The following is a 72,089-nucleotide window of genomic DNA, read 5'->3' on the forward strand; positions in this document are numbered from 1 at the left end:
AAAATGGGCCTAACACCAGTCCTAGTGGACAAACAAGTCCTAGCCACCATGAGGCGACATTGCTCCTCGTGGCATGTCTGAATCCATTTTGGCGAGTCATTTACGGCCTGTCTCCAACAATCAATATAAGGAAACTGCCCGTAAAGTTCAGGCCTACCCGATACAGCCACGTGTAAGCGCTGTACCAGAGTTGGATCCAAACTGCCACGTGGCGGCCATGCTGCAACCAAAGTAGGCCACTCCCTAGTACACAAAGTGACCAAACGTACAGGAGACATTTTAACCCCAAAATCACATGTCTTGAATCCCTTTTTAAAATTCTTCACCATACAACCTAAGGGATCCGGAATCGTTGACTGCGACGCGCCCATACTTATCAATGGAACGTCGTTGACAACGAATACTATGCACGCGTACTATTCAACAATCACACCCGTTTCCTCTGGCAACAGCACCACGTGGTACAGTTACCAAGTGAAACGTACACAATAACACAATAAACACTCAGGGAATTCCCGTACACACACAGCTGTTACACCAGTCACTAGATAATCAATATTATGCCCTTTGGCGAAACTATACAGTCACCCACGCTATAATTCTCTATATACAAATTACCCGTCTATAACACACCCCAGTAACATCGTCTTTTACAAATAGCGGTTACAGTACGGTTAGCATAGGTCAAAGCACAATTTAAGGTCACAATACAATTATTAGTGGTTATGGTGTTAAACATGCAATAGACGACAATGATTAGTACTTATATACAGTGTCAGTAAATATACAGGGTTATGGTACCGTGCACTATGATACAGCAACACACTATTAACACTCTCGCTAGACGGCTGAGCTCGCGCTATCTAACAAGATATACACTTTACTAAACAATCTTTAACACATTTACAATTCCCAACTAAACTATTGGCCAGTACCTTGAATGGACTACCTAAACCTATCTACATCCGTTTTGGTTAGCCACACTGCCCAAGCACCACATATAGCGAGCTAGAGGACCGAATTTACACGCCTTCCCACTTAGCCAAGATAGGTTGAGAGCTAGCGAACCGAATTTACACAGACGCCGCTTAGTCTCCCGGTCCCTCCGACCTAGCGAACAAAATATACACCCTAGAACGCTAGTCTAGACAAGACACCGGTGTCCGGCTAGGGCTATTTACACCAGAACCCCGCCTGACTAACCAAATCAAACGGTCTGACTAAAGAGCGTTCGACTGAGCGGTGCGCCTTCGCTCCTTCCCTCCGACAGAGGGGGCAGATTCCATACACAAATAACCCCTTATGGGCCTACCGCACAATCGGTATACCCCTAGTGGGTCTGCCGTCTAAAACAGCAGTTGTCTTATCTCCTCGTTCCTGAACCTGAGTTCACACTCATCGACGGGGACACCCCAGCACTTCTTACGTAGAGGCCGATGATCTCCTGGACAACAGACCAGTGGCGCCGAGACGAAGGGAAGTCCACGCAGAAGTTCAGGGGTGCAGCCGTAGAGAACGTGGGCAAAGATAGACCGTCTCACGCCTCTGCCTCTCAGCTACCGTTGAACGATGAGCTTCCCGGCCAATGCACCAAATGATACCGGAGAAACTGACGGAAGCCAAGCACAGAGAGATGGACACAGGTTTCTTCAGGAAGGAAGAGATTCTTTATTGGATCACCGATCGGGACTCAGAGGGACTAATGTCACCAAAATACAGCAAGTTCTGAGCCCCGGACAATAGTGCAGGCTCCTTATATAGGTACATAACTCCTCCCATATTAAGCTCCACCCGCACATTCTCTTGACCAATCAATACAAATACGAATTAACTTCCTGCTTGACCGCATGGCCTGTCCAGCACAATGGAGGAGGGGAATACTACATCCTGTATTCTTGCACATGCTCCGTACACTACTGATCGTATCTTGCCTCGTGCAACCAACTGATCGATATGTCAGCATATGCACGTACAAATGCCACGTGGTAATCTCGGCCTACTAAATTTATTTTTACCGAGATTCCACCACACAACCTTTAGCATTGCTCTTTTGCTAAACTACCCAGGCTGTGATACTGCAATACTCAGCACTCTAAGAAATGTTAAATGCACAAAGAGCCCCCCCCCCCCACCCCAGTATATTTATTATTTTCATACAGTAAAAGCAATGGTTACAGATCAGGCAGAATTTTAATAAGCATGGACACATCAAAAGGTTTAAAGGGAAAACTGGAGGTAATTATATATATATATATATACTAAACTATTCCATACCTTGCGAGATATTTGTGTACCCAATGTCTATCTTAAAGGGAAACTATAGGGTATAATATGCATGTGGTTACTTTGGAAAAAAAAAAAAAAGCCCTTTCTAAACCTAAAATTTTAACTTTGTTTGCAGAACTGGCTTTCACAACCAATGATGGCTAATCATGTCCACTCACCTGTACGATAAAGTATGACAAATACTCTGAAGCTAACAGGGCAGAGGGTCAGTAAAGCAAATGGGGAGGAATAGACCGTGTGCGCTCACAGCAAATATAGCTTTAACTGCAGTTGATTTTCACCGGTAGAACATGTTTATCATATCATTGTCCTCTATAAATGGATGACCTTCCACAATAGGAATTTAGGTGTCTGAAAAGCCTTTTCTATTTAAACATGATTTACACATTGACTACATCAGCCAAGGCAACAAATTTAGTCCTATAATTCCAAGACAAACATTTTAATACCAAGAATATGAAAATAAAGTAAACACGAGAAACCACCATGAAAATAAATGCAATACAGATTAAAGAGAATTTTATTTCTCCATCCTGCTAAATACACAAATTTCAAATATATTCTGCTAATACATATTTTATTTTAATGCTTACTTATAAAAGATGAAATTATTTACCTAATTGCCTAAAGTATATGGTACAAATTGTATTTAATTTAGTAAATAAATATAGTGTGTGATAAATACAATAAAATTAAGAGTTAAGACATGACCATGGCTCGTTTATTAAACTGAACGTTGGCACCCGTTGTCTAAACAGACTTCTGGAGCAGAGTAGTTTTGCAGAGGGATTTCAAAGAGCAAATTCAAAGTTGTTTTGTGAATATTTGAAATAATGCACCTTTTAATATAGAACCTAAACACCGTTAACGAAAACTAGTCCTAAGGCAAGTAAAGTATATTGGTATATAGATATTTATACCTTGAACAATAACATACTAATGAAAAATACATTCCTGCTTTCACCAAAATATATAATTTTAAACATTCACATTGAGATTTCACAAGAAAAAATATTCATAATAGGCAAGGAGTTGCTGAGCTTTAATTCAAATAAGTTTAAAAAAAGAAAACAAAACACCCCTATATCTTTACAAAAGTCTAACTAAAAAGCAAGTGTGTATCTACACCTCTGCCAGGGTTGGAGATTTGTCAGTTTCAATGTTCAGATAATTTGTATTTGTAACGTGCGCATAAACCTCAGCGAAATAGCTGTGCGGACTGGGTATGGGAGGGTTGGTCATAATAATCGATTCCCCTGCTATTATGTACGAACCACTGATCACCTACACCAAGCACAGGCAACCTTCGGCACTCCAGATGTTGTGGACTACATCCCCCACAATGCTCCAACACCCACTACGCTGGCAAAGCATCGTGGGAAGTGTAGTCCAAAACATCTGGAGTGCTGAAGGTTGCCTATGCCTGAGTCCTAGACCATCAGGGAGGACAGAAAACCTCTAATGAATCCAGCCATTAACCCATGTATTTGTAAAAGGTTACCAAGCAATTGAACTGCTTTCTCACTGAAGTGGTTACATTGAATAAACCGCACCAAAATATTCCAGACAGTGGTTTTTTTTTTTTTTGTTTTTTTTTATTTAATCTTAACAGGAGTCCTCAGCTGCCCATGCTTTCTGTGCTGCTCGGGCTAATGTTTGGCTGAGAATTTTGGCTCAAACTATACTGTTGTGAATACGAATACAAAAAACAAGTCCTGCGTTCAAACTCCCACTACTCTTGGGCGGCAGCAACGACCATAGTACACATCAGCCCCATTAAATATAGTAAAAACCAAAGAAAAAAAGTTGCCTGCGCTCTTTCCCAAATCCCTTTGTATATTTAAACATGTAAGATTACAGTGTGTGTGTCTGTGTATTATGTACTTGCTTGTAACATATATAGTGTGGAATATAAATATGCGTATCTGACTACATGCTGACAAAGACATGATGCAGGGGCCATGGCCTTATTTGGGTGGGGGTCTGCAAAGTAAGCATGCTTATAACTGATAAAATAAATTCTGCACTCAAACTCCCACTACTCCTGGGAGACAGCAGTGACTATAGTGCATATCAGCCCTAAAACATACAATAAAAAAAATCAAAGAAAATAGTTACTTGAGCATTATCCCAAATCCCTGTGCATATTTAAAGATATGGAGGTTTTTTTAGTTACTCCAATGACCATTGGAGGGAAATGCCCACCTGCCACGTCAAGGCAAACCTTTTACGTGGGTCCTACACTAACCATTCACCTTGCTTCATCAAACTATACTGTTGCTGCCACCCAGGAGTAGTAAGAATTTGAGCGCAAGGGTACATTTTGTGTTTTGTATTTGCTTTTGTTGTATACAGTAGCCATTGATGGTATGAATTGATATGGCTAGAAGGAAGATAATCTGTCTTAAACATTACCTCCAGTGGGGACAGGGCTATGGGAAACCAGGGACTCTAATTCAGTACCAAGCTACTTGGGAATGGCTTAACACTGAATGGAGAGACAGTGGACGTCAAACACTATAACCAAGTCAATGAGATGGAATGGGTATAGTACTTCATATTCCTGGCAGTAGTGAAATAAATGACAAGTTGCTATTTGGTATGGCCAAGTTTATCAATGCATGCGTTAACAGGTAAAATGAAACACACAGTCAAGTTACAGATTGTAAATCATCGGTTATAGCATTAAAAAAAAAAAACCTCCACAAAAAACAGATGTTGCCAATAGTTAGTTTCCAGTGATGCATAGGTAGCCCTCTCCTCACATGTAGTTCTTGTGTTTTTATATAGTGTATATATTTTGTAAATTGTTGAATATCGATCTAAATAGCTCCTCACATGTAGTTCACCACGACTATACTGCAGTGCTAGAGTTAAGCCATCACTGACCTAGATTAAATGAACCTGTACATTTATCCACGTAGACATTTCTATAAACTCAACAAAAGCACAGATCACTTTTGCCTTGCAGATGGATATAAAGTGTAACTATTTACATTGTATGTAATTTGGCTTACATTAGGATTCTAAATTGTTAGAACCAATTTGTGATGACAGAATTGTGTGTGTTCTATTGCCTATTCCCATACTTGCAATTTAACCTGGGTGGTTAAGATCACTTCAGCTCTTTGGAGTGGTTTGGGTGCAGTGTCCCAGGTCCCTTAAACTAGAAAAGGAAGTTTTTGCAGTTATTAATGAACTGCAATAATTACCTTTCGGGTTGGTTCCACCGCTAGTTGCTGTCTACCAGACAGCCATTAGAGGGACTTCTAGTGGTTAGCCAGCTTTTAGTCACCTGACGCTGGACATCCTCACATTATGCATAACTGCTTCCAGCTTCCCCCGAATCCCAATAGGAAAGAATGGTATAATGCTTTCCTATGGGAAAATCCTAATGCGAGAACGGCCATTGCCGCGCATGCGCATTAGGTCTACCCTGCGGGCTGACCCAAGCCAGCACCGACTGAGGTAAGTGGCAGAAGGGGTTTTTAACCCATTCTGTATGGAGCTAGTGTTTCCCTTTAGGACTTTGTGTGATACAGGGACATTTGTGCTTGGTAAAGTTAAGATATTTTAATGTATGCAAAGTGCTGTTTTATATTCATTAATACACTTAAGTATCCACTGTCAAAACGTTTGCATCAAGTCGTGGCAACGGGCATGGAAGCCACAGCAAAGTTAGGCTAGTACAGACTAAAGTCATTAAATCACCTTTTTAACATCTTACTCTTATTTGCCAATTTATACTTTTAGGTCAGGAGCACACAAGACATTGCCGGTTACAGTAAAAAGACACTGTAAGGTGGATTTCTGTGCATTAATAAGTTTAAGTTTTTAACTCTACAAAAACCACATACAATGCTTACCCTTGAATAATCCTATCTTGCAGATAAAAAGTCTGTTATTATTTAGAGGGGGGGGGGGGGGGGGGGGAGTGCAAATTCCTCCCCCCGCCCCTTTTTTTCCCAAGTGTTCATAGCTCATAGTTTGCTACTGCTAATAGTTAGTGGGGGGTGAAATCTGATCTTTAGAATGTTTACATTTACAGTGCTTTGTACACAGAGTTTGAAAGCCTACTAGTCTTTCATACAGAGGTTTACAGACCTGTTCTCAATCCTTAGCACTGCAATATTAGCATTGCCAGGAGCTGTCTCTCGTGTGCGATTTTAATGTATGTGCAAATCTCCCCCTCCCCCCGTGTTCATAGCTTGCTAATGGGAAGGGGTAAGGATGCCAGAAATTAAAAAGCCAGCTATGCCATTTCTGTCCTATTTCAGTTAAATTCCAACACCATATATAGGCAGTCTGCCATAAAGAACCTATTACCACAAGTGGCAAGTTAGCTTTGTGCACATTGCATCCATCTACAGCTCCTACTTAATCTTTCAGTGTCCAATTCACATATCATCCTTGATTGGGGGAGGCTAAGCTAGGCAAGTAACATGCGGTTTTAAGCCCCTGAGCAAATGCAAATCTTCATACAATGGTGTTTCCTTATAGCTGGTGTATTGTCCAGCCATTGCAGATAAATGTGGGAGTATCCACCCTCGAGTGTCAATTTATTGATCCAAATCCTGCAGATCTATATCTATATACATTACCCTTAAGTTTCTAACACTTGTCAACAGCAATTTGCTCAGTAAGTCTTTAAGATCTGTAAGATGTGTACAGAATGCAGAGGGAAAATGACAGTGCAAGCAAACTCAATATTTACATGTGGATATAAAAAGGAACCATGTATAATTAATAGCTACTTTTATTGGCTGGATTCAAAAATACTCACTTATCACAATTGTGACAAATCTGCTTTATAGGTTTACAAAAAACAAAACCCACACCTTGAAAACATCTTCCAGTTTGGATTTTAACCATTGTTATATGGGAAAGGCACATAAAACGACACTGCATTTAGCATGCATATTGTAACAAATCTGATCACCTGCCCGGACGAGACGTGGCTGTAATGCAACGCTCACCAATCCAGCACACACAAACTGACTTTTCCTTTCATTCCTCAACCACACACTCCTTAATAAAATAATTAATGGGACAATCCAGGCACAAATGCAACTTCATCTAAATGAAGTTGTTCTTGTGCTAGGGGGCCCCTGGAGGCACAGTTACCTCAAGAGGTTAAAATGTTCTCAAATGGTTTTACCTCAACGTTTTTCTCCAGTGGCGATGTTCACTCCCCTCGGGCGGCATCCGGCTTCTGAATTTCTAGATTCAGGAAGCGTGGAGTACCACTGTGAGGGGTGCCACTGATTTGGCCAATTGAAGACTCCCCTTTCACTAGACTGGCTTGAGAAAGGTAGGTTTCTTTTCAAGTCAGATTAGGGAATGGGGAGTCACTGATTAGCCGAGAGCTGGATATCGTCGGTGTAGGCAACTTTGGGGTTAAACACCTCGAGGTAAGAATAACTCCAGGGGCCTTCTGGCACCATCACAACTTAATTTAGAGTAAGTTGTTTTGGTGCCTGGAGTGTCCCTATAATGTTGAAGAAACATCCTTTTCAAAACTGTTCTATGAAATGACATGATGCATCCAGTTCAAAATCTTTTTCATCAAATCTTTAAAAAAAATATTTAAATTAAAATGCAGTTACCCCAAAATTGCACATTAGAGTGTAATGATATTAGTTTTTAAAACAGACAGGACAATACATTCCAATTTAAAAGACCAACCAGCACAGCAGCTCTTTAAACAAAGTTCCATATTTTAAAAACTGTACATTTAAAAAAAAAAAAAAAAAAAAAAAATTAAGGTAAACTATGAAAAATGTGCAGCCATCAGATTACTCAATACCCTGCCTCAACCGGAATTTTAAAAAGGATTTATTTTTAAATGATGGATAAACAAAGCAGGTAGGGAGTCATATAGATTAAAGGGAATACATTTGCTAGAACTAGATTCCTGAAAAGCAGAAATATCAAATTATTTTTATACTTTACAGAAAATACAAACAAAAAGCACATTCATTTAGGTTTTTTTTTTCCTCTTTTATAACCACTCATCTTAAGTAAGTGTCACTTTTTTTTAATGTATGCACGTTTTTTTTTTTCTAAAAAGAAGAAAATGGGGGTGGGAAAAAAAAAAAATCTGCCCCAATACAGGATTTTTTAAATATATTCTGCTAGCGCTAACACAACATCCAAAGCAAAGGTCACAAAGTTCATGCATACAGCCTCGGTAAAGTTTAACCATTCTCTTTTTGTAGCGGCTCAATCTCAGAAGCAAAGGGTGCCATATGCTTATCTGTGTATTTACAGAGTGTAGCTCTTCGTGTTCCAAAGTCTGAGAACGCTGATGAAGATAATCAGTCTCTGGCCTCTTGAATGAGAGTGGAAGCAGTGTGTAGGTAATAAGAGATGATTAAGGCAGATATCACAAAGGGCTAGAAGTATTTGCCTTTTTGGTAAATAGCTGCTTGTCCACAAACAGGATGCAGATGGATTGGCTGAGGTTTGGTAATACCTGATTTCTTGGGCAAATAAAGTAGTCAACATTAAGTTTTTTGTGTTTTGTAGTTTTGTTTTTGTTCCCTCTTTTCTTTCTTCATGAGGCTGCCGTGTATCTCACATCAAGTACAGAGGCCTGGGGGGAGAAAACATCAGTGTTAGGCACATACTGTAGATATTAGGAAAAGAATGATTAGGTCAGTAGTGTTTCTTATGCTATACGCAATTTTGTCACAGAAATATTTTTTAAAATTATCTAATACCAAATAATTACTACACGTAGCCATGCAATCATACTAACTTGTTAAAAAAAGGCTTAATGAATAACAGTCCCTAAAAAATATCTTTTTGAACATTAATGCCAGCATTCCAGGGGTTTAACTAATCCCACCACTCTGATACAAATTCCCATGCAATGCCAGACAGACTATATAGCTAGAGCAGCATTGCATAACGAAGGCACATCTATCACTCCATTCCTATACTCCACTAACGTGCTATATGATTTATATTGTGCAAAGGTGCTACAATGCATCTGCTGTTGTTGCCGTGACAGAGAGCAGGAGAACCGGCTGTAGAAGGGTTGTCCTGCTGCCTGGTCTCCCATTTGAAAGCATTGATGTTTGTGTTAAAAATGGACAGGTGGGGAGTGAATATACATTTACTGTTGCTAGTACAATGTATCATGAAAGGTCCGCTTTAAGGTTTACCAGATTAAAGAAAGTTATTAGCTCACCCAGTGTTACAAAAACTGAAAAAAATGAGTTCCGGCTTTGTTTGGCATTGTAAATGTACACCAGCAAATTAATTCCGGGCATATAAATAGTAGTATACCCCCCCTCACAGTAAATTGGTCACGTTCAAAGCACTAGATTGCTTAAAATGCTAAAGGGTTTTCAAATGTCTTTATTTTAAGTCAAATGTGTGCCCTGTTTTTTGTTTTAGAACATGCCATCCAATTTTTTTTTCAGCTGGTAGTGCCTCTAGTAGCTTTCTGGCTGAAAACGTGTCTAACGGCTGCCAAACTAAACACTGCGGTTTCTCAGATAATGCACTGTTTACAATTGTAAGACAAAAGGGGCAGCCACTGTGCACCAACATGGTCATAGTAAGGTGTGGTGATTTTGGTGCCTCGACTGTCCCTTTAAGAATTCTACTGCAGTTGATGACTGCAACATAGTAGGTTATGCCAAGAATGTAAATCTGCTTCAAACAAATGTATAACTAAAGTCACTGTCAGTCTTCATTTACAAATTGAAAATGTATTCTACCAGTCTTATCGCTAATCCATTTGACAGCATCAGTCTGAATGTGTTGTCTTTCTTTTAACATTCATTGCTGAGTCTACTACTTATTCATTGCAACTACTTGGTGTTCGTTATCTGAATTCATACAGTGGTCTATATTCCTTTTTAGAACATGCCCTTCCCCGTAGTTTTGACTATTTCAGTAAGCACGGATTGCTTTTTAACCAAGGCAGACTTTTTTTCCCCAATGTGTTGTCTCCCTAACACGGCAAACAGTAAATCTTGTGTGTGCATAATACTTTGGTTCTGGATCTCGCCATACAAAATACATTTCTATAAGGCTTACCTCTTCCTCTTCGTCAGATGTTTTAAGAGCAGTGTCGGACATTTTTATAGTTTTCTGTGTGCTATCCCCATTTTCCTCAAATTTTCCATGTTCAGCCTCCCATTCTTGTAAAACTTGATCAATGTTGAAGCGACGTCGATAGTTGACAAAGAAATTTTTCACCTGAACCACTGACTTGTTTCCAATTACATCAGAGATGGCTTGGAAATCACGTCCATATTTGCGTATTGCTGTGAAATTAAAGGAAGGAAAAGGGTCATTACTGGAAGTTTGTTTTATTTATTTTTTTAAACTTGTTTTTCTTTTTAGTAAGTTTGTAAAACTTCAGATTATAGTAGTATTTTTGTCTTGCTCTCACATTCTCCCAAGTGTTATTGCAGCAGTAAAATAAGCTACTCCTATAATTTTTATATGTGCATTACCATTCTACATAATTATTATTATTATTGCAATTTATATAGCGCCAACAGATTCCGTAGCGCTTTACAATATTAAGAAGGGGATTTAACTATAAATAGGACAATTACAAATAAACTTACAGGAACAATAGGTTGAAGAGGACCCTGCTCGATCGAGCTTACATTCTATAGGAGGTGGGGTGTAAAACACATTAGGACAGGAATTTGCAATCAAATAAGGTGGACTGCCCTTTAGGAGAGGGCAAGAGACAGGTATGTGAGGTATTGGTTAGTCTTGGAGGCCATAAGCTATCCTAAAGAAATGGGTTTTAAGGCACTTCTTAAAAGATGCAAGACTAGGGGAGAGTCTGATGGCGGTAGGCAGGCTATTCCATAGGAAGGGAGCCGCCCGCGAGAAGTCCTGCAAGCGCGAGTTGGCCGTACGAGTGCGGACAACGGACAGGAGGTGGTCACGGGCAGAGCGGAGAGACCGAGAAGGGACATACCTATGGATCTGTGAGGAAATATAAGAGGGGCTAGAGTTGTTCAGTGCTTTATAGGTGTGAGTAAGTACCTTGAATTGACTCCTATAGCATACAGGAAGCCAATGTAAGGACTGGCAGAGGGGTGAGGTGTGAGAGAAACGACTAGAGAGGAAAATCAGTCTAGCAGCAGCGTTCATTACGGACTGTAGGGGTGCAGTACGGCTTTTGGGAAGACCAATCAGGAGAGGGTTACAGTAATCCATGCGGGAAATTACTAGAGCATGGACAAGCTCCTTGGTGGTATCTGGTGCAAGAAAGGGGCGGATGCGGGCTATGTTTTTAAGATGAAATCTACAGGATTTGGCAACATGCTGGATGTGAGGCTCAAAGGTGAGACCAGAGGTGAGACATAACATTAAATATATATATATAATCCCACTTTCACTGGGACACAGAGCTGAAGCTTTATAATTTTTCCTTTAACTTATTAAACAACCCCTCCTTTCTGTACCTTGTACTCCTAGAAGCTGTTCCTCTGTTGTCCATCTAGCATTAAACTTTTGGCTGACCTAAAGGGTAGAAAATAGACATTATTAATATGGATCCAGAATAGTTTAAATTCAATGTAATTTAACTCACGGAACAGTATTTTGCCAGCGTATAGTTTTATTAAAAACATTTGCAGAATTATTTACTAAACTGGGATTTCTTTGTCTAGTGAATGACCCGACATGTAGAGAGGACAGGAGACATAACAGTAAAGGGATGATGGGCATTGTATAATATCTGCAATGAGAACAGATTCAAACTCTAGCAAAATTTGCTTAGATTTTTATCAGTTGTAATAAATATTCAAACAAAGCGGATTGCTAAATCCAGTCAGTCAGTCATCTACACATATAGCAGCATCAGCCACCAAATCTATCTATATTTACACAAAGTGTTTTCAAGCCTACCTCGGGAATTCTGAATTCATCTATTCCACCCTGAAGTTGTTCCTTGAGAGCGCTATTTGTTTGTTTGATATTTTGAATCTGCAAGAGAACACTTCGTTAATACAGGTGTACATGGAGAAAAGCCTGAGAGCATTTCAGCAAATATTTCTTAGGATCGCCAAGCACTAATGTATTCAACTCCTCCAAGAATAAAAAAAATTAAAAAAAAAATCATGAAAAATGTAGCATGTTGCTTTATACAAAGCATAAGCCACCAATGTTTCCCATTTACTAAACACACTGAAAAATGATCCAGACACACAACTGATGTACGTGTTGTAGATAAACACGTACACACATCTCTACACAGTGCTAAGTTTAATTAGTCCATATTCTTGTCAATATCCAAGAGAACAGTTTGATGGTGCGTATTTACCTGTCGCTTTATTGAAACCAGCTCCATGTCCAGCTGTCTCAATACAGTTGTGGCAGCGTTGGAATTTGCAGAAACAGCTTCAACGTCTTCTTGGGAGAGAAACATTCCCTTTGGTGGTTTTCGCTTGGCTCTGTTCTTTGCTTGGGATGGGTGTTTTTCTTTTTTTACATGAGGGACCGTGTCATTTTTGGGAATCTGTGGCAAAAAATTAATAACAATCAAACACTCTGCCTAGTTGGTAGGTTTATGGAGACCATATAACAATGTTTTAGTGTGCAAAATACAACAAAAACTAGCTGTAGGGTCATTGCAAACTAGATATTTTGCCCCTATTAAAGTGAGCATGTTAAGAGGCTTGAGTACTCTAAAAGGGACACTGCAGGCAGCAAAACTACAACTATGGTTTTCAGAGAGCAACATCAATCCTCCAGATTTGTAAAATATACCACAATTTATAGTTTTGCATAAAATAAATCCCAGTACCATAAATACTGTGTTTGTCCACCATTTCCAATGTACAATGGTGAATGACACAGGTTTACACCATTTGCTATAAGTCTGCCAATAACCTCTACAATTACACGCAACTTTCTATTTGAAACATACCTCTTTCTTGGGTTCTTTCTGTGGTTCAACCTCGATTTCAGCTCCTGGATTTGTTCCATTAGCTTCTTCTATCTCATCACCACTAGGGAAAGGAGAAATTTTTAAAAAATTACAAGGAGAAAATGTATTTCCATCACAAAAACTACATTTAAAGGAATACTCTATTGGAATACAAGCCATATTTAGTCGGTATACCCAATGAAAACATGCATTTACTTACTGCATTTTTTTTTTTTTTTATTCTATTGGGACTACATCTAAAACCAGCTTGCAAAGACTGCAGTTTGTTCCATGGCCATACTACAATTAGCATATGTGCTCAAGCAGCAAGTTCGCACAAGGTCGCAGCTTTCCTATGCTTCTCAATGGAAGCTGAAGAAAACCTCTCTGGCTAACAACCTGGGAGGTGTTTCTGCTCTCTATTGAAATTGCCACTCTTAAAAAGGGTCACAAATATTACAGTCTCCAGACACATAAAGCACTTCAGTAAGCTGAAGTGGTCATTTCAAGGAAAACTAAGCAACTCCCCAATTACAGCTTTAGTGGTTAGATTGCTTAGAGCAGTAGTTTCCAAACCAGTCCAGGATTAGGGATTACCCAGTTGTGGCAAGATGTTTTGTTTTTTTCTTTTCTAAAAACACTTTGGACACAACTGGGTAATCCCTAAATCCTGGACTCTTAGGCGTACCGTAAGGAGTGGTTTGAAAACCACTGACTTTGATTGCCCTGGTTTGATATAAACAGATTGGTTCTTCCAGTTGGTGAGGGATTGTGCCACTCATCCGATCACTGGCTAGCAAACCTCCCTGGACTAAGCGCTGCCCAAAAAACTTAACAGAGATGAAGTTGTTATTGGAGTGGGAGTGTTACTTTAACCCCTTAAGGACACATGACATGTGTGACATGTCATGATTCCCTTTTATTCCAGAAGTTTGGTCCTTAGGGGTTTAAAGGAACACTTAAGCATCAGAAATAAAAACCTTTTTATTTGGATTGCTTGAGTATTTAAAATTTTAACTAGATTGTTGTCGGCCATACACTTTATTAAGGGCTAACATGGCTTCCTAGCACCTGGCTCTGACTGAAGAGAGAACCTCAGTGCTAATGATCTGCTGGCTGATCAATGCTTCTCACACAGCATGTACAGCTATGCTCTACTAGAATCATTGTCTTCTGCTTAGGGCCATGACACTAAGCTATCCAGAAGAGCGCCCACCTTACCATCTTACAGCTGTTAGGGTGAAATGCCATTTGTCTTGCAATATGCACTTTTATAAAGTGTGAACGAGGAGACACTATTTTAAGGTTACTCAAGTGATTTAGATGTTAAGTGCTTTAGAGCAGGGATCTTAACCCAAGCCCCCAAGATGGTGATATCCTAAAACTCCTGGAATTCTCTGAATTCTATAGATGGCAAAAGATCCGTTAGAGTTGTAGTTTTGCTACAGTTTGAGATTGCTGCATTAGAAGTTTGGAGTGCTTCCCCACAGCAAAAAAAAAAAACAAAACACAAAACATCCTTTATGCTATGAACATGTTCTCCTGAACCATGGCTAGCTTTTTTTCATAGAAAGAGTAACAAAACAAATGCTACTTTCACACAGTAAGAGAGGTGTCAGAAACAGTCTGGCTTGCTACAGTAAGGTAAAACAATGAATATAGTTTTGCAAGCTTAATGAACAGTAATGGCTTACCTTCCTTCACGTTCACGCTTCTGTTTGCGAGCATGGCGATCCATCACACTGGTTTTAGACCTAGTTTTTTTCCAGGAATAGTAAAACTTCACCAGACTAGCAATGGACTTATCGGGAAGCTGTAAGAAAATATAAAAAAGTATATCAGATGAATGGCATCTTCTATCAGGTGCAAGACAATACAGGGCAAATGAAGACTAGAAAGTTTAACGAGAATTCAAAGTGAATTTCAAATTTAAGGTCAAAATAGCTGAACTGGGGGGCCAAGCCTAACTGCCAAAGCGAACAGTCGCAAGTCACATAAGCTCTGGGGATTAAGCGACGAAAATACCATTTACAGGGGCTTTTATCCATCCTGACTGGCCCTCAGAGACCTCACCTGAATACCCAAACAACATGGGACGCAAGTAGAAAAAACCTAAACCCGATCGACCCAAACTGGGGATGAATATCGGCGACTTGTGGAGGATGGCATGAGTGGGCCCAAGATGGGCGCACTCTCGGGAGGCTGCTCCGATTTCTCGGACGACCTGTCCATTGAAGGGGATGAAGAACACCTACCAAGACTCTTGAGGCTGCCACCAAACCCGACTCCTCTCCGGTCACTACATCTGTCCTAAAAGGGGCTCCTGGCGGAACTGCAGATCACCCTACAAGCAAACATAGCCACAATACGCAGAGGGACGGAAGGCCGCATTGGAGCACTCGAGGAAACCTCACAAAAGGTCTCCCAACAAATAGAGTTCCTGGAACAGGCGGTGAGAGACCTGCAGAGGCAGAATCAAGCACACGAACGCTGCTTCATGGCACAGGAAGACAGCCGCGGGAACAATCTGAAAATCCGGGGGATCCCTGAAGAGGTCCCCGAGGCAGAACGGACACATCTCATGAGGAGAATGCTGGGGAACTTGCTGCCACCACGACAGGCCAAAGCCGTGCTGCTGGAAGGACTTTTTCGTATCCCCAAACTGGCCAAGGCACTTGCCACTGTCCCAAGGGACTTGATAATCCACTTTCAAAATGGAGCAGATAAGATGGCAGTCCTGACAGCACTGAGGGGGGGAAACCCCACTACCAATTTGAAAACATGTCCCTGGCGTTTTATGCTGACCTATCTAGCAGCACACGGGCCTGGCGGCGGTCCCTTAAGCCTCTTACCACCCTTCTACAACAGTAAGAAATCTGATAATGCTGGCTCATGTCTCGCACACTCCTTGTGACGCACGGAGACACCACATATCCTCTCCAGGACCTGCAAGAAGCAACAGAGCTACTAGGGGACTTAAACCTACCACAGGACTATCTAACCCGGACCCAGCCGAATGCCACTTCTAGGCCTCTGCACAATTGGGACCCAACCAGAGTCACTCCCTTCACCCTACCCAGAGAGGCACATGACGCAGGAATCTAGAATGTGTCAGCTATGTTTAGAGCCATTTAATTGACACCAATGTTATTATTAATGTTTGTTTTTTTCTACTGTACACCACACATGCCACTCCCCGCCTTGCCACACCACAGACGAGAGGCGTAAACCCCATAACTACCACCCTGCTTCAATGCAGCGCTGCCTGTAACACACCCCCCACTAGGTGCTAGCCTGTGCGGGGCAAGTCACCTAACACATCAAAGTTCTTGGCATGTGGTATTGGACTCCCATCCTCACAAAGCCAGTGGGCAAACTCCATTACCTTTTATGTTTTGCACAATCAATTTATACACACCACAAGTTTGCAACATCCTGCTATATGCTTAACATGCATTCAATTTTTCACTACTGTGGTTATCCCTCAGTGGCAAAGTGGGCAAGTTGTAGTCATGCTTACACGGTTGGACTTCCACTGATTAGGCTAAATATGCCTGGTTTATTCTCATCCTAGCCTGTTTATATACCATATGCCAGCTGTTTAATAGACAGACATGCGAATGTACTTTCAATAGCGGATTCATAGTTTACGATCTATATAACCTACTCATCACATTTAATGTGTCCAGAAGGTTTACCTAGTTATGAGCCAATATCGCAGTTTAACTATCTGGACGCACATAACGAGCCGGAATTAATCTTATTCTTAGCAATGCACAAACCTGTATATTTAGCCTGTTTTTATCATGCAAAAAAACAAAGTATTACCATGTCATTTATATGCTTCTCATATAAATATTTTTCCTTTCTGTAATGTTATGCATTTACCTAAATAAAAAAATAAAAAAGACTGACAAGCAAAATAGCTGAACTGAATCAATTCTCAAAGTCTGTTTTCAGTTTCACTACTTGTGCCTTAAAATTGGAAAGTCACTTTGCATTCTCACATTAATAAATTCTTCTCCAACACTACGGGATTGATTAAAGTCATTTAGTCCATAAACATCTACAGTGACCATAAAATACACATTAGACATTGTAAACAATGTAACCTAACACTCTATATTGGCAATAAGTGAGTTGTTGCATTTTAGGTGATCAATACTATGTTAACTTACCATTTGTTGAATTCTATGAAAGGTTTTCCCGTGAAAGCTAAATGCCTGCTCAAATAAAACCTTGTCTTCGACGGTCCATTCATCTGGAAATGGTGTAAAGTTCGGCAAATCTGCAAGTGATTTTTCAATATTGTGTTTATGCCAGAACAGCATGCCAAGTGCCTGAGAAAAACAGAACCCGGGTCAGTAAAAGAAAAACAGTGTAGGATTAAGAAGGTACAAAAATCATAGACATGCACAATTACAAACTCAGGGACAGGGCACCAGATGTGGGCTAAAGGTAGGGGTAGTTTTTATTTTCCTTTAATTTATAAGTCAGAATGAGAAGAGTTCTATATAGAGTAAAAGCACAAAAAGACTAAGGAAATGTTTACTGCTAGTTATTAAAAGGAAATGTAGGAAGTATACAATTTCACTTGACTTGTACAGTCGCCTAGATTGTTAATAGATAAACAAAAAACTTGCTAAGTAATACTACAAAATTACAATTAGCTTTTAACAAAGGTTATTAAGAATCATATTAAAATGGTCATCTTACCTGTTCCATGTTATATCCATGTTTTTCCTTTGCAACCGAAATATATTCATCCACTGAAAAAGTTTCGAAAGGACATATTTAAAAAAAAAAACAAAAAAACTAAATATCAAGTTGATTCCAAAAGATCATTATTGCCATCTAGTGGACACTGGTCATATCCGTCAACAGGATCCTATATAAAGACTGGTACTAAACCAAGCGATTTCCTGGTTCTGAACTTAAATGTGGGTAAAGCAGGCCTATCGACAAAATAACCTTTGTGAAAAAATGTTGCAATGGTTTAGCAATCTGACCAAATGCATTGTGTGTATATCTTGTCTTATAATATAAGCTATTAGCTTCCAGTTGGTTGCATATATTGTATATTTTTACATCCTTGTACTCAGAACTAGAATGGATTTTAAAACACAAAAGTTTTGGATTACATGCAAGTCCAAAGTCAAACAAAATAATACAAGCTCTTAAATGGACAGTCTAAGCACCATAACCACCACAGCACACCATACGGTTAAGGTGCCAGGAGTCCCATGGCACGATCCACAGTAAGTAGCCAAACTGTTTGACACTTTAACTGGGTCTCTCAGGCAGTTTAATATTGGCATTACATAATGACAGTATGTTTTTTTTTTTGTTTTGTTTTTTAAACAGATGGGGAAAAACGTCCCACAACAAATAAACCAGATTTTATATTCCAATTAACACGGGCACAATTGTTAAGGGCTTATGTTACCTAATATAGATCTATACAGGTATGTACACCTCCCCTCAAAGCAGTACCTTGGAAAACACTGGTCAAAAAAGTATGCAGTTTTACACAAACCAAATCAACTGCATGCTATCTTACCCACAGTCTTGGATATATCCTCAACTGAATATATTCTTTACATTGCATACCAGCATGGTGGGTTTTAGTATATACCCTACTTCATTCAGAGTTTTGTTTTACTTCACACTTGGGTTAGAAGTTAACCGTATTTAAATATGTCTTTACTGTGTTAGAGTAACTTCGTAAATAAATTTAACAATTCATTTTCTGGAAGGGGCATCAAATTTGTTTTGCATGAAAAATAGAATTCATTATTTTAATTTTTTTAAATTCCTGTAAATACCAAGATATACCATCAGCCCTGAGCTAATGGAGAAGTATTATAATCTCATTCGGGTCTATGGAATCTGTACTGATGTAAATACATTGCTTAAACTTCACATTAGGCACTGTTTGACTCTTTGCAAAAATTAGTTATACTACACCTAGTTAACTATGTACCAACTGTAACGCTTAGGATGGTTGTGGTGGACAAGGCTGTAGCATGGAGGAGAGAAAGACTAATGCATGGCCAAAACACCCCCAGTTTGATAACTATGCTAAAGAGGTTTTTAAATAAACACTGTAACAAGCCCTCCTGGAAATTAAATGCAGCTACATCCATTGCTTTAAAGCTGCAGTCAATCTATGTAATGCATAGAAATAAAAATGGTATACTTACATTTGGCCTCTGAGAGATTCTGGTTGGGTGACCATACCAACATGCCAGGGTTCTCACGCTCCTGGCAGGCTTTTGCAACTTCTGTCAAGGGACAAAGAAAACAAAGATTCAATTTAAATCTAGAATATTGTGTGTGTGTATATATAAATAATTAACATAGTAATACATATTAGATCTGCTATGAAATAAATAACAAAACTGCATGACTATCCTAATGTAATTTAAACAATTATTGCTCGTATTATATATGCATTATATAATTTACACAGCACCAACATCTAAAGCAGGGCTTTACAATTAGAGAAGGCAGAGATATATCGTTAGGAGTCATTCCAAAGGACACTTACTGGTAACGTGATCTGACTGGGTCACATTGCATTACTAGGCTAGCATAATAAAACTGATGTTACTACTAACTGTACACTGTGAAGATGAGTGTTTCCCTTGCCTCAAAAATAACAGAGAGGAAACTTCCTGTATGGCCTTTTTCTTTTTAAAGGGACACTATAGTCACCTGAACAACTTTAGCTTAATGAAGCAGTTTTGGTGTATAGAACATGTCCCTGCAGCCTCACTGCTCAATCCTCTGCCATTTAGGAGTTAAATCCCTTTGTTTATGAACCCTAGTCACACCTCCCTGCATGTGACTTGCACAGCCTTCCATAAACACTTCCTGTAAAGAGAGCCCTATTTAGGCTTTTATTGCAAGTTCTGTTTAATTAAGATTTTCTTATCCCCTGCTATGTTAATAGCTTGCTAGACCCTGCAAGAGCCTCCTGTATGTGATTAAAGTTCAATTTAGAGATCGAGATACAATTATTTAAGGTAAATTACATCTGTTTGAAAGTGAAACCAGTTTTTTTTTTCCATGCAGGCTCTGTCAATCATAGTCAGGGGAGGTGTGGCTAGGGCTGCATAAACCGAAACAAAGTGATTTAACTCCTAAATGACAGTGAATTGAGCAGTGAAATTGCAGGGGAATGATCTATACACTAAAACTGCTTTATTTAGCTAAAGTAATTTAGGTGACTATAGTGTTCCTTTAATTTTAGTGGAGTGGAAACTACACATGCTCTTTCAGAGACTTGTCACAGTTTACTTCTTGCGAGAGAGAAATTAGCTCAGAATGGCAGAACATTTTCCTCTTTTAGTGATCGTATCAGTAGCCGACTCTTCCCCACATGTTCCCATTACTTTAAAAAAAAAAAAAAAATTCTCAGTACATTCCAGTGTAATAGGACAAGCTAGTCTATTCAGTGTAAATAAGCATTGCATATTGAATAGGTAGAGGGAGACTGTATAAAGCCTAAAAATCATTCTAATAAGGCACAGGTTATGTTTTTGCATGTGTCTTTATGCATTCACTGTCAGGTAAATAGACATGCATTTTTAAAAGGAAGGATGCTTAGATCAAATGTGGCTCCTGGAATGGGAGATTATATTTTCTACATTTACAGTGCGTCCTCTACCCAAGTTACTACTTTGGGTTGTAGCTTTTGACAGCAGTCTGTACGAGCATTTTAAAGAGATTGAGGAGTTGGGGCAGCCAATATGTACTGGCTGCCACAGTTATAGGAGTGTGATTGCGGTTAGCATGTTCAGTCAATACAAGATGTGCAGAAATTGTGTTGCTTTTAAAAATATTTTAATATACTGAATTTTGGCATAGGTAATCAGCAACACCTCCAGAAAAATGTTGGTTGATCCCTAGTTCCTAGGCACACCTTATTCAATGCCAAATCGTTCTCCTTTTCACCCGTTTAGGTCTCTATGGCCACTCATTGATAGGTTAAGAAAATCAGCATTGCACATAGAGCAACATTTTGTAATAAGAAAAGTATATTCCCCCCCCTTTTTTTTTTTTATTTGTATACAAGTAAAGTTTGGATGTACATTTTCTTGGGGTGCACACTCTATATGCTCACCGGGTTACCATAGGCAGACACAGCAAATACCAGTTTGGCCTGCTAATGTAGGCCTCATAATTTTGGACAGAAAAAAAAAATAAAAAATCTGGGGTTGAACAGTTAACTTTATTTCCTGCTCTGCTTAAGTGGGGGGAGCTACCCATTTGTTAATGTTGCCATGGTTTGAGGAAAGATTGATTATTGCTTTAATTATCCAACACAAGGCAAGAAAATGGCAAGCATCACCTTACATCTATTTTTTTTAATTTCAGATGCAGTGCTCCTGTAACGGATTTATGTATAAACTATTTATTATGATTCTGACAGCACTGAGGGAGTTAATGAGAAGACGTGTGAAAAGCCACAAAACACCCCATGTCTCTTTAATTGGCAGCAGTAAGTATCATCCTAATCCAAAAGTTATTTGAACATTTAAGCTTGCAACATAAGAGAAAACAGAATGTCTGACCTAAATTTAGCATTTGTATAGAATAAGCAGCCCAATGCATTAGCTCACATAGGTAAAAGAAGTACTCGGAACAAAGTACACAACGTTCCAACCCCAGTGTTCTCCCTGCCCCCCTAGCTCAACAGAGGCATCATGCAGGGGCTGGTTACTGCCGCCTGGATCACAATGTAGGCGAATAATTCCCAGACAGCTCACCCACAATATGTGTAGGAACAAAAACTCCTCCTTTCTAGCAAGTCAGTCTCAGCACGGTAATAACTCAATAGATCTTGGAGACATCTGTCTCTGTAAAATAGCATTCACAGTAAACCAGTGTTTCACAACCTTTTTCTACCACTACGATCAGATTTTCCTGTTGAATACTTATAAATAACCCTTTCAGTAGCATTAAAACAATCCCCCCTCTTCCCCCCCCAAATCATCATGTCCTAATGTGTTTTACACCCCACCTCCTATAGAATGTAAGCTCGATTGAGCAGGGTCCTCTATTGTTCCTGTAAGTTTATTTGTAATTGTCCTATTTATAGTTAAATCCCCTCTCATAATATTGTAAAGCGCTACATAAATGGCAATAATAATAAAGATAAATTCTTTATGAAATGCTCAGTCTTTGTTGGAATTTCACTAAAATTCCAACCCAGTAAAAAAAAAAAAAAAATAATATTTACGAAGACAAAGTATGGACTTTTGTATTATGTATTTTTCCTATGCTTGACAAAAGGAGGAGGTACTGCTGTCTCACCCTCAGACATCAATTGTGATTGCTGAGAGAGAAAAGGCTCTGTATAAGATCTTGCGGGATCCTCCAAAGACTGTGTTGCCCCCTGACATATGGAGCACCGGGAGCTAAAAAGGACTTCATAGAAGAAGATTGCAGTCACTGCGAGGGACTGATTCAGGTAAATAAAAACTGCCTTTCCAAGCACCCTCGGGCCACCAATTAAACTGCTAAGTAACTACTAGTTGGGAGAATGAGCATTACATCAGAGAGAAAATAAAAGCAGTCCTATAGGTCAGTGGGTTCTCAGGAATAACTGTACACAAATATAAAGGAAATAATTATTGCCCTATCATTACGTGAGCTTATTTAAAGGGACACTGTAGGCACCCAGAGCCCTTCAGCTAACTGAAGTGGTCTGGGTGCTGTGACTCTTTTGCACCTATTGCAGTAATGTAAAACATTGCAGTTCCGGAGAACTCCGATGTTTACATTGCAGCTCTAAGTTTGCCCTCTGTGGCTATCTAAAGGGCTTCCGTAATCTAAACAGACGTTTGGTCCGTTATCGGACGCTGGACGTCCTCACGGACCTCCAGTGTCAGATTGTCCCCATAGGAAAGCCTTGAATAATGCTATCCTATGGGGAGGTATAATGCGCACATGCGCATTAGGTCTCCCCCGCCGGCAAGGGAAGGAACCTGACCCAGCGCTGAGGGAAATTGGCGCTGGATTTGGGTAAGTGACTGAAGGTTTAACCCCTTCAGTCCCGCGAGAGGGGGCACTATAGAATCCCTTTAAGGAAAGAGAATAAAATTTTTCTCCTTTCCCAGACTTTCCCCTCCCATAATCTTTATCAACAATACAAATATATAAAAGAGAGACTCTGTTAGATCCCAAGCAATATTGTGCTGTGATTATTAACATGCTCACAGTCTACTTCCAAATTCAATGAAAACCTCCAGGACTGTGCCCTAAACAGTGAGTTGTTATGAATTTAAAAACAAAAAGGTTTTGATTCAAAATCAGATAATTTGTTCCAAAGTTCATTTTTATTTTCTTTGCTATATTGGCCTAAATTTTCCAATTCACTTTCAACTTTACTACAATCCAATGTGTATTCTGCTCTAAATGTTCTCTATATAGGAAAATGATTCATACTGGTCTCAATGACAGTAATGATTTTATTTAATAATAACTGAAGCAAAAAATAATAATTGCTCCAAATAACCAGACATGAGCTGAATTGACAAGATCTGCTCCAAATAGCTGAGGCTGGCAGTAGTGTACCGCCACCAACATCATGCATTGTGTTTTGTGTGAGCAAAATGGGCCATTTTTACCAATTTATAAAAGTGCTGATTTAAAGAAAAAAACAAATCTGTACTTTCATGAATTATGGTTTGAATACCTCTTAACCCCTTAAGGACACATGACGTGTCTGACACGTCATGATTCCCTTTTATTCCAGAAGTTTGGTCCTTAAGGGGTTAAAAAGACAGTTGTTGGGGGGGGGAATGTTTCTTACTACTCATTTAGCTGCAGTGTGCTAACAAAAACAGCACTTGGCCTGCTAGTATTCAATGAGCTGCAATACAACTCATTGAAAAGTGGGAATAAAAAGTCGCTGGACCACAGAGACTTATCAATAAGAAATCTCTGACTTTGCAATTTTCAGACACAGACTTTCAGTCTGGGAAGAGGGGGAAGCGCTTGCAGTAGCTGGAGAGAGTATATCAGGGGTGCCCAAAAGGTATATCCCCAGATGTTTTAAAATTACAGCTTCCATGATGCTTTGTCATTCTAAACGTATTTCAAAAGGTATGCAATGCATCAAGGGAGTTGTACTACTACTTTTATTTTTGACACCCCTGTACTATATTAATAAATATGGTATGTTAGTAAATTTGCACAAGACATCATATAGGATGCAGCAAGCCTCTGAACTCCATTTCAAATGGCCATATATCAGGAGATAACTGCAGTAAAGTACTGTACATTTGCTGGTGGTCTCTTCAGCACAATGAATGGATTATGTTTTGCTGAGCCCAATCTTCTTAATAAAATTAAAAACTCATTATGTAAATTCATATGTTTGTTTCAAATTGAGACAAAGAACAATGGCAGCTTCCTTAAAGTACTGCAAAATGATGACTCATTTTATTAAGACTAAAGTCGTTTTAGCTTTCAGTCCAATCAGAGATGGCCTACAGATATGAACTTACACCTATTCCTCAAAATGGTAGTCAAGGAAAGGGAGACAAAGTTTTAAAAATTTGTTGTACAGCTACTTATCCGCTTAACAAATGTGGAAACAAAAATTAATTTAAATCTCTGCATTGATCTGGTTAAAATCAGTGATCAATGAAACTTTGAGAAACCTATTAGCTGATTTAATTTGTATAACTGCAAGTCCTTTCTGTGCCATTTCTCTTGTGTACACACACACGCCAGCCAGCCAAAGTATGAAAGTGAACGTGAATGTTTTCTGCATTACACAAGATGCAGCTAAGTGGCTTAGCTTTAGGTGCTGGGGAAAACCCCATTTATTTATTTTTTTACCAGACTGCTCCAAAATGTTTTGACAAATCTAAGGGGAGGTGACACCCAAATACTAAGCACCATAACCACCACAGCTCAGAATTTCCACTAAAAAGGAACATTCTAAGAGTTATAGCACAGATACAGCATTAATTTGTGGTAGTTCTAACAAATGTAAGTAACAAATGTTTATATGTGTTTGTCAGTGAGCCTTTAGTGACTGTCAACAGCAACTAGAGGCACTTAATGCCTTAGCTCCTGGCATCCTGACAACAGCAAATGCAGTTACATTCACCCATCGTGAAGCATTGTACTGCTTATCTATGAGGAGAATACTATTTGTTCTGTGTGGCACACAGTAGAGCCTTTCCGATTATTCCACATTGGAAGAGCGGTGACTGTGCCACTGCTGGATGTAATGGGAGTAAAACGCTAGAGTTCCTGGTGCCCTATAGATTCAGGGCCCACTTGTAGATACGGTAATTATTACATAGACAAACTGATTATTAATGCAAGAGTGTTCTTTTTAATGTCTCCTCTGGGTTTAACACAGTGATCTAACCAAAATAGAGTGGCAGGAAGCTGCAGGTAAATCTAGTCTTCTTAAAAGTCAAACAGTGTACTGTGCAATCAATATACATGAAAAGTGCTCCATAATAAATACAGGAATATTGCATTGGTGTTGTATCGAGCACTTTATTTTCCCCCAAAAAAACAATGAAACACCTTTTCTATAGGAAACTGGTAAATCACTTATTTTAGCTCTTCCTGGTCCCAAAATCATTCTAAGCTTTTGTTTGATATGCGTTTATTACATAGCCTAAAGTATCTTTCAAAATATAATACTTTACAGAGCCTCCAAACACTCTTTACCTAATGTGATAACTAGTAAACAGAAAGTAGTGATTTGGTTATAAACCACCAATAATAGAGCCTTGGGTTATGTCAAACCATTCCTTAACTCTTTCATATTAAAGGAGCACTCGAAGCACCAGAACAACTACAGCCAGCCGTGCAGGTCTTAATGAGTTATATTGTGTAAGTGCCCTAGCATGACTAAAGCCATTTAGGAGGACGATGCACATTTGTTGTAAAAGGTCACAAAATGCTACTTTATGTTCACTTATCTACAGCCAGTGCATCTCTTATCAAAGCAACAAACAAAATGCAGATGTATCATCAAAGCAGGGAAAGTATCAAAATGCACAATGGTTATCTGAGCAGCATTAACAAATCTTGAACTTTGTGATGTGAATTGCTCTCATTGGATGTTTTTTCCACCTTATTTTAGGTCATTTTGCATTATTGTATTTTTTTCTAATGTTGGCTAACATCACAGCCATGATGAGCAACTTAACAGCCAGTAATCATGTGTTGAATTGTTTGGTTATAAGGCCCTATAGTGGTAGTATAACTAACCAATTCAGTTTAATAATTTCTCTCCTTTTCATAATCTTGTCACAAACCAACTGCCAAATGATCTGCTGCAAATTAAATCACTATCGTATATTCCTCATGGTAAATGAAATGGCAACAAAAGAGTTTAGGTATTTACTCAAGTTAAAGGGACATTATAGTCACCTGAACAACTTTAGCTTAATGAAGCAGTTTTGGTGTATAGAACATGCCCCTGCAGCCTCACTGCTCAATCCTCTGCCATTTAGGAGTTAAATCCCTTTGTTTATGAACCCTAGTCACACCTGCCTCCATGTGACTTGCACAGCCTTCCATAAACACTTCCTGTAAAGAGAGCCCTTTTTAGGCTTTCTTTATTGCAAGTTCTGTTTAATTAAGATTTTCTTATCCCCTGCTATGTTAATAGTTTGGTAGACCCTGTAAGAGCCTCCTGTATGTGATTAAAGTTCAATTTAGAGATTGAGATACAAATATTTAAGGTAAATTATATCTGTTTGAAAGTGAAACCATTTTTTTTTCATGCAGGCTCTGTCAACCATAGCCAGGGGAGGTGTGGCTAGGGCTGCATAAACAGAAACAAAGTGATTTAACTCCTAAATGACAGTGAATTAGCAGTGAAATTGCAGGGGAATGAGCTATACACTAAAACTGCTTTATTTAGCTAAAGTCATTTAGGTGACTATAGTGTTCCTTTAAATAAATATGCAGAACAAAAATACAGATTGGAGATTTCCAAAAACTTTCCTACACAATAAAAATAAAACAAATTAAGTCAAATGTATTGTTTTTATCAGTTTTGTTAAAATGTAAAACTCAAATCTATGTACAAAAACGTACTATTTTTTTGTGTGTGTGTGTGTGTATGTGGTGGTGGGTTATCAAGTTTGTAATTTGCTAGCTTGTATTAAATTGAAATAAATGCGGATATTTAAAAATAAACATATCGTGGTCATAATTCTCTAGAGTTGTACAGGATAAACAAAATCTACTGTTAATTTCAAAGAGAATAGAATCTTCATTCAGAACTGAATGAAGATTCTATTCCCACATAACAAGAGCTACATTAAAGTTATAACAAAGGAAGGATAAAATAGAATTTCACTTGGCAACGTTTTAGATTAACACATTAAGACACATGAGATTTAACGGCCTGTGACAGTGCCTCCATGTTTAAGAAGGAATATTACTGCCAAAATCGCCAACAAACTAATTACTTCTTGCAACGAGAAATTAGCCAGTACAACACAGCCGTTCTAGTTCATGTAGACTGTAACTAATGTAAAAATTCATAGATTTTACATAAACTATTCATAACTGAAACACAAACATATACACAGTTTATATTGTATACTGCTTAATACCTTTTAAAAGTTTACTTCTACCAAAGCATCAACAAATGTTTGTTAACTTTAAACCCACGATATGGGACGAAACCTGCCACACAAGGTTTAAAATACACTCTGCTAAAATCTAGTGAATAGCTTCTCCATTTAGAGTACAGGGAAAAACATTAAAAAAAAAAAAGTTTACTGAATTGGAAGTAGAAACATATTAAAAATAATATTCCTAGAGACCTTCCAAATTAAAGCAATCAAGTAGTTTCATTTTCATATTCCAGACATACTGCCATTAACTGGGAGCTGAAATCCAATTTGTGTGCTATATAAACTACAGTCCTCTCTATTACCTGACCTATCATTTTGTGAAGATTTGTTTTTCTAGTAGTTAAAATTAGTTCACGCGTCAAAATGCTGGAAAATGTAATATCCTGACACTAGCACACTGTGTTTTACTAGTTACAAAATACATTGCAAGTTTAATCAAAACTTTACCATCTGCTACCGACATCTTTCTACCATGACAAGCTTTGTAAATAACGGTCCACTAATCTGCTGTCAAACACACAATGATCGACAATATTTCGACAAAAAGTTCCCCTAAAATAGCAGATTCTACTTGACTTTACACGGTCATTGTGAGCACAGGCTTGAGTGAAATTCCATTTCCTCTCCTACGGTGCATTCATTTCCTTAAAGGGTTACTCCAACCAAACACAAAACACATTTTAATACATTTATGGTTGGTCAGACTAACCCCTAATGGGCTGGTCCTTCTCCAGGATGGCCCTAATGTTGCTGCCAGGGGTAGTGTTACACCACCAGCAGACAAGGGCTATATCTGTATTATGCAGAATTTCATAATGAAAAGCTGCACATAGACTTCAAGCTCCATGACCACTTCAAATTATTGAAGTGGTCATGGTACTTGGAGCAACCTTTTAACTTCCTCAGCCTAGCAGTGATGGCAAACCGAGTAGCAGCAAGGTCTGCCATCACTGCTTAAAGGAATACTACAAGTGCCAGGAATACAAAGCTGTATTCCTGGCACTATAGCTTCCTCTGCCTCCCCGCACTCTTGCGCCTATCCAGCGATGTGAATAAAGGGTTAAAAACCCTTTGCTTACCTGATCCCAGCGTCGCGGCTCTGCATTTTCCAAGATCCTCTGACGAGCGGGCGCTAAAGCACATGCGCGGCAAATGCACATTAGGCCTCCCCATAGGAAAGCATTTAACGCAGAGCCTGAGGACATCCAGCGTTAGTTACTGTACCAAAGGTCCGTTAGAATCCAGGAAGTAAACATTGCAACACGAAGTGAAATAGGGACATTGTACCCAGACCACTTCAATGAGCTAAAGTGGTCTGGGTGCATATAGTGTCCCTTTAAGTCTGAACTGCATTTCCCATAATGCTCAGCTGAATATGTAGACATTTAGCTATCACTACTATATTTAAAGGAACACTATAGTCACCTAAATTACTTTAGCTAAATAAAGCAGTTTTAGTGTATAGATCATTCCCCTGCAATTTCACTGCTCAATTCACTGTCATTTAGGAGTTAAATCACTTTGTTTCTGTTTATGCAGCCCTAGCCACACCTCCCCTGGCTATGATTGACAGAGCCTGCTTGGGGAAAAAAAAAAAAAAACTGGTTTCACTTTCAAGCAGATGTAATTTACCTTAAATAATTGTATCTTAATCTCTAAATTGAACTTTAATCACATACAGGAGGCTCTTGCAGGGTCTAGAAAGCTATTAACATAGCAGGGGATAAGAAAATCTTACTTAAACAGAACTTGCAATAAAGAAAGCCTAAATAGGGCTCTCTTTACAGGAAGTGTTTATGGAAGGCTGTGCAAGTCACATGCAGGGAGGTGTGACTAGGGTTCATAAACAAAGGGATTTAACTCCTAAATGGCAGAGGATTGAGCAGTGAGGCTGCAGGGGCATGTTCTATACATCAAAACGGCTTCATTAAGCTAAAGTTGTTCAGGTGACTATAGTGTCCCTTTAAAGTTCTGGGGTTTGAGATCACAAAAATGTATGTAATTGCAGAGGAAAAAAAAACAAAACAACTAGTCCTATCACCAGCTGTAATCATTATAAGACTATATAAAATGGAATATTTGAATTAAATTCTAGTAGTCCCAAATACTTTAATAATTTGTGTTTTATTTATTTCCCTTGTGGACCCAATTGTAGAATGAAGATAAAGAAGCTTGGAACCGACCCATTCCCGTTCCAAGACTGCTACTCCAATCAGGAGGCATTTGTGGTTTGTCGGTTTTCTACTTGACAGGGTTCATGATACACATAAAACTATAAGCCGCTGATGGCATTCTGGACAGATATTTCAACTAGTTCAGGAGTTGGGCCAGAGGTAGAAACCATTCGGCACGCCAGATGTTGTAAACTACATTTCCAATAATGCTCTTACAGCCAAAACACTGGCAATGCATTACGGAAGATGTAGTCCACATGTGGAGTGCAAACAATTGATTACCTCTGGGTTAGGCACTTCCCAATTTTTTAAAATTGGGATACTGACAAAATATTACTGTTCAACTGGGTTAGGACATGAGCTGTGGTAAGTTGTAAAATGCTTCCTGGAAGGGACAATGGTCTAAAATGCTCTATGTTTGCTTAAATTGTTCTTGTACCAACTCTCTGTAGTGAAAATGCCATTTCTTGCATTCTGTCTTATAAAAGATATGACCGTCTAGGTAGTTTCTGCATTCGGTTCAGTTATGGAGACGTTTACCAGTATTGTTATGTATATAGTGCCAACATATTCTGTAGGGCTGTATATTTGATGGGGTGATAAAAAAAAAAAAAAAGCAATCAAAGAAAAAGAAAAAAGGAGCATATTAAATGGTAAGCCAGTGCAAGAACATTTTCCCTTTTAAGTCTAGTACTGGAGCGATGCCGACTTGGTCTTCGGGGATCAACTGCTGTAAGAAAGCGTAGAGTATTTCACTAGCTTCCAGGATTACCCCAGAGCACGCACAGAAATGCTTGTTTTTACATTGTGTGTTTTGCAGTGCATAGTAAGTAGTATTCATAATAAATATAGACAAAGTATCAGTCGTTTTTTTCCTGCTTTTTCAATATTTACCAGTGTACTGTATAAGCCATTACAGGACTGCAAGTTTTTAATATTTTAGCAGTCTATGATTCTAAACATTTCTGCTAACACTATGCAACAACATAATAATGGGCTAAAATGTTATGACAGTAAAAAAATTATGATCCTAAAGCAAACGTTTATTTTTTGGTCAGATGCTTAAATCATCACTCTAGCATGTTGATATATTGTACAACTAGGCCTGGAACGCAATCTACTGCTTCAACAGAACATACATAAATGAATATTTATTATTTAAGGTTATTACAAAAAATGTTTTATATAATTGAAATCGAAGTATGCTTTACCAAAGTATAACCATAAGTACATCTATGCATTCCATGCAAGGAGGTGCATCTGGCCAAACAGAGACATTAATTACTCCATCAGCCTAACAACCCTTTAAATGCACGACTACAGAGGTAACCATAATATAAAGCAAACACATGGAAGGAAAACAAAAGTAGACTATACAATGAGATGGCATCAAAATACAGCTAAGTAGTAAAGTCTTGATGCAAAATAACACTGATGAAAATAAGAAGAAGAACTTTGAGAAGGGGGGAATTTAAAAATAAATTAACTACTTTGTTCATACAACCCTGAGGAACTAGTTAAGACTGCAACATGTAGAGCATTCCCTAAAATGCAAACCAATTGAAACGTGGTAGCAAAAACGGCTGCATGGCTGCAGCGGACATGACAGGAGACCCAGATGTGACTGGTGTCTCAAAGCAAACACCTTTTTTCCCCTGGCAAAACTTTCTCAATGCTGCTGACATCTGGTCATTTCTGGGTTCTCTTTGTTTTTGCTACAAAGACCAAAATAATTTATCCAGTTCTGCTTATCTTGACTGCCACCTTCACAAACCTCAGGCCTGATTAGATTATCTGGACTGTATATATTGCATAGTATCTGACCCTGTCCTTTGTCTAGTCTTCTCTTTATCCTGTCTGTGTCTCTGTCACAAACTACCCCATAGATTTTAGAGATCATCGGTAAGGTCCAAAAAGGAAAAGAATGGTGGGGAAAGAACTTCAAATGGCTCCTGTGAGATGTTCCTTTACTGGACAGTAACTTACACACGTCAAAGGATCCATTTCCTAATCATGACACCAAAGTGGTTTACAAAGTCTCCTGCAAGTTTGGTCCTGTGAGAATTACCCTAGTCAAGCAGCTCTGGCCCGTTCCCATTTAAACGAGGGGCCCTAGTGAGTTTTTCAAGCATATCACAACGTTGTTCATGAAATTCCTCATTTAGCTTTGCATTCATACTTGCATACAAACACATACTAGCCTAGCATACATCCAAGAGCCAGCACTACGCCACACATATAATCTGTTTGAGTTATCTCACACGGGCATGCGGCTATTAGATTAAATTATTGATTTGAAGAATGTGAGAGAGGTGAAGCAGGTATCTAGAAAAATCAGCACTTTCACAAATTAACTTATTCACACCTGTCCATGAAACAGCCAGCAGGGTTTCCTCTCTCATGTGCTTTGAATGGATATTCAAAGTGAAAGTGTTTGTTTATACACCAACATGGGAATTATCAGAAATGAATTTCACAACTAGAACATTTCTCCAATCCAGCTATGTTTCAGGAAGACAGCCATTAGACGTGTGTTTAGCCCTACAATAAAAACACATCTCCAACTACTACTGTAAAGACCCCAGATTTGTACTCTTCTACTTCCATTGAACACAGCATTAGCTCCTCTATTCAAATCTTTGCCAAAGTTTGAACTTAAAGAGTCAAATTACACGTACACTGATGTACTGGGCCCATATCACTTAAGACAAAATAGTAGCTCCCATCTGTACTTTACCACTATTATGGTACAACATATGTAATAGAAGATAACTTGCCCTATTCAATGAGGCAGTTTGAGTATCTTCCATTGGCCATTTCCTGCTAATAGTAGTGACAAACTGAACTGTAACTGTAGGAGGCACAATGCTTGTATCATTTCAAATTTCCAAGACCCAGATTTGCATTCTGCTACATATCCCAAGTACAGCAACACCCCACATAGATACCGTTATCAGGTTTTGGGGAAGTAGTATCAAATCAGAAACCTACCAGAATTGTTACATTCCTTTTTGCTCCTGAGACACTATTTGGTATAAGGACACTGTGTCAGCACACTGACCAATGTTAAGCTTTAACGTTATTTATAACCCTAACAAATTGTAACTAACCATAACTAACCATTTTCATGATCTGCTCAGAAGATTGGCCCTCACAGTAATCACTCAACCTGGGCTAACCACAGAGATCACAATGCCTTACGTGACAGCTAAAGCAGGCCATTCCTGTGATTGACTTCCAGAAAGCTAGGAGTACAGTAAATGACTCTCTGCAGCCGCTGCCAATCACAGCATAGGACTACCACTGCTTCCAGCAGTAGTAAGTGTACACCACAACTGCAGTATGTACCATTTTTACATGGAGGCCCCCATGCGGCTGTCCACACAATTCCTTGCTGTGTTCTATGGTGCGTCAGTGGTGAGACATCTAAAAGTAGCATGGCCTCACTAATCCTAGTAAAACCATTTTTCTTTCACACAAAGTGCATAAGTATATGATGTGATCATGAATCCTGATGATATGTGCAAAGGTCAGACATCACAAAAGTGCACTATGGGATGGTTTCAGATATTAAAAACCAGAAATGGTGCTTTTAAGAGGACTAAAGATGTACTAAAGTACTGTATACTATTCGGTACAAAGTAATGCAATTATTACATGTAATCTTGTGTTTACAGAACGGAGCAATCACTAGGATATTTAGGAGTCATAACTGGGTTCTAGAGGTATGTTTTTTTCCGCCAGGTATGTGACCTGATCTTGCCATGCATAGCTCACTGCCCAGCTCAACTACCTTGCCCAAAAATCAATTAGCAGAAAATAAATAATATAAGAACGTTTTGCCTGAAAGATGGAGAAATGTAATTTAGTAGTAATAACACCTTTCATGTTCCTGAGTGGGAAGGAACTATAAAAGCTGTGGGAGTGTTAATAAATGCACCCAAATGTTAACCATGCAACCTTCTGAGGGGAAAAAAGGCAAGATCTGGGAACTAACATTTACAATGGGATTTGTGGTATAACTAGAAATTCCAAGCTTTGACACCGCTCTTTAAACCTCAAAAGGCCACAGGACAACTACACCTAATGCACTGTAAGAGTGGAAAAGGATCCGTGCAGCAAATTGTATACAGTTCTTTCCTCCTACTGGTCCACTGCATTGTAATGGAGGGTATCAAGGTACAAGATGAACACATGGATCACTCACACAATACACCACTATGGTTTAATCCTAGAACAAATTTGACCATATACAAATCAATAATCACAACTGATTGAGACTGAAAACTGTAAATGGATTGAAGGCCTTTAAAGACTGCAAGAGGAAACTGCTGTGAAATGGATACAACGCGAGCAAGCTACACAACTCTCAGAAATAGACAAATATTTTAAACTCTAGAAGCAACAGAGCCATACATACAAGGCAAGGAAGAAATAAATCAACTGAGTTTTATACAAAATACTTTGCCCTTTCTCTTTGGCTGCTGTGCCATGTCAAGCTGTTACCTAAATATTTTGCAATATTTACTAATATAATTACAAAACTATTTACATAGACAAGACATCCATTTTTTTTATTTAATTTTTTAATATGGTGGCTATGCATCCAAGGAACAGAAGCCTTTAACAACATGGATATATTTAATTTCTATAGCATCAGACAACTGCCTCATAATCTCAAAAGATTCACACTGTGGCCAATATACTCATAAAACCAACAAGAGCAGGACCATAATATCGGGTTCTCCACTTCAAACCCTCCCCCCCCCCCAGACAATTTTACCATGCAATGTAAAATATTGCAGTTTTATTTATTTTAAGAAAATCAATCTCTAATGGTAGTCTTCCCAATAGCCACTAGAACAGTGGTTCTCAAACCAGTCCCAATGACCCACCAACAGTCCAGGATTTATGTATTTCCCGGTTTTATTCCAATGGAGATACTAACAAAAAACCTGGACTGTTGGTGGGTCTTGAGGACTGGTTTGAGAACCACTGCACTAGAAGCCTATCCGCAGCAGTGTCAGAGTAAAACTTGGTCACATGACACGGAAGTTTGTACTGAACATTTCCTATGGGGAAGCTGGGATGTTCTGGTGGCACATGCGCATCAGGTTTTACTCTGACACTGCTGCAGATAGGCTCCCAGTGGCTATTGGGAAGACTGCCACTAGAGATTTACTTTCTTAAGTAAAACTCTCACCTTTTTTATTTTTTTTTAAAGAAAAAAGGTAGGTGGGACCTAAATACAACTAGCGACATGAGCACAGGTTTGCATAACCAACGCTATAGTTTTTGTTTAAATGTAAGACTTACTTTGAATTCTTACTTTAGTGAAAAACCCTGATAGCTATTAAGATAAATAGTACACACAACAAGATAGTGGCTTCTCTGTTCTAAAACGGGTCAATAACTAATAAGTTCAGCTACCCACCAAAAGTTATCAATATTCTATAGTTTACTTTGATCCTGCTTGTATTTGAATAATATAGGGTATATAATTTTGGCCTTCAACACCCCCATACAGACAAATAATAAATGTATACATTGGTTATGGTATTTTTCTTTTCTTTACAAATAAATAGCAGCAGTGAAGGGGTTAATGTCCCTGGGGGGTGGGGGAGCTAGCTTAGACATACACAAAGCCATTGAAACAGCAGGTGGGAAAGTACCAGTAAAAGGTTTACTAAAATTAAGCATTAACAAAATAGACAATGTAGCAAGTTATAAAATTTGTAAATAAAGAAACATATAAAAATCCATTTAATTGATTTATACCCCCTGCCCCCCACCCTTTTAATTTTGCACAAAAAAAAAATATATATATATATTTTTTTTTTTAAATCAACAGTTACTAAGTGTCTAGGAGGGAGTGATTTTCACAGCTTAGCAGCTAAACAATGCAGGCATAAAGCAGTACTATTAACACTAAAACCATGAGCATAAAGTGATTGGTTTCATTTAGCAAATGCATTTCAACTTCTGAATTAAGTGAAATACCAGTAAGTGTTAATTTTGCACAAAGTGGAAAAAGAAAAAATATACAGTTCATATTACGTTCTTCCAGAAGATCTCTCTTTGTACAATTGCTATATACTGTAAACAAAGATTGGCTCTTTAGCACAGCAATCAAATAGTTAACGTGTCCATCAATGCAAATGCAAATACAATCAGCAGGGGGGGGGGCTTGTATTTAAAAGTCTGCACGTTCCTCCTTTACAGACTGTATCATACACCTTTGAGCAATGACATTCCCACATACTCCAAAAAACTAGAAAAGGCACCAACTGACATTCACACATGGCCACAGTCCACTACAATCTCTAGGCACCCCATATAAATAACAACCTCTCCCCCAACTATTAAAACTTCAATACAACATATGCCTAGAAAATAAATATACATGGCATATAAAATAAACCAAAATGACATATCTATATATAATACACATTTACCATAATGACCTCAATCATGGGCAGATTCAAGTAACTAAATCAGAATTTAGATAAAACAAATCTTAAAAAAAAAAAAATAATAATAATAATAAAAAGCATAATTCTACATGAAAAGCCATAATATTTTTTCTTGTTTTGCACAAGTCTGGTGGCACGTTTACTGAACACGTTTTCCAGCCTGTTGTTCTCTATCTGAACAGTAGGTGCAACCACCACCAAAAAAATAGAAAAAAAAAAAAAAAAAAAGTTGATTTCTCTCTAAAAAAAAATAAAAATATATTTTTTTTAATCAATGCTACAACAAAACAAAAAAAATGTATTAAAAAAATAATTAAATTCTCCTATAAATAAAATGACCTAGTAGTTAGTTGATGCCACCATAAGAAAGTGGCAAGTGTTGTTGAGTTCGAGGCTACCACCCTCCCCACACAATAGTGCTGGATCTCTTACCCTGGTCATATTCTGGCACCACCGCCTGGTACTGGAGCCCCACTCGCATGCCACCACCACCTGAGGACAGACAGCAATGAGAGGGTTATTACACACTGCCAATAATAATAATAATGATGATAATAATTACAGAGTTAGAGCAGGAGGAGGAGGAGGAGGGGGGGCGAGTTCGAGGCTACCCTCCCCCGAGGCTCACTTACCGTGTTCCTCTTCGCTGGAGGAGCTGCTGCTCCCCCCCTCCTCCCACGAGTTGTTACCGTTGCCAATCGGTGTCAGAGTTTTGGTGTTGGCCGCGGTGTTCCTGCCCCGCCGTTTGCCCGACACCTCAGCCCCTTTCTCTATCATGGCTGGCATTGGCCGAGCCGGGGAGCCGCTGGATGGATGGATGGCTGCGGCCGAGGAGCTGGCTGTCTCGGTCTCCAAGCCCTGGCCCCCGGGGGGGGTTTGTGTGGCGAAGTCCGCCTGGCAGTGCCCGCGCTGGAGAATGCCACAACTTTCCCGTCACATCGCCGCCCGCACCGGCCACTCACTGCCACAGCACAGCGGCTGCCGAACCACCTAACCTGCTAGCCCCGCCCACAGTCCGCCCCCCCCAGGGCCCAGGGACGCTCACCATTGGCTGCCGCGGGGATTTTGGAACTCGAGCTGGCCGGCGATTGGCTGAGGGGTCCGTCAGTCAGGGAAAGTAGAGTGACGGCGACATTGGCCAATACCAAGCTTGTTTGAAGCGATGCCAACAGCCTCAGGCTTCATATAATGCCCAGTGTTTAAAATAAAAAAATAATTTTTAAAATATATGTATTTAAACTGAGTGGCATGGCTGCAGTACTGACCGGCGAATTAACACGCCTCTCCAATAAGCTTTTTTTTTTGGCTAGGAAAGTGGGTGTGAGGTCATGGGAAATGTAGTCCTGGCGGTGTCACTCCTCAACAGTCTCTGTACGGGAGCCAGAGCCGCCGGGAACTACAAGTCCCGGCATGCAAACGCAACGGCCGTATCGCTGCTAGGAGTCACCTCCCAGCTGGCTACACAGAGGGATATTCACTAAAGTGTGAATTGTCACGAATTCAAAAATTAGATTTCAAATTCTAGCCCCTAAGTAGAATTACTGAAAATAGAGCCAAACTCAGAGGATTTTATTTATCTTTTTCCTCTATCTCTCTCTAAATTCAGATGTGTTGGCCTACAATGAGATTTTTTTTCACTTTGAATTTCTGGCAGTTTCACATTTAGTAAATATCCCCCACTTTGTCCTGAAAGTGTTCATGGTGGCACAGCCGCTGAGCCCAATTTATAGCATAAATAAAAATTCCCTCACAATAACATTCACTATATGCCATTAAAGTGGTGCTGAAGTGGCCTCTCTGGTCATTATAAAAAAAAAAAAATTAGATTACAAAAAATATATATATATATATTAATATGTATTACAGATTCCTATGGGAAACGTACACCATGGGCATGCATGGCGACCAATTCTGAAGCCAATCTTGCCAGATATAAATTTTTTTAAAAATAAATAAAATAAAATGACAGTACTGGTAAATGGAGATCTGAAATGGTGACGATCCCTCTACTCCCACAGGCTGCTGAATTAAGTGTGTCTCTACTGTGCGAGTCTTTGCAAGACAATGCTATCCTCCAACATATACAAGTAATAATGAAAACTCTCAAAAGCTAGTCTTTTAAGAATTAGGTTAGTCCAATAAAAAAAAAGGTATCTTTGCATGCTGCAATACTCTTGTATTTTGGCGTATATATAGATATATATTTTTTTTATTTTTTTTCCAAGGGCAGGCAAAGGTAGATCACTATGTGTTACAGAAAGCAACATGTAAGCTGCGTGTCTGAAAGACTAACAAAAGCACCATAGGAGTTGCCGTTTTACTTTCCTTAACACAGTAAAGAAGTTTAACCCCTTAAGGACCAAACTTCTGGAATAAAAGGGAACAATGACATGTCACACATGTCATGTGTCCTTAAGGGGTTAAGCATGCGTGGGATAGGCATAAGGCTATCCTAACTATAAGATAAGGCCAGGGACTAATGAAAGTATTTTTAAAAATTGGGCAGACTAGATGGGCCGAATGGTTCTCATCTCCTGTCACATTCTAGGTTTCTATGTTTCTGGCTTGTTTTTCAGCAAAGGATAAGTGGTTTGTTTTTATTACCAGTAGTGTCCCCTGCCCTGCTCACCATGTTAAATCTCTGTATGTGGTTAGATCCCAGTCTATCATTTAGCCTACATTATTCCAGAGCAAGTAGTCTGTTCAGAAACAATAATTATACTTGTGTTAACTAAACCAAATTAGATTTTAATCAAGGTTTCGACATGATGCAGGTATGCATGTCGGGAAGGGGTGGTTGGGGGCTGAAATCCCTGATGCGCAGTTTTGGTTTTTTAGGGCTCTGTGTAGTTGTACTTCTCAATGCAGCTGCCCATTGGGGTTGTAGTAGACAGTGCTGCACCCCCTGACTTATTTAGATTGCGTAGTGTGCAGTATTGGCTTATCTTTGAGATTTTATTGATATTATGGTGCGCAGAGGCGGAACACCGTTCATGGGTAGAAATATGGTGACAGTACATACATAAGCAGGGGTATATTATGAGAGCAATGGACTACTGTGTGCCAGTATCTCAGCGAAAGCATAGCCCTGTAATATCCAAACCAGTCCTCAAGGCATGACTGCAAGTCCAGGATTTAATTATTACCTAGTTGTTTCTAAGGCGTTCTTAGATGGAAAGAAAGAAAATACACCTTGACACAACTGGGTAATCACTAAATCCTGGACTGGCAGGTGTGTCTTGAGGACTTGTTTAGAAACCATTTGTATAGCTATAAACAAACACATGCGCACTGCCAGGTATTCAGTGCAAGCCCACCCAGCCACACAGCCTGAATTATGTTTATTAGCATAATAAAGGGAGACATGAAGAGGGAAACACACGGGGATCAGTTACATGGGGTAACAGTGCAACATCACCAATTGTCTGTTGGGAATATTGAAAATCAGTCTTTGGTGGGAGTAGGTACGAATGCGTGTTTACAGATTGTTTTGGATATCCAATTGATGGGCATGTGGATCACATGCAAACGAACATGACTATTCTGTAAAGTGAGAATTCATAGTGAATTCAAAGAGATTGTAAATGTTAGGGCAAAAACAATGGGGAGCATAGTTAACTTTAGTTAACATGGATAAGGCAATTTTTACGATTAGGCTATTTTAAATTCTCATTTTAGTATAACTCAGTAGGTGAATTCAAGCATTAATATGATGAGGGGATTGGGAATATTTACTAGTTGACACAGTTTAAGGTATTTCCATCTGGAGTTTAAATACATTAAAGTGTGGGGCAAAGGGCTAGAATTAATGAACTAAAGGGACAATATGATGTGGGGTGGCAAGGTAATCATCAAGTTTTACCTTGGGCTCAAGCCCCAAATGTCTTTGCAAACTAGTAATGCTCATTATGACAAATACATGCTAGATAAAAAAAAAAATGTAATATTTAATTTATATAAAAATAAAGCCTTAAAAATGACTTGCCAATGCAAGTCTAGAGGCTCCATGGCACACTGATTAGGGGTGAATTTCTACTCGCCCATGGCTAGTGGAAACTTTAAATTCGAAAGAAATTTATAAAGTGCATCATGAGCATTGGGATAATTTTGAATGCGCTAGCATTGTCCACAGTTCTAAAAGGACCAATAATAATAATAATAATAATAATAAGTAAGCACCAATAAAACACTTAAATATTTAAGTTTATCACAGTTAAAGTGGCTTCATTATAACAGTACCCAGTTATCGAGAAGAAAAAAAAAAAATCTCACAATTTCCACTCGACACTAGCCACTGGTAACTAATAAGAATTTGGGGGGAAAATATAGCTCTTCGCGTAAATAATATTGTCTTTTATATTTTAATTTGCTACAATTGGGAATTCAGAGAATAACCCAATCGTGTGAAAGTATTATAATACCAGGTTATAATACATTTTAGCTGTATATTGACTACGTAAGACGTTATGACTGAAAACATCACAATTTTGTCCTACTGACTGTGAGGAAATGTCTAAGAACATTTTCATAATAGGTGTTGCCCTTTCAAAATTGTCTTTTAAGAGTACATGTTGCCTAACTGCTCTGGAGCTGCTGAGAATTTATCTTATATGGTGTAAAAATGAAAGTGGTCTGTTTATAGCGTCTGTATGTATGTGTGATAGAAACAAACATTATAATATGCAATCTCAGTAAAGTGTGCGTCTGCGTGCGTGTTACAATGTAGCTTTAGAAGCTGCTGATAATTTATCTAACATATCCTCTAACAAGGGAAGTAGTTTACTTTGAATTTGTGCGTGTATGTGTAATAAAAACACAAACATTATAATATGCAATCTCAAACAGTGCTAGTGAGTATGTGTGTGTGTGTGTGTGTGTTTGTGTGTGTAATGCAATGTAGTTTTAGAAGCCGCTGAGAATTTATTTTAAATGTCATCTGAAAAGGGAAATGGGTTACTGAGAATTTGTGCATGTATGTGTAATAAAAACACAAACATTATAATATGCAATCTCAAACACAGTGTGTGCATGAGTGTGCGAGAGAGTGTGAGTGTGTGTGTGTGTGTGTGTGTGTGTAATGCAATGTAGCTTTAGAAGCTGCTGAGAATTTATCTAACATATCCTCTAAAAGGGAAGTGGTTTACTTAGAATGTGTGCCTTTATGTGTAATAAAAATACAAAACATTATAATATGCAATCTCAAACACAGTGTGTACATGCGTGTGAGAGTGTGTGTGTTTGTGAGAGTGTGTGTGTTTGTGTGCGTGTGAGTATAAATGCAAGGCTTTCCAGTTTAAAATTTTCCCTGGGGAGAAGGGTTGAAACACATGTCTCTATGGCTGAAATATAGAGACTTCCTGTGTATTGAGTGGCTTACTGAGAGAAATTGGATTGTGTATACAGAGTATTTAGGCTCCCCCCTTATCTCACAAGGAAGTGCTTAAAGTGACATCACTAAAATATGCTGGAATCAGATAGAAGTTACCCATTGATATTTGATGTCGTCAGCTGGGAATTAAAAGTACAGGGATATGAGAATAAAATGGTTGTGTCAGTCTTCTAGTCTACGGATACTGTTGGGGATATATTCAATGCAATGGATTCCAGCAGTTAACAGGTTAAGTGCTCGTGTTTTCAGTAAAATGAAAGTATGTGCAAGGTTAGAACATGTGGAGCCTTACTGTAAACCAGCTGAGCAGTTTGCAACATGGAAATCATTGTGTATACGATAGATTCAGGTTGTTGTAATCTGGAGTGACTTCATTTTGAAGGTCAAATTTCCACCATTTAAAAGGGGTACTGCCAGTCCCTGGGGATTCTGACAGTAAGTTCACTTATGGTTTCTAAAGTCAGTTGATGGATTTATGATATACATTTAAAAGGCCAAATTAATAAATAAAAAAAAAATAAACATATAGGGCTGTAATTAATAAGTACTGAATTTTAGTGGATTAAAAAGGAAAAATGTTGAAACTTTAGCCAAGCTGTAACATAAGCAGAATTGAAGAATTTTTTTTTTTAAATCGTCCCCTTTCCCTAAATTTTTTAAATTCCATTTTCCATTAGCTACTTTTCCGTGTTTAACCCCTTAAGGACACATGGCATGTGTGACATGTCATGATTCCCTTTTATTCCAGAAGTTTGGTCCTTAAGATGAATACACCTAGTCTTTGCTCTTGAAACCTTTGTAATTATGTTTTGTGTAACTAAAGTTTTTTTTTTTTAAGAGTGTTAATGAAAACGTATGCCCACACACACACACAGACACACACACACACACACAGGCATACACACCAATAGTAACAATAGGTCTATGTTTACAATTTTCAGAACACAACCATTTTTAATCACCAATGGAATCTGTCCGGTGGGTCCACTGGTTTCCGTGTCTTACACTTTACACCTTTTCAAAGCATGTTAGTGTGTGCCTGTGTGTGTGTCAGTGTGTGTGTGTGACATATTTTGGAATCCGAGTGATACTGTGCCTGCACTTATCTGGGGTTCCATAGCTAGCTCCATTAAACAGCTTTACAGTATATGTTTTGTGAAAACCCACCTATTCAGCAATGCCTACCACCTGTCTATCTTTGAATCTCCCATGCAGATTCTTAAATTATCTCCCACCCTTCCCCCAACTTCACAATCACTTCCTATTAATGTCCCTTACAGGTCAATATACATTCACACCATAAATAAAAAATATATTATTAGATAGATAGATAGTGAGGTTTTCTTTTTAACCACATATAGACACACAACAGGAGTAGACCAACTTCAGCACTCCACATGATGTGGACGACACCTCCATTAATGCTCTAACAGCCCTAATGCTGGCAAAGCATCAGGGGAGATATAGTCCACAACATCTGGAGGGAAAAAGGTTGCCTACCTACCCCTGACATACACATGTACATATATCAAGTATATGCCACATAAATGTTTGATGCAACAGTTCAACTTCCTGGAAATCTGACTTTCTTTTTACATTAACAATTTCAATGCTGGACCTACCACACCTTTCAGTAAATACTCTGCACAACAAAGGCCCTATATCCTCCACCACTCAGAAATATAGTGGGGGGAAAAAAAATAGAAAGTTCAGACACTGAAACCTTTGTGCTTATACACAAATAAAACTTTATTCATGCCCCTGCGCAAAAACCTGCCTTAAAGATACGCCACTCTGTTTCTCCCTTTCGTCTGTACAGGGGCGCGCTGGGCTGAGAATGCCATCAGAGTCCTGGGGCAAGTGCAGGGGATGCTAGGCATCTGGGTGCCTGGGCAAGTGCTGGAGATGCAATCAGGGTACCTGAGGTATCTGAGCTGCTGGGGTCAAAGGATTGGCACAGAGATGCAGAGGACAAAGAGGTGGCACAAAAGGCTGGGGCAGGGAGGTGGCACAAAGAAGCTGGGGCAGGGAGGTGGGACAAAAAAGCTTGGGCAGGGAGGTGGCACAAAGAGGCTGGGGCAGGGCGGTGGCACAAAGAGGCTGGGGCAGGGCGGTGGCACAAAGAGGCTGGGGCAGGGAGGTGGCACAAAGAAGCTGGGGCAGGGAGGTGGCACAAAAAAGCTTGGGCAGGGAGGTGGCAATGACAGATTGGAGGCACAGGTGGCTCATTGGCACGATATACCAAAATTATGCATTTACTGCTCATAGGCATTATATACCAACCATATGCATTTAATACTGTAAGGCATTATATATCATGATTATGCAGTTATGGCTATTTGGCATGAATTACAAGCTTTACGCATTTAATGCATTAATAGCATTCCCTTGCTGGCAAATCCTTCCGATCTCTTTTTACTAAATGGTTGCCTGGTTGGGGAGATCTCCCTTATTGATTAGTTATGTCCAAGTTTCAAGTGGGCAGGGTACCTGCTGCTCACAGTGCTGCTCTCTAACCACATCTGGCATTGAAATGCCAGAGTGCAGAGCACTTTAATTATTTCTATTACATTATCTTGTATGTCTATCAACACATCTGTTTTGTCTGTGTACTTGTCTTTATCGCTCATGTTAATGGGTGGGTTGGTAAAATTGCACTATGGGCCACTAAATAGTTTTTGCCCCCAAGGCTACACACGTTGCCAACCCTCTCCTGCATCTCTGAGCTGGAGAAATACTTGTGACTTCCTAGCGGCCTTACTGCACAACAACAAAGCCATTAGTAGTTCTCCTTATAAACACAGTCCATCCTTCATTGCCCCTCTGAGGGGAGGAAACTGCATCTTTAATTAAATACAATAATTTTATAGACCTGTAGAATAGAGCTTCCCTTGGCAATCTGTGTTTAACAGAATTATAAAAGGAAATTATCGAATGCTTTAAAAACCCGTAAAGAAAAACTAAATAAAAATCACTTTTTACCCCCAATGGCCTTATCAATGATGCTGCAAATTAGCCAGAGATTTCACCCCTCTCCTTTAAATACAGCACAGGGGAAAATAATGATACAGATATATATATTTTAATTAATTACAATTTTTATCTCCTGTATTTGCAAAATAAAAAGTAAGGTAATGTGTGTGTAAAATAACAGGAGCCCCTTCCACTCTGATACAGGATATGGCTTCCAACCTCTGGTGGTGTGCGTCTATTTTGTCAGACTATTTGAAACGGACTAAGCTCATGAAACATAACTTTGAATCCTTAATTAGAATTTAAAAAGCCCTTTATATAGGTTTGCCGATACAAAACTGGCACACAGATCTGGGCAGCAATTAAAGATACATTCTATGACACCATACATAAACATGGGCTTAGGTTTGGAAAGTGAGAGGTAAGTCCAAAGGGGCGTCACACATCAAACCGTGTACAATCAGTACAAACTGATATTAATGTACTGAATTCTGGAATCAGTACAAGGGAGAGATCCCCAAGGATTTCTTCCTCGTTGTACTGATTGCAGAATCCGGTACATTACAATCTTTTTTTCCCCCTCCAATTTGACACCTGTAGGTACAACCAGGGCAGATAACCTCTTTGTGATTTTTAAGTATAGGTCATGAGTTGGGGGTGGATTAAGCCTTCCCGACCTCTAGCTGAAATGATTGCCTTATTATTATTTTATTATTTATATAGCGCCATCAGATTCCGTAGCGCTGTAGAATCTCTCATTTGCATCAGTTTAGAAGAGGTTAATTATTAGACTTGGGCACAAATGTGTTTAATCAAATTTCTTAATTCACACTCAAATGAACAGATCCATCCAGGATTTACCTGTGGAGGCTTATTCAATCAATAAGACTCCACAGGTAAATCTCATAAGGATTAACTTGTTTGGGCGCAGATTAAAAAACAATTTGATTAGTTCGTCCCAGCTGAAATAAATTTGTACAAACTACACGTTAATAGTGTCGGCGGGAAGCAATGCCCAGTGGACCCCAGGTCAAAGCCAAATTTGATCAAAAACAGCTTGCAATGGTGGGGGAAAGCCACAACACCCCTGAAACCATAAACACTATAGCAAGCTGTAGTTAAAATGATGCTTGGCATGTTTCTTTAAGAGTCTTTGGTGCTGCAGATTCACCTGCTCTTTAACCCCTTAAGGACACATAACATGTGTGACATGTCATGATTCCCTTTTATTCCAGAAGTTTGGTCCTTAAGGGGTTAAACAAGTTGAAAATGTGGATTTTCTCATCAAACCTATGAGCAAAGTCATCAAAGGTCTCATTAGCATGGATTTAGCTGGAGTAGAGTCAAGGACAAGAACCAAGATATGTGGACACCGCTTCAAGAAAACTTTGCTACACCTTCACAGGCCTTCCAGCATGGGCTGGAACCCCCAAAAAATGTTATGCATGGGGTCCACCCCTCACTTTGTTACTCTACCTGTGTTTGGACTAGTGCTCTGGCACGCTACTTTGTCTTTAGGGCAAACACTCTGTACACAATGTTATTACACACACACACACACACACTAAATAAACATTCTACATATAGGTTGTGGGCGCATGTTAAATTAACGTTCCCTATTTACAATGTCATTAGCAAAATTACAACTGGCAAATTGTCAAGTGGAAAATGTCACCACAATGAAAATTGTTGCGACTATGACAATATCGCCACATTTTTTTCTTGTGTCAGTGTTATTCTCACGTCTGTTACCTAGGATACCTGCATCGTAGGGAGACCGAAAGGATGTAACGTTACTAACCAGGTCCTAGAGCCAGCTGGGGTTCTCTGTTCGGGGCGCGCACATCGAATGCACGGCACATGCAGGGAGAAGGAAACCGTCACGGCCACTCGCACCGAACGTTGCTTGGAGTCATGGCGCATTTGTAAAGGGAAGATGGTCGCAACTGGACCCCAATTGGTACGTGTCAGTCCGGCGCCCCCATTCACATAAATTTTGGGGTTGCAGACATGTCGTGGACAATCAAAATTATGACTTATATTCAAACCCATCTGATCCCATTTGCTTTGCTCTGTTGTGGTTTCTGTTCCTAGATTACTTGTGTAATATTCTGGCATTGACCTTGGCTTTGTTACTGATCCAGTATTTATCTTTAACCCTCCCCTGTGTGGTTTGCCTTTTTGACTGATTACCACGTACCTGACTCTGGCTAGTTCTCGTTTTCGCTGTCTTTCAGTTACCCAGGCTTCAGCTTGTATATTGACTATGCTTTTATCTCTGTCTAACGTCAAGTCTGACCATTCTAAGGCCCGGTAATACGTTCTTTCCTTATTTCGTCCCTTGCGGTCCTAAACTCTGTGTGTTGAGGTTTTTACCTCAGGATAGTGGTATAAGATTTGGCTTGGGGTTAGACTTAAATAAGACACAGGGTATGATGCTGGGCTGATGTAACATACTTTTTCGTAACATTTTTTGATCTGTCTTTATCAGGGATGACATTTATAAATTCATAATTTTGACACATTTTCTCACAATCATTTCATCAGTAAATAAAATAATCAATGCTTATAGAGTGGTTTAATAACTTTTTCACATCCTATTTCAGATATCCTAAATTATGTTATGACCAATTATTTTCACCCAGATGAATTAGAGGACACCTATGTGGACACAAATATTTACCAAAGAGCATACTCCACCCTTTCTTAAAAAAAAAAAAGAACAACCTTTGTTTCTCAAAAATTTTAACCATAGAGATTTCAGGGTGAAAAAATAGCTGCTCTAGTCAGGGAAACCTAGTGGTACTTAAGGTCTTGCTAAAATGTTCACTCCTGAGCAATGCCTGCAATCAATGGGGCCTCAACTTGGGCAAACTCTTAAATGAATAGACTCGTCCTCCACGGCAGCTGCAGTGCCTGAGGCCCGCTGATGAATGGTCAGTCAACAATGCAAGTCAACAGATGGCAGAACAGGGAAGTTTCAGATGAGGGATAGTATATGGGGAAAGACTATAGAGATTACATGTTTGAAGACATTTGAAATCAGTTGGTTAAACTGTGTTCTACTGCCAGACACACAGAGCCTGGAAAATGGAGAGTGTGACATTTACATGTAAGGCAGTTCAAAACTTTTAAAATAAAAAAATAAAATAAAAAAATAAAACCATAAAAAGTTTTTGAACACTTTTAAATAAAAGCATAAAAACCATCTCGCTTAAGATGGGGCAATAAAAACATTTATAAAGCGAAACCGTCACATTTGTTAAAAATAAATAAATAAATAAATAAAAATTCACAAAAAAACAAAAACCCCAAAACAAAAACCACACAAACAGAAGAACGGATACCAATCACAGTGTATGTTCTATGGAATTCAATAATTATTGAATAATAAGCAAATTATATATACACTTATAAAAAAACAAAACACAAAAACCCCTAACCTCCCCCCATCTGATCTTGCTTTAGTTACACCAAGGTACCCTTAAGAACAATTGTTTCAAAGAGGACAATACCATCTTCCAAACAAGGGCATCTAGGAGTTTCTCTATGCATAACTGATGCAAAGATGTGGAGTTCCATTTACGCCACAAATTATACTTTTTTTTATTAGTGTCAAACCATTACCATAGCGATCAAACGAATATAGTTTAAAAGATGGATTTTGAAAGATAGTTTCCAGCTTTATAAATGAGGAAACTCCATGAATTTTAAAGGGGATTTAATAAAACTTTTTTTTTCTTTTTTAATTATATATATATATATATTTTCCGGCTTCAATTCTTACCTCCTTTTTTCTGTGCTTTTTTTACACACCATAATCCTGGCATTGTCCGGATTGGCTGAAATACATTCAGTTACTTCCTGGTCTGGGCTCAGCTCACTGCAGCCGTTGTGAATCCTATGGATTTGCAGCAAACCCTGGCATTTCAAAAGACAAGTGTCAATTTTCTCATTATGACCTGCAGATGCATTAAAACTGAATGGCTTCAAATAGCGAGCATTTATTTTAGAATTAAAATCTCCACCACAGAACCAAGCTAAACAATATAACTAAACACATCTGTATCTCTCTATATAAAACTACAAAACCACCCCCTTATACAAATAGGTCTATGTATCTATCTCTCTCTATAAATCTATTATTATTATTACATTTTTAGCTTTCGTAGACCTTTGTCAATTACAGTCTGAAATAAACTTAAAACACCATGAAATGGCAAATTTAAAAAGATAAAAGGGGATGAATTGTATACTTTACATGTGGATATTTGTTATGTTTATTATACTGCCATAGCATTAAAAAAAAAAAAAAGATGCAATAGCAGTATTGTGATTCTATTGTAGAGAAATGCTTTGGTTTCTTATAAAAATGTGGAACATTTTAGATATTCCTTTTTATGATTTATAAGGGACTCATTTGGTGGTTACACTTCCTGTATGTGTTTTCAGGTGTATTGAGCCTGTGACTTCACAGTAACTACACACACATGATTAAATGCCACAAACTAATTTAGCAGTAGCTATAATTCAGGGAGAATTCTAAGATTTGAAATACGGTAGTCTACACCACAGAAATATCTGCTTAACTGAGACTGGTGACAGACTCCTGTAAGTCAGTAGCTGGAGACTCCCTTCTATGCAATTGTTAATTGCTATCCTAAAGGCAGTCACGTACAGATCAGCATACAATAAAAGGCATGCTTACACAAAAGTGTGTGTGTGTGACTATTGATCACTTTTTAGTTGAGACAAAGTGGAGGGGGGATGTTTGTGCACAAAGTGCTGTTTAAGCACTGTTACAGGCAGAACTGTCCTGCAAATGCCTACTTAACAATATGCTTGCTGATGTAACTTACCTAGCTATAGGTCAGTAAGTCTTCATCTTGATCAAGCACAAGGTATACAGTTTAATCAAATTATGTGGCAGATTCTTTTTAAATTGCAACATGTAGGTCATAATAGATTTGGGGGAGGGGAAAACAAACAAAAACAAATTAAACACAGGCTTTTGGAACTTGCGTTACTGTAAATAGGAAACAGTTTGCGTGTTCACTTTTCTAAAAGTGATTTTACGCTCAGCTCTCGATCAGTATTTCAATATTACGAATGACTACAAGACTCCTGCATGGTGGAAAAAATTGGTTCGGCCAAACCATTTAGTCCGAAAATACAAATTTTGTTCCGGGATGTGCACTAGTCATCAATGTGGCCATTGGCTCGTCTGAATATCATCCATGCAAATTACTCAGAATGAGGATTCAGACAAACCAAAATGCTGCAATGTATTACAAATTGTATGTATACGTTTTGCAGTAAACTGAGGGGAAAAAAGAGGAGAAGCAGAAAAAAAAAAAAATCTATATTTATAAGTTAAATAGGTTTTTTACTGCTCCATTTTTAACCTCTATTGATAATGTTTCACTTGATCTGTGAATAAACTAAAACTTTTAGAGGCTGTCCCCCAAACCAAATCATCTTTTTTGATGCTATGAGGGAAATTGCGAAAGTCATTTGTTTGGTTATGCGTCCATATGGAATTTCGAAGTTACGAAATTAGGATCGGCTTAAAACCAGATGAGTAGCAATTCGGGGCATATACGAATGCATTACTCTACTGAATACATCACATCTAGTACATATCAGAATAGAACATGTTAATATGTATACTGAGTACTATTTACTGAGGGCAAAAATATAGATTAGATTATTCCCTAAACAATGCAAAAAACACACATTTTAGACCAACGTAGACAAGCTGTAAAACTACCGGACTAAGAAAATTGTTCCATTTCAAAATTTTGACCCAAGATTCACTATCCCTTATCAATTGCACACAATTGTTGTTTTAACTGGGTAACATCCCCCCACCCCCAAAAAATAAGAAAACAAACAACAACAAAAAAGCCTATATTGCGAAACGCAGTATCCTTTCACTGTAGTTTTCCAGCTAGCTGACTGCAAGCCCCACAATCCCCAATCATCAATATACCCCCCGTTTCCCCAAAAATAAGACATTCCCTGTGGCGAAACCAGCCTCGCCACTGGGCATTGGAGAAGACGGATTGCCAGCCTCCTGCCCTGTGACTATGGCCCCATGTTAAAATGCTTGATTTTCCCCTGCAAAGACCCAAAAGCCGTGTCGTTCTGTACTTTCCCTATGTGAGCAGTGTTACCCCAGATAGCTATGCCATGGAGCCCATTCGTGTAACAAAAGACTATGTGAAAGACTTTGGCTCCATGGCAATTGAACTGTATGTATGTGATCTGAGCGCCATTCAGTCATAATGTGCACTCAGATCTAAGCTATCTGGGGATATGTTGAATGTATATGTTTTATGCAATAGCTGCACAGTTATATATTTTTATGTATTTTATTGTATTTTGCTACCATGTGGCTAATGGAGTTTTGCCTCTGTCCTTTGAGATAATTGGTATTACTTCCCAATTATCTCCAGGCTAGAATACTCTGTGGAACTGGTTTCGGGCAGAAAAGCAATGCTTCATTTGGGCAAATAGGACTTTCCCTTAACTTTTTAACCCCTGGATGGAATTGGCTGAATTTTTGACTATGTTTATAATTAAAGTGTGCTGAGTTCGAATATTTTTATGTTTGTGGCATGTATATTTTGGAAGTTATTAATATTTGGTAAAAACTGTATTTCTCTGCCTGTGATAATTATATTAACCATTGTGTTCAGTAATCATATCACAAGCAGAGGGGAGGATTTTGTGTGTGAGTGTCTGTGTGTATTGTACGGATTGATTGGTTGTTCTGTAAAACCCTGTGAGCAGTACTATGTTTGTGGATTGGGAATAAAAGAGGCTGTATGTGCCAGTACAGTCAGTTCTGCTTGACCTCAAAACGAAGTGTCGTCTCGTTATTGGGGGAATAGGATTGTTTGCTGATTGCCAGGAGTGTAAGCTGATTGTATGCTTTTCCTGTTCAGCTGTTTACAGCATTCATATGCTTGAGAGCATTCGTATGCTTCTCCGGTTTGGTGGTTGTGGTGTCTGCTGCAGTGCTTGGAGTCCTCAGGAAACGCTAGGAACATCCATCAACGGAGGTACCCAGTCGGGGTGCCCGTCGATCTGTTACATCCCCTAAAAAGAAGCCCTAGTATATTTTCGAGGGATGCTCATAATATAGACCCTACCCTGAAAATGAGCCCTAGTCGCTAGTTCGCTAATCTAGGTTTAGGGAATTTTCCCTGACAGATTTGTGGGATTCCATTCGCGGGTAAACTGATCTATGTTCGTGAAATTCTCTCAGAATTACATGCCCTAGGGTACTGGTCTATGTTCAGGGGAATTTCCATGCTTGCTACAGTTTTCCCCCAAAATTAGACATCCCCCCCCGAAAATAAACCCTGGTGCGCGTTTCGTGGGGGGAAAAAATTTATATAAGACCCGTTCTTATTTTCCGGGAAAGACGGTACCAAGGATGAAATGTGTTAAGATGTGTCACTTGTTCACTGTGCACAAACTTCAGTCGGAATCCTAAGATGCATATTCAGACGGCTTCTTGCGGTTTATATGCATTCAACTACATCTCCTGCCTACTCTGACAAGCATTCTGCCTGGTGAATTATTTACTAAGCCACCAAAAGATACACCATCAAGAAATCACTCTGCAATTTTTAACCTCTTGCTTGCCACTAAATTCAATAAAAACAACAACTCTTACAACACAATGTACAGCATCTACAAATAAAATACTCCTTAAATAAAAGGCAGCATTAGTGTACTTGTGTGGTGTTCTACCACGTGCTGGGCATGGACGATATAAAAGCATTTTCAGAGAGAGGAGGAAAAAATAAATAAAAAGGAAGATTTTCACGACAAACATTCAGGATGCAATAAGACTAAAGTGTTTTTAATTTGTGCATGGTTTTGAACAGGGTCTACAACATTGCCCGAACAGTTGTTGAACTAGATTCCCATAATTTCCTTCATAAGCATGGTTAGTAGAGGGCTTTGGGGGCAGAAGCCCTAGGTGAGGACTCTTTAGCCCAGGTTCTCTAGAACTAGTGGAGGAGTCAGGAAGATATTGGTGTTTTGTTTTTATTTTTAAATTTACATCACACAACGGCTTCTCAAAGCAGCCTTCTGATTATATATTTTTATTTATTTATTTTAAATTACTATTATAGTGCCAAGAAAGGCTACTAAGGCAGGTGGGGGAGAGGGGGGGTGAGGGGCCTGGCATGGCATGGCATGGCATGAGGGGGTGCTGGGGAACAAAATTTAGCTGCACTCCATTAGTTAGGTAGTATTGCGAAATTGCATCACTGTGCAGCATAGGCTTGTTTTCGGCTATGCCTCCACCAATATCCTGGAGTGCCGCCCGCTGTTCAGATCTACAAAGGTTTGGACATAACAGAGAGGCATGGATAGGTCAAAACAGGTCTTCAACTTTTCGTGTAGAGGCCACCAAGTTTTGCTTTGGGCTCAAGCCCCAAATATTTTTGGAACCCAAGAACACCACTGATTTCCTGTAAACCAACATGTATTTTTCATTGTGCGAAAAGTTCACGCTTTTTGTGTGCAAACCATGGTCAAGATCTTAAATAAAGTGGAATCATTGCTTTTTCTGTGCCACTGTGGACCCATTAAAATATTATTTAATACCAATCCTGCTGGACCATTTATTTAATTACATAATTATTCTATGAGCTCCTGGCACCCAGTGTCTCCGTCTAACCAGTGCAAAGTTCCAAAGGTGCCCTGCATTGAATTTAGAGGTGTCAGTGTACACATGACATACCTGCATGAGAAAATCCACTTCCTGAATAACCTTTCATCAAGGGTACAGTGTATTAAAACCTCTATTTGATTCAGTGAAGACTGACCTTGCCATTCCAGATATTTCTAAATTAGGTTTCCCAGTGATGCTCGGCTAAGTTTCCAGTGACGTTCATCATTACAGGTAGTCATCACTGCTCATTCTATTTAGAATGTGTTGGATTAAATAACATACTCTCAGGGTTATTCCATATCTTGCTCATGGCTGCTTCCACTAGTACGTAGGCACGGACGTAGGAAGTAAAGAAAATCTTGTAAGAACACCATTTGGTTTTCTATATACGCCATTGTAAAACAAGGTAATGCGGTGGCCCAGATCTGCAACTAGAGAATGAGATGGATCCCTAAAAATTACATTTTGCTATCTCAAAACAATTACTTCTCTTAAGGTCCAACATCATCAGAAGTGGCTATAAAATTAGACCAGTTGGGCAACCACCTAAGGCCTTACCTCATGTCCCTACTACAGCCTTGTTGTCACTGTGAGGGCATGAACCAGGGCATCTTATAAATCTTGCTGAAGGCATCACAAACTCTAGAGCCTCCTCTGGACTGTCTGCTTTGGTTTTTTTTTGGTCATTCTCAAATAGGTCAACTAAAGAGGTAACTGCTTTATTGAATGGATTATCAAACAGTTTGGGCCATTCTTTATGTTTGTTACACTTTTAATGCAAAGGTTATTTTTAGAGCACAGACGTTAAAGGGACACTATAGTCACCTGAACAACTTCAGCTTAATGAAGCAGTTTTGGTGTATAGAACATGCCCCTGCAGCCTCACTGCTCAATCCTCTGCCATTTAGGAGTTAAATCCCTTTGTTTATGAACCCTAGTCACACCTCCCTGCATGTGACTTGCACAGCCTTCTATAAACACTTCATGTAAAGAGAGCCCTATTTAGGCTTTCTTTATTGCAAGTTCTGTTTAATTAAGATTTTCTTATCCCCTGCCATGTTAATAGATTTCTAGACCCTGCAAGAGCCTCCTGTATGTGATTAAAGTTCAATTTAGAGATTGAGATACAATTATTTAAGGTAAATTACATCTGTTTGAAAGTGAAACCAGTTTTTTTTCCCATGCAGGCTCTGTCAAGCATAAACAGAAACAAAGTGATTTAACTCCTAAATGACAGTGAATTGAGCAGTGAAATTGCAGGGGAATGATCTATACACTAAAACTGCTTTATTTAGCTAAAGTAATTTAGGTGACTATAGTGTTCCTTTAAGGACAGGATACAAATAAAAAATCTTGGGATAGGAGTTGGAATCAATGAAAAAGTAATTTTTTTTAAGAATATTTGTTCAATATTCAAAGAATAAGAAGATAACGATATCTCAAAGAAATCGGCAGTGGAAGACTGTTGATCAGAAGAATAAGAGGTATCTATAGATTAGGTCAGGGTCGTAAAACTCTACCTCCTCCTTCCCACACTGGAACTGTCATAATGGTCTACACATCTACTCCAAATATTTTTGGGTAGATGTAGTTTAACATCTTGGGGGTCCAGAGTTTCACAACCCTGCATGTCCAGGTGTATATATGAAATGTTCATTAGTTTGTCTTTGATAAAGTGTTAAACATTAATGAAGCTTTATTGACATCTGATAGAACAGCTCTTTGCATGGATACCGGTGGACAACATCTTGGACACTTACCTGCTTTCTTAAAGCTCCCTTGCGACGCCTATTTGTTTGCACTACATCTACTCATCATCCTACAATTGGGTGCATCCATGTAAAACAGACCCAACAATGATTGACAAGGTACCAAGAGGCGTGGAGGGAAAATATGTTGCCGGCGCACTCCCAGCGCCGCCTGGAGGGGACAAGCTCATTAGGTTTGTCTCCAGCGCACAGAGCGCGCTTTGGACAGACAGAATTTATACACAGAATTAACATTAGGCAGTCTGGAACAGAATTTCAAGCAGAAACGCTGCACATACCACATACCAATGTGATGTCCTCTAAAAGCAGAAGTGGTCATGGTGTATGGCGTAATCCTTTAAGACAGTAACGTACGAGCACAGATTTTAACTACATCAAAAACTAAGCAGCAGAAGTGAAACATCACAACACTTAAGGCTAGTGCTGGCACAGGCAATCAACCTGAAATTGTTTTTTGTAAATTTCGTTTTTATTGAGTTTTTTCTGGCATAACATATCAGCATTTTTGCAAATTCAATGTACATCAGCGTGTGAAGTAGAGATAAACAAAACCATTAACGGTAAAAGGTTTAGGATGTTGAGAGATGTGTGTTCAGCCCGTCTGCTCTAACAGCCAGTTTGTATGTGTGCCCAGTCGGCTGATTATTCAGGCTGATTGTGGTAACTCACAGGGCACCGTTTATCACATGTGTTCTTTGTGCGTTGGGTTCGCGGGTCCCACTGTACCCACCCAATGTGCAGCATTGTCAAGTGGTTCGGGTTGTCATGTGTCTGTGGTCCTCTTGACCCTAATCTAACATATTGATATTGGCCTAATGACTGTGCGTGTAGGAGCAAGATCGCTCTGTCTCCTGTGTTTAGTTCTTGTGACCCTCGTTATTCTGTGGCTAGTGGCCCATGCTCTTAGGTCGGTAAGTCCTTGGTATCGCAGAGCCTTGTGTCTCGTGTGTTGTTCCTGATGCTGATTGTGTGTGTGTTCGTGTTTTGAGTGGGGGTGCGTGCGTGTGTGGGGAAGGCCCCGCAGCAGCCGCGGCCCCGATATCCTCCGGTCCCGTTCCCGTTGGGGCATGATGGTCTTTTCGCCTTCCAACTGCGTGGGAGCCCCGCATGAGCCCGTCTCACTTTCATAGGGGTCCCGTGTAAGCTAGTGGGTGTCCGATAGGTGGGCTCGCGTACGTCCCCCACTATCTCACCTGTTCCCCTGTGGGGTTGTCCGTATGCGTATCTAGAATCCCACCTCCTGTCTGTCATCTGCCAGCTCACTTGTGATGTCTGTTCTCATGTCTGTACTCCCTATGTGTGTCCCGGCAAGGGGTGGGGGCCCCAGCCCCAGCCCCAGCCCCGATCCAGTTGTGTTGCTGGAAACCCCCCCCGCCTAGAGGCCGTGTCCCCCCCGGGGGTGTCTATGTGTTGGCTGGAAGTGTGTCTTGTATCGTTACCGCGAAGTCTGGTTTGGATGTCTGGAGGATCCAATGTGTCCATGTGTTTAAATATTTTTGGAATGAATCATTAGCGGTGTGGTGGAGTTCTTCTAGGGATCTTAGTTCCTCCATCTGTGCAAACCATGTTTTTAGGGGAGGGGTGTCCCTTTGTTTCCAGAACTGTGGTATCAGTGCTTTGGCTGTGTTTAAAATGCGTATTGTGAGCGATTTCTTGTAGGCAGATCTGGGGGTTGTGGTGTGATGTAGCAGCATGGCTGCTGGGTTGAATGGTGGTGGGTCGTCCGTGAATCGTTGCAGTATCTTGTATATGGCCTCCCAGTATGGGGTTATTTTTTTGCACTCCCACCATATGTGTAATAGGGAGCCCTCTTTCTCCTCGCATCGCCAGCACTGGGGGGATTGCGATGGGATTCTCATGTGTAGTTTCTCGGGTGTATAATACCATTGTGTCAGCAACTTATAGGCCGTCTCTTGCGTTTTACTAAAGCAGGAGCAGTGGTGAGTAAGGTAACATATTTTCTCCCAGTCTGCCTTTTCCAGTGTGTAGCCTAGTGCCGTCTCCCATTTCCCGTAGAATCTCGGTTGTTCTGTAGGTGTGAGTGCTAGTAGGAGGGTGTATAGGGCGGAAACCCCGTGTGCCAGTGGGTGTGGGTCTAGACATAGTTTCTCAAAGGCGGTGGGCGCCCTGGTCGATATCGGCCCTTGGGGGAGTGAGGCTATATAGCTGCGGATCTGTCTATATTTCAGTCGCGTCAAGAGGGTGTGTTCTGCGGTTCCCTGCAGGTCCTCTAATGTCTTGATGCCTTCTGCCGCGTATACGTGTAGTAATCTAGGTATTGGGTCGTGTAGTAGGTCTTTGAATGCTTTTGGATCTAGGCCCGGTGGGAAGGTCGAATTGTGCGTGAGTGGTAATAGGGGGGTCGGGTATGTGGTTAGACAGTGTCTCCCTTTTGTGCGGTTCCATACCTCTAGGGTTGCTCTGGTGTATGGGGACTGTTTCGCGTTCCCTATGGAGGCCTCCGGAGGCAGCCATGGCAAGACTGCGATCTGTATGCCTGCTACGTGTTCCTCTGCCTGTTTCCATAGTTTGTAGTTCCCTGCCTTCGACCACTCCAGTATCCGCAAAAAATGACATGCCTTGTAGTAGAGAGTGAAGTCTGGTAGAGCCAGTCCACCCTTGTCTTTGGGTTGTGTTAATAGTGCATGGCGAAGCCTGGGTTGCTTACCGCCCCATACGTAGTGTCCCAGGGCCGTGCGCAGCGAGGTGAAGAAGGGACCAGGGATTGCTATGGGTATGGTTTGGAATAAATAAAGAAGGCGTGGGAGGAAGTTCATTTTCACTACCTGTATCCTGCCCAGCCAGGAGATGTGTGGAAAGGCCCACTCTTGCATGTCCGTTTGCATTTTTTTCTGCAGGGTGGTGAAGTTTTCCCTGTACATGTCCCCTTCCCTTTTCGTTAGCCAGATGCCTAGGTATTTAATTTTTTGGGTCGCCCAGTTAAAGGAGTAACTTTGGCGTAATGGTTCCGCTCTGCCCTCCGGGATGGAAACATTAAGTATGTAGGACTTGCTCAAGTTTATTTTGAGGTTGGAAAGTTGACCGAATTCCTGTAATGCTCGCAATATTTTAGGGAGGGATATTTCTGGGTTGGTCACGTAAAATAATAGGTCATCTGCGTACGCTGCAATTTTGTGATGTGTCGTCCCTAGTTGCATCCCTTGTATGTCTGGGTTGTTCCTGACGGCCACCAGTAGCGGTTCCAGGGCCAGGACGAATAGGATCGGGGACAGGGGGCATCCTTGCCGCGTGCCGTTCTGTATGTCAAACGGCACCGTCAGGGCACCGTTCACTATGACCTGTGCTGAGGGTTGCGAGTATAACGCTTCTATCCACCCCCGGATTCCCGGTCCCAGTCCCATGTGTGTGAGGGTACGGAATAGGTATTTCCATCCCACCCGATCGAAGGCCTTCTCCGCGTCCGTGGATAGCAGGAGGAGGCCTCCCGGGGTTCGTCTACCGCTATGCATCACTGTGAGGGTGCGTATGGTATTTTCCCGTGCTTCGCGTCCTAGTACGAATCCTACCTGGTCTGGGTGTACTAGCATTGGTAGATGTGTTTGTATCCTGTTTGCCAGTATTTTAGCTAAAAGTTTAAGGTCGCAGTTTATGAGGGATATAGGGCGGTAGCTCCCGCACTGTTCGCCGTCTTTGCCTTCCTTAGGAATAATCGTGATGTGCGCCGCCAGGGATTGTTTGGGGAATTGGTGGCCCTCCTTTATAGCATTAAGCGTTGATACTAGTGGGGTGTATAGGATGTCTGCGTATGTCTTATAATAGCTGAGCGGCAGGCCATCTGGGCCCGGGCTCTTGCCTGGTTTCATCTGCTTCACCGCTTTCGCCAGTTCAGCTATCGTTATCTCCTCATCTAGGAGCTCTGCCGTGGTTTTGTCTAGTGTGGGCGTCGAGTGTGTTTGCAAGTATTTGTCGATCGCGTCCGTTAGACGTTCGTCTGCGTGTCGTGTGTGCGGTCGTGGGAGCGCGTAGAGTTTGGCATAGTATCCTCTTATGGATTCCTGTATCTTTAGGGGTAGTCTGTGTAGTGTGTTTGCGCTGTCTCTGATGCGGTCTATGTACGTTAGTTGTCGGCGTTTGGCTAGCATTCTCGCCAAGAGTTTCCCGCTCTTGTTACCGTGTAGTGCAAAGAACGCCTTGTGCCTTAGGGCGTCCCTATGGTATCTCGTCTGGAGGAGTTTGGTCAGTTCTCTGCGCAATGTTAGTAATTGGCACTGCAGTTCGGGTGTCTGAGTGGTTTTGTTTAGGCTGTCTGTCTCTTGTATTTTCGTCAGTATGTTTGCCATGGCTGCCTCTCGCTGACGTTTAAGTATGGAGCTTTTTTGTAGAAAATGTCCCCTGATCACACTCGTGTGCCTCCCACCTAATCGTCGGGGACGTTTGGGTCGACGTGTTGAGGTCGAAGTATTCTCGGAGGCTAGCTCCGATGTCTGAGCTAACTTCTGGTATGGTGAGCAGATGCTCATTAAGCCGCCACTTGGCAGATCTCGGTCTGTATAATGGGGATGCGATTGTAAGTGTCACTGGGGCGTGATCCGACCATGTGGCGGTGCCGTGTTCAACTTGTAGGGCGAGAGGGAGGTGATAGTGTGTTATCATAAAGTAGTCGATTCTGGTGTATGAATTATGGGGGTGGGAGAAGAACGTGTAGTCCCTCTCGTCTGGGTGGTGGGCCCTCCAACTGTCTACCAGCCTGTGTTTAAATAGGAGTTGTTTGAGTGCGGTCAGGTGTTGAGTCGGAATGTGGGTGGTGCCAGTGGATGTGTCCCATTTCGGGTCTAATGCCAGGTTGAAATCGCCCCCCTATTATTAATATACCTTCCGTGAACCTCTGAATCCTACGGAGAATGCCCGCAAGGAATCTGTAGTGTCTCTGATTGGGGGCATATATAATTTGCAAAAGTGTAAGTTTGTCCAGCTATCGTGCCTTTCAGAAGTACGTATCTGCCTTCACGGTCTGTCTGTGTTCCTTGTTCCCGGAAGGGGACTCCCCTGTGTATAAGAATTGCCGTACCTCGTGCCTTGCCCCCTTGATAGTCACTATAGTAGCCCGTGGGGTAGTGCTGGTCGTGTAGCTTCGGCCTGGCTCCCTCCTTAAAGTGTGTCTCCTGGATGAAAACAATAGATGCCCTAGCGGCATGAAAGTCTCATAGGGCTGCCGATCTTTTTTCGTGTTTGTTCAGAACTCTTGCGTTGATTGTGATCAACGTGAGGTTAGCAGGCGTTAGCGTCATTTTAGGGCCTGTCTCGGCAAGTCCGGAGCCCCGGCTGCTACGGGTTGGAGGGAGGGTGGTGTCTGTGGGATATGTGTGTGTGTTGTCTGCAGTGTCCGCTGCCTCTGCAGCGTTAGGGAATTTGCGTCTAGATGACCGTACTAACCCTCTTCCTCTCTCGGGTTTTCGTGTCGGTCACCTTAAATTGGCGCTTCTCCCGTGTGGGAGTGGAAGGAATGCCGAGATGTTCGGCTGTATCAGCGGGTAGGTGATTAAGTGTGGGGTGTACCCTTCACTATCCCTATCCGGCTTTGTCTTCGTATCTCGGTCTGTGACCCTTGTCATCCCCTGTGGGGCTCCAAGTGATTGTATGCGTGCTTAGTAACCTCTTCTCAATCTCGTGGTGTGGTGTCGGGTCAGTTGAAACCCATGTTGTATTTTGTAGCATGAAACATACAGTAAAACCTTTACATAAACATATTAAAACATCAACTTTAGTGTATTTCCCCTTTAGTCTGGTCAAGTTCAGGTGTGAGCCTTCCCTTTTGCTTCCGTTGCCTTAGGTCAGTCAGCGCCTATGTTCTCAGTTTCATGATCCCGGAACCCTCCCCCCACCCCCCACCCCCTCTGTCCTATGCGTCCGTCCGTCCCCATGGGTGTATTCCTATGTGTCGGTACTGGTGTTTCAGCTGGGGTATTCCCCCCTGCCTTCTCCCCTCCGGTTCCCTATGTCCGTGTATGTGTCGTTTGGGTAGTTTCGGTCATATTGCATTGGGGTTGGGGTATAAGTGTCTGTCCGTTTCTGTCCTTTCCTGTCAGCTAGCTCCCGGTTCTCACCGTGTATGATCTTCCTGGTGTTATTGCTCGGTGCTATTCCACCATCCCCCTCCCACCTCCCCCTCTCCATACCCCTGTGTGTCGGAGCGGCGCGGGCCCCCGTCCCCCGGCCTGCTCCTGGGAAGGTCATCACTAGGCCCTTCGGGGGGGAATGCGGTTGCCCGCGTTGGTCGTCTATCATCCTCCCGGCCCCCTCCCAGTACATTAAATCACTTCACATGCAGTTTTACCCCTCTGTACATCCCCCTCCCTCCTCCCTCCGTTACTTGTAAAAGTTATCCCCTTATTGGTGTGTTAATACGGTGTGGAACCAAGAGTCTCTCTGGCCTATCGGCCAGCTACGTCAAGTACTTGCGTTTGGTTTCTTCCGACCCTCTGCCACCGGTCCTTGAATCCCGGGTCGTGGTTCGGTCAGTCGATCTGGGGTCCCCAGTTTGCTTTTTCTGGGATGGTGAGGTCATGTCCTCGTTAGTCCTGTGTCAGAGAATGTCCGTTCTGTGGCCCGCAATATGGCCTGTGTAGTCCAGGTAGTGTTATGTCCTCTGGGGTTGTATCAGTGTCCAGTAGTGGGGTGTCGGATGACGGTAGTCGCGGCAGGTTGGGGTGCAGATGGGTGGGGGAGAGGGCTCCCCTTTGTGGGATCACCGCCTCAGTTGGTTCCATATTTAGGCACTGGCTTTTCCCACTGCTCCTCATAGTCCTCTAGGACCCGTGGCTTGTTGACGGGTGGTTCGTGGAATCTGGCTGCTTGCATCTTGCGTTCTCGAAGTTTGTGCAGGTGTAGGTGTCGGCGTATATAAGGTGAGCGGGTCCAGCCATTGTAGCGGGGCCGGCATGATTTGCAGCTCCCTTCCCAGGGCCTCCATGTCTGCCCTTTCCTTGATCATAAACGGGCCTTTTATTGTGTGCACCTGCAATCCGTTCGGGAAGCACCATCTATATTTAATTCTGTTCGCTTGGAGCTGCCTGGTGAAAGGGCGCAGGGCCCTGCGGTAGGCCAGGGTGGTGGGGGACAGATCTCGAAACAGTTGAAGCTCTTTGCCCCCCAGCAGTACTTTGTCAGCGTCTCTGGCCCTTCGTAGGATCTCCTCTTTTGTCTGGTAGCTTGCCAGACAGCAGATTACGTCTCTGGGGAGGCTACCCGGTGGGCCTTTCGGCCTGAGTGCTCTATGTGCTCTCACCAGTTCAATCGGTACCTGGGGTGCGCGACCTAGTAGATTGTTGAAAACCTCCAGCAGGGTAGACTGTATAGGTGCAGTGTCATCTACCTCTTCAGGTATTCCTCTAATCCTGACGTTTTGCCTCCTTCCTCTGTTATCAAGATCCTCCAGGTGGTATGCCATTTGTTGCATGCGTTGCACAGTGAGCTGTAGAGTCTCTGTGTTGGCCGACTGCGCTGCTTGCACGTGGTCGCAGTCTGCCTCGAGTTGGGACACCCTCTGGCTTAGGCCGCCAAACTCCTCCCTCATGGCCTGCAATTCCGTCTTGATTGAGGCCCGGAGTTCGTTGTTTGCCTCCGCCAGGTCTGTTTTGGTCGGCAGGCTTCGGAGGATGTGCAGCCATTCCGGGTGAGAGTCCGCTGGGTGTTGTGTCGGTGCCTCGGTCAGGGTCTCTTCTCCGCATAGGGAGGGCGATGACGGGGATTCATCTGAGGCCTGTGCCTCGCGGTCTGCCGGAGTTGACAGGTACCGCCGCATGGAAGCGTTAGTGCTTGCCGTGCCCCTCGGGGTGTCCGTCGGTTTTGAGGTGTGGGCTGCCCGGTGTGATTTGCCCATTTTCTAGGCAATTTTGTGCTGTAGACGAGGTTATGCTTGGAGCCTTGCAGGGAGCTCCGGGTTTAAGCGGCCATCTTACTCAGCTTCCAAGACACGCCCCAATCAACCTGAAATTGTTGCAATTTTCTTTCTCCAACAATTTGACAATTGAGCAGAATATCAATAACAGTAAGTGTATCGGGGGGTTACATATACAAACAGCCCAAACGGCCAATTCTTTTTAAATTATATTAAAGCTTTGACAATGGTTACAATTTTATGAAACCATCACATAAATGTAAGTTGGACCAGACATGTAACAATTTTAACAAAATATATATAAATACACAGAGATAGGAAGACACACACATATAGATATATTAGCAGACAAAAACAAACAATAATAATAGGTGTGGTTTGCATTCAGCATTCAACCAGATTGGATCCAATGTGTTTGTACAAATCGGCACATGTTCATGGAAATTCCATCATAAACCTGATGATGCAAATGACAGTAAATTATAGACTTGTGCAAAAATTCATTTAAGCCAGTTCGTTTAAACCCAAATCCTTTAAATCCTTTTAATCAATGAATAAGACTCCGCAGGTAACTCCTGGATACATCGATTCTTTCAGGTATGGATTAAATAGATTTGATTTGGATGAACTGGATCAAACTCATTTTTGCAGGATTCTAGTAAACAACTGCATGATGCATATAATAACAACAACAATATAATGGCAAACACAAATACAATGATTTAGCTGCATTACGGAAACTGGTGCAACCAGAAATGGAGATCTCTTAATGCTCAGTTTCACCTACAATATCAGTGGGCACAACGAACCTCTGTTACAGGTTAATCCGGGTGACGTCTCTGTACCATTCGTCATAAAGAACTTGTGTTTTAATGTCCCATGTGTTGGTTGATTGGAAGGCTTTACACTCAACAGGACAAATAAATCTGAGACACCATGCACAGCATTCAGTGATACAGTCCTAAATAACACCCAGCTGGAGGGGAACTCATCGCCAGGTCTAATGCTGTTCATTCTATGATGGACTTTTTTGGACTAATTTAGCTACAGAAGGAACTCCATTAATACCACTATTCAATTGGTCAGGAAACTCCCTCTCAATTTGATCAACCTGCACTGTAGTTGTTATGGAGCTATGAGTAACCTGGAACCCTTGCTAATGGTTTGATTTGTTACAGAGCTGCGCAGGGAGCTTGTCCCATCCTGCACTGAGAGTTGGAAGCCATTAGTTTTCCTGATCTAAATCTTGCCATGCTTGGTCAACTAATTGGCTGAGATCATCAACTGATCACTCTCAACCAGCAAGCCAAGCCCTGCACTACCAGACTTACCTCAATGCAGAAACCTTCTAGCCTGGTGGACCCTAGGGAAGTTGTCAAACCATCTGCAAACTGCCATTGGGGGGGAGGGTACTGCTAGCACCATACTATTTCCAAGTGCACTGTAGTGGTTGTGGTGCTTGGAGAGTTCAATTAAATCAGATACTGCCAGAATTATTACTTTCTAAATGTTTTAAGTTTATTTTTTTTTATTAATTTTTTTGTATAATTAAGTTGTGCTGGTTTGCAGGATAGAAATGAAAGTCAATACAAAAGGACACAAAGATCCCCATAAGGGGGCGGAGCCTAGCGGGCAAGCAGAGTGGACGTGCCAAAACCCAGCTCCTGCAATATCTGCCTGATTTTGGGGGAAATACCCCGTAAACCTGGCACAGACCCACTCTAAAGGGACATAATTGAACGGGGATTCTCGGGGTGCACCTCTGGACACCCTAATCGACGAACTACCCACCCAAGACCCCAAGTTGCGGTGACCGAGGCCTACAGAATGGCTGCCAGAGGGGAGACGGCCGCTCCCCTTTCCTCCTACCTGCTCCACGACCACCTCGACGCTCAATCATCCTGCCCCCCCCGGGACCGGTGGGGGATATCCCGGTCCTCGCCGCGAGCCCACACCGAGCCTATGCACAGCGTGTGGGCATCAGGGCCGGCGACACGTGGCCCATCGAAAATGGCGGCGGAGTATTCACGGCAACAGCAGACTCAGCTTGCAGCACATGAGCAGAGCTCCGAATGCGGCACAGACCTCATGCGGCACAGACCTCATGCAGCGTCTGGATGCACTATTCCACAACTTCTGGGAGAAGCTCCAGCAACGCGCACAGCGCGCCAAGGCAAAGCGACAAGATCCCATGAACCCAAGAAAGAGGAGCTATGGGCAGCCGGGCGAGAGGGGGAATCCCTTGGGCGCAGCACCGGACCAAAAGCTGACACTCACCTACCCCAGCCCACCCGGGCTGAAGGCCAAGAGGGCCCGACCCGCAGGCGTCGGCCACATGGGCGGAAGCACAAGCAGCAATCAACCTACAGACCTCCCGCCACCCCCACGAGGGGGAGACACTCAGGCAATGTATGCCACCGAGTCTCAGGCCAGAAGACGCAGGCCTACACATCAGCCTGGGGCAGGAGGGACACCCCCATACCCGTCAGAGCGGCAGCACCTCCTCAGGACCAGCCAGAGAGCCTCAGCCGCGTTCCCACAGAAGGAATAGGATGAATGGCGTTTCCCCACAAACTCTCCTCTGACCCGCATACGCTAACCCAAGGGTCCAGATGCAAGTGCCGGTGATGGTGACCGCTGCATACCAGTTTGACCTCATGTGCTGACAAATGCTTTTTGTCAACCATTGCATATCCTACTTACGCTTGTTTATATTAGCCTTCCATTAGTTAAGATTAGAGCGCTAGATGTTTAATTTTATCACTGTAGAATCACACTGTTAATTATATCGCATCTGCATGAATAGACCTTAAGATTAATGATATTATATCCGTTAAGCTCATAGTGAGACACAAAAGACAGAATGTCACTCAGATTTACTGCCTAGTCAGCCTCTTATGTAACGATTATTTTCCTTTTTTTCTATTTTTGTGTCTAGGTTTAAGTTTAAGCATGTTTGAGCCTGTATACCAGATAACTACTACATCTCATTTCTAAGCTTGCTTGGGAAGCTTACCCACCTATATCAGCTTAGTACTCACACACTACTACTTACCTGCATAGTTTAAACATTAAGACATCTGGCTCCCTATGATGAGTCGCCTCTAAGCATTACCTAAATTACTACTGTAACCATGCTTCACCGCACTAGCCTGTGTAACTTACTAGCAATATATGCTTGTACAATTTGTGGTATCACCAGACGGTCTGATGAACAGACCTAGCCCGTTTGCAGCTTGAATATACACTTTAAATCGATGCAGTACTGCTTTAACTAATTCTGCCTACTTATATTATAAAATTGTGCCTGTAAATCAAAAACCCCGCATGTTCAGCAAAGGAAATGCCTGAGGACTGCTGTCGGGGCACCTCAAGCCTGTTTGTACCATTTCATTGCATTGCAAAAAAAAAAAAAAAAGATCCCCATAAGTAACTGTAGTATTAAGCTACGCAGGGACCATCATTAAACACCAAAGCATCGCCAACAAAATATTAAATATAACCATAAATATTAAACCATGCGCCAAGTACAGTATCCAGTGATCGTTGACAAACAGAGTCTATCTTCCCTGCACCCCATCCCAGAAAGCTAAACACACGACAAAAAGCTATGCTCCACTGGTCCGGCTTCATCCCCTGTAATTTGTCTTAATTCCTCCATTTTGTCAAACCAGAAAGTGAGCGGTCGAGGTGTGTCCTTTTTCCAATAAAAAATTACAACTTATTTCGCAGTGCTTCAGATCCCTATAGTAAGAGATTTCTTATATCTAGCCATCGGTGTGGTTGTATGATCCCTCAAAAAATGGGGGCGGACCAAAAGAGAGGAGGGTCGTCCGAAAACTTGTCACAAATCGCTTTCCAAAAAGTCATGATCTTAGGGCATTTCCGCCACGTGTGTAAAAATGTAACCTGTAGTGGCACGCCAACGCCAACAGTCGTCGTCCATGGCAGATTTATACTCCGGAGAAGTTGTGGTGTTTTGTACTACAATGTCCACACTCTATAAGTAGTTTCCCAAGTTTTCCTAATGTTTTGTTTTTTTCACTTTTAAACACACACAGATTAAAACCAATAATAAAATAAAAAAATACAATTACCGTAATCAAAATACAAGTAAAGTACACCTGCAGTGGTGAATATGGCGGGAAGAATATTAATTAAATCAACCTTGAACTGGCTATTGGTATGTAGCAATATTTTGACATTTCATGATCTGGCATAACATGTAACCATTAATAGCTGACCTAAACTGCTGATACAGACCGTTAGGTGGCATATTGTATTGGTGTCACCAGAAAATGTAAGCAATAAATAAGGGATATCCAGTTTAAAATTGAAACCAGAGATTTCATTTCATGGAGTAAAAGAATATCTAAATTGATCGGGATTGCGTCTGTAAAGCAAAAAAAGGTGTTTGATGCTCACGCTTTGAATTTGATGAAAACCGTGTAAAGCGTAGCTCAGATATCCCTTTTATTAAGTGGTTTATGGAAGAATATATTAACTACCCGTGAACATTTGAGGAAAAACACACAATACATTTTTTTTTTTTTTGGAAAATGGTTTAGTTGAGGAATTTGCATTCGGAACAAGAAGCCATATAAGTTCTGCAAGATACATTTTCAAGATCTGTACATGTTACCCCTCCTTTGGAGCATAGGAAAATATACTGTAACCCCATCACTGCCAAATATGGGGGATGGAATATGTCAGTCAAGGTCTTAACCCTCAATGACCACATTTTGCAGACATCACAATCCAGTCCTTCAAGAATCTATTGCCATCGTCCAATTGTATCGTGTTTGGGCAGGTTTATTCAGTCCTGAAGTGTGCCAGTCATTTCATATTAAAAAGGGAGACTTAAAGGGACACTATTGGCATTCAGATCAAGTAATCTCATTGTAGTGATCTGGGTGTAGTGTCCCTGTCCCTTTAACCCTGCAATGTAGAACACTGCAGTTCCAGAGAAACGCCAATGTTTACATTTCAGGGTAAGACTGCCTCTAGTGGCTGTTTAACAGAGGCACTTGCTGCGGTTTCATGGAATCCAGCAATGACTGACAACAGGGTTTTTGACTCTTTATTTGCAGCCGGGGAAAACAAATGAGCTGGGATGAGGGCAGAGGGCACTATAGTGTTAGGAATACAGTTTTAAAAGGAACCAACAAACCACTTCAGCTAGGGCAGGCACACTTTGCTCAAGTGCCACCTTTCCTCCCCCCCAGTGAGTAAGCCTGTGCACCCATGTCCACAGGTCTTATTGTCCCTTGAGTACCCGGCTCCTGTTTCCTCCTCCTTCTCCTCCCCTGAAACTTCCCAGCAACCCCCCAGGCCACGCATGCTCAGGATGCATATCAGAGGCTTCTCAATGATAATGAAAAAGGGGAGAGCTTGCAAATGCTGCATACGCAACTATTGCAAACTGTTATTAGATATACCTCCAATGGCAAAATGCACAAGTAAATGCAATGCCTGTTTTCACGTGGGGATTATATCTATTAAATTGTGATTTCATCTATTTTTAGTGTGGTGTGTCCCTTTAAGGGGTTAAGCTTGCATAAACACTTCAGGAATCGGAGGGACTCTAGAGACCTCCAGTGGGGTTTATTCCCGATCGTGCACTGTAATAAATTGAAACTCAGATTAAAAAAAAAAATATATATATATATATATATATATATATATATATATATATATCAGCATCCCAGCTGGGAATATAGGTGGATTGGAGATTTTTCTTCTAACTCTTGTTATTGGCAGAAAACTAGAAATAAGCATTGTAAAAGGTTATCCATATACCTGGTCAGGTACGATCACACAGTGACAATCTGATTGGCGGCATACATTAAGAAGGTTCAGCAGGCACGTTTGACATTTCAGGAGAGATCACTTCCAGGGTTATTTACTAAGGTGAGAATTCAACGTGAATTTTCAAGGCTAGAGTAGCCGTCTTGAAAGCATGGCTGACATAGTTTATCCAGGTTTGCTATTTTGACCTTAAACTCACTTTGTATTCTCATTAACGCTCAAATACGTTATATTTCGACAGATTTTAGACCTACGGACGCAGTCTCAATCCTCTGGTGCATCAGATTGCATGGAGTCACAATCTTCCCTATCCTGTGCGTCAAGGCAGCAGCCCAGCATCAATTCCCTACGAAAAGCCACAAAACGAAATGTAACATCTTTATAAACGAGCTTCCTGTGTTCCCATGGTTGATCTATGTTATTCGCCTACGGATATCTCTGCTGATTGTTGTCTTACATCATCATCTACCTTGTTCTGGATAGCCCTGTGCAGCTACACATTGTATAGAAGGAATGTTCTCATCTCCCACACTCCGAGGCTGACTTCTGATTTTACTACAGGGCACTTTCGCTGCTGTTGGGTTCCTGTACCACCCATTGGGAATTTTGAAAATGGAACAGACAGGAGTTGGAGGGGCATGACTTGAGCAGAGGAGACGGATCTGGTGAAAAATGCCAACTTGGCGTTCATGAGAGCCAGGCTAACAGGAGGTTCTGCTGACCAGCACTCCTTGGGGTTGCCCATGCATTTTATACATGCAAAAAAAAAACAAAAAAAAACTGTGATTAAAGTGCTATGGCTAGAGCAGGTGACTTTCTCTCCAGTGTCACCAGTTGCAAGACAACAGAGTGAAAGGACAGTGGGACATAAAGTGATATATCTATATATGGACCTTGAGAAAGACCCGAGTGGGTCGAAACGTCGGTTATTTTTTCAATGTAATACCTTCTTTAATAAATCCAACTTTTTTCATTTTTAAAGCCCTGAGAGTGCATCTCTTCATTTTTGTTTGTGTAATTATATATATATATATATATATATATATATATATATTTATATTTATTATATGCATGAAAAATGCATAACGCTACACTAAGCACCCAAATCATGTAATATTAAAGCAGTGATTTAGGGGCATAGATGCTGCCTCTGCAGTCTTGCAAATAAATTCAATTTCTAAATGAGAGAAAAAAAAAAAAAAAAAAAGGTAAAAATAACTTACAAAAAACAAAAACAAACAACAACAACATAAACTGCAATTTATTTCTACAGTTGACAAGTCAAATATCTGGTGTGTTTCAGTGAGAGTGTGATATTATGGATAAGTGGGGGGGCGCAAAGACGTCTGGGGAGTGAGCTCTAGATGTTGTGGACTTAATTCTAGTAGGATTTTCAATTCTTCACCCCAGTTCACCATTTAGGAAACCGCAAACCAGCTCGGCAGTCGCACACAGGCATTAAACAGAACACTCCTAAATCAAAGGACTGAAATCCAACAATGACACATTTATAGTATTACTGGTATAGAATGTATTCAATATATACACAGCTGATGTTGCCAAGGTTTGTCATGTTGGTGGCAATTTCTATTAAAAATCTGCACTTTGTGTACAATGACAAAAAGAGGACACACTTCACACATACAGCACTTCAGCCAGGTAAAGTGCATTAGTGGTTTGGAGTGCTCTTATAAAGGGAAGTAGGTTTAAAAAATGCATAGTTTAACTCCGACACATTTAGCCAGACAAGGAATCGCCCTATGGTACCAAACACTGAGGGGCTCCCATAGTCTCATATAGTAAATAAAAGCTGTAATTCTTTTTCCCAGCGAATCCTGATGAGAATTGGACAAATTCCCATGAGAGTCTTAGAAGTCTCACTCACAGGATGTCCTACTTGGAATTGCTCTACAAAATCATCCTGCAGGGGCACCTGGTACCTACTAGGCTGGCGCATATTTAGGCCGGCCAGTTGGCGCTGTGCTGGCTTGTATGCGGCCTCCCGGGTTCTTATAGCAATATCTGGTGGAGGAGCTGTCCAAAAATACCATATCTGTGGATTTCAGTCTTCATCCCCATTTCTAAAGCTATCTAGATACATTTGCCTCTATGCCCGAATACAGGCCTTCTTCACATCTTCCCAAACGATGTGTCAAGGGCTTTGAGACTTTTTAGTTGCCATACTTTTTTTTTTTTAGCTTTCCATCAAGCTCTAATGCAACATTGGAAGGGTCCTACTGTACCATCTTCAATAGATGTTAAAAACATCTTAAAACATAACATTTCAGAGAGCATGTGGCACTCAACCACAGAAACTGTGAACTCATACGATAAAAATGGGACCATGGGAGGATTTCTGTGACACACTTGGTTATTTTCGAGCCTTGCTCAACAGTGAGTGATATGGGAGTTGTTTGATCTCTTTGGAGGGGACCTGGGGGTGGGGGTTGGGAGTTAGACTTCTTTGCTTTTCTTGTTCTCTCTATCACTTATTACCATTTCTTTTTCTGCTTTTTATCCTTTTCTTTAGGGGCACGATCTATGCACCAAAACCATTGCGTTTAGCAAACTAGTTTTGGTACATGGCTAGTTCAGGCCTGAGTCTATCAGGCTACCTGGCAATTGCCGGTGGGCAAGGGCCATAGTCCACATGGAAGATCATGGATGGAAGGGGGAGGGAGACATGCGGATTAGACATGGATGGAAGGGTAAAGAGATGGGCATGGATGGAAGGGGGGAGAGAGAGGCATGGATGGAAGGGGAAAGAGGGGGGCATGGATGGAAGGGGAAAGAGGGGGGCATGGATGGAAGGGGAAAGAGGGGGGCATGGATGGAAGGGGAAAGAGGGGGGCATGGATGGAAGGGGAAAGAGGGGGGCATGGATGGAAGGGGAAAGAGGGGGGCATGGATGGAAGGGGAAAGAGGGGGGCATGGATGGAAGGGGAAAGAGGGGGGCATGGATGGAAGGGGAAAGAGGGGGGCATGGATGGAAGGGGAGAGAGAGGGGCATGGATGGAAGGGGAGAGAGAGGGGCATGGATGGAAGGGGAGAGAGAGGGGCATGGATGGAAGGGGAGAGAGAGGGGCATGGATGGAAGGGGAGAGAGAGAGGCA

At 40.9% G+C, this 72,089-nt stretch overlaps 1 protein-coding gene across 1 annotated transcript; it reads right to left on the reverse strand.

The window, feature by feature from the left end:
• Nucleotides 1–7,026: 7,026 nt before the first annotated feature.
• On the reverse strand, nt 7,027–37,477 carry RCOR1 (REST corepressor 1). Its single transcript, XM_063439763.1, has 12 exons — nt 37,114–37,477; nt 36,914–36,973; nt 19,402–19,482; nt 17,915–17,967; nt 17,377–17,538; nt 14,893–15,011; nt 13,199–13,280; nt 12,593–12,787; nt 12,178–12,255; nt 11,733–11,790; nt 10,339–10,568; nt 7,027–8,881 (listed from the first exon to the last, which is right to left on the reverse strand). The coding sequence occupies exons 1-12, from the start codon at nt 37,265–37,267 to the stop codon at nt 8,843–8,845; spliced, it is 1,311 nt and encodes a 436-aa protein (XP_063295833.1). The 5' UTR covers nt 37,268–37,477; the 3' UTR covers nt 7,027–8,842.
• Between the last annotated feature and the right edge of the window lie 34,612 nt (nt 37,478–72,089).

The sequence above is a fragment of the Pelobates fuscus genome, chromosome 13 (genome assembly GCF_036172605.1).
Source record: "Pelobates fuscus isolate aPelFus1 chromosome 13, aPelFus1.pri, whole genome shotgun sequence".
Classification (NCBI taxonomy): Eukaryota; Metazoa; Chordata; class Amphibia; order Anura; family Pelobatidae; genus Pelobates; species Pelobates fuscus.

Excerpts from the sequence above, each read along its gene's own strand:
- RCOR1 (XM_063439763.1), bottom strand. The coding sequence starts at position 37,267 with ATGCCAGCCATGATAGAGAAAGGGGCTGAGGTGTCGGGCAAACGGCGG. Across the intron at positions 13,281-14,892 it reads AAGCGTGAACGTGAAGGAAG|TGGTGATGAGATAGAAGAAG; the intron begins GTAAGCCATTAC and ends TCCTTTCCCTAG. Across the intron at positions 8,882-10,338 it reads CATCTGACGAAGAGGAAGAG|GCCTCTGTACTTGATGTGAG; the intron begins GTAAGCCTTATA and ends TTCTCCCCCCAG.